The sequence below is a fragment of the Carcharodon carcharias genome, chromosome 9, assembly GCF_017639515.1.
Source record: "Carcharodon carcharias isolate sCarCar2 chromosome 9, sCarCar2.pri, whole genome shotgun sequence".
Classification (NCBI taxonomy): domain Eukaryota; kingdom Metazoa; phylum Chordata; class Chondrichthyes; order Lamniformes; family Lamnidae; genus Carcharodon; species Carcharodon carcharias.
This window is the reverse complement of record NC_054475.1, coordinates 48,779,982-48,852,070: the sequence shown is the minus strand read 5'-3', so window position 1 is coordinate 48,852,070 and position 72,089 is coordinate 48,779,982. Positions and strand designations below refer to the sequence as shown.

The 72,089-nt window shown below is 43.7% G+C and overlaps 1 protein-coding gene across 2 annotated transcripts; it reads right to left on the bottom strand.

The window, feature by feature from the left end:
* Positions 1–39,552: 39,552 nt before the first annotated feature.
* ap4b1 (adaptor related protein complex 4 subunit beta 1) lies at positions 39,553–56,642 on the bottom strand. 2 transcript variants are annotated; one of them, XM_041196223.1, is made up of 9 exons: positions 56,209–56,642; positions 51,735–51,865; positions 48,388–48,535; positions 47,157–47,653; positions 44,905–44,988; positions 44,718–44,821; positions 44,045–44,252; positions 41,951–42,229; positions 39,553–40,190 (listed from the first exon to the last, which is right to left on the bottom strand). In XM_041196223.1, exons 1-9 carry the CDS (start codon positions 56,544–56,546, stop codon positions 39,775–39,777), a joined length of 2,205 nt encoding a protein of 734 aa, XP_041052157.1. In that variant the 5' UTR covers positions 56,547–56,642; the 3' UTR covers positions 39,553–39,774. The 2 variants fall into 2 exon arrangements, with proteins under 2 accessions (XP_041052157.1, XP_041052158.1); XM_041196224.1 differs by lacking the exon at positions 44,718–44,821 and having other exon boundaries at positions 44,115–44,252.
* Positions 56,643–72,089: the final 15,447 nt, after the last annotated feature.

The window sequence follows — 72,089 nt, the reverse complement described above, 5'->3', positions numbered from 1 at the left end:
TATCCTGGTCAAAATTCCAAAGAATTGCTGTTTCTCCCTCGGGGCAGATTTGGGGCCCAGAAACGTTCCGTCTCCTGTTTCCTCAAAGCGAAAATTCAGCCCTTTATTCCTATCTTGTTATTTGATTTGTCCATGTTACTTCTTCAACCTTGGTGGTTTCCAGTGCTATATGGGGCTTAGTTTGTCAATATAAAAAAACGGCTGGGCCATGCATGCAGACCTGGAAGATGCCAGAACAAAAGCAAAATACTATGGATGCTGGAAATCTGAAATAAAAACAGAAAATGTTGGAAATACTCAGCAGGTCAGGCAGCATCTTTCTCCACTGATGCTGCCAGACCTGTGGAGTATTTCCAACATTTTTTGTTTATATTATAATCATTCTCAAAGATGCCAGGTTCGATTTCCAAAGGCTGAGTTGGCTGATCTCATGGCAGTAGAGGTGCATCATATATTGCACAGGATCCCGGTCATAGAGGGGAAATATCGGCCAGACTATTTCACCTGATTATCCAGTGGCCCCCTACTTTTAATGTGTGTGTGGGGATGTTGAATGTTGGCAGCTTTAGACTCAGTTCAACCTGCTGTCTAATAGCTATTGCCATTCACTGTTAAGGATCTGACATAAATATTTACCACTTAGATAAGGCATCTAAGAATCACTACTTCCTATGCAATTGTACCCTTGCAAGGGGACATTCAGGAGAGGGGGACTGAGGGAAAAAATTGGTAAGAAAAATAGAACAAGAACGAGTGTATTTGACAGCCATGGACACGTGTTCAAAATATACCTACCTTATTGCTGCATTTGCCTGTTAATAAGCTGTTTCCCATGATCTCTGTTGTTCAGTCATAATCAGCTTTGTCTCTAAGCAATGCAGTTAAGTGACGTTTTTTAACGGTAAGCTGCCTGCATGACTTCATTTGATTAGTGTTTACACTAAACTAGTTTAAGGACCTCTAGCTAATAGGTGGTATTTAGATTTGCCTGCGTACTTTTATTTAGGCTTTGGTTACATGTAATAACGAAAAAAAACTGGGCATGCACTAATATCTGAACCACAAACATAATGTTGATCCAGCAGGATCAATAATCCCTGTCCTGTGCTGAGGTTTTTTCAGTTGAATTCAAAAGTAGGGTGTGTACCACATTTAGCTTCAGTATTCATGAGAGGAATAAACATCAACTAGCATTCCTGGACAAGATCAAATACTGTCACCTGGATGTGTCCTTGAACATTCAGACAAGGTCAGTGGATCAGGCTGGACTGCAATGGCCTTTTGGCGACAGACGAAGCAACAATAGGCATGACTATTCCTGGGCTAGAGGGAAAATCAGCCTGGATTTGGATCGCCAACTCTGGTTGTACATATTCCTGGTGACTTCATCATATGACTGCTTGCCTCCAACTCCTCAATCAAACAACCTTATAACTCAAAGTCCCATATTTTAATAACTAAAACACAAAAATGTTCAAAAAAATTAGGAAAATCACATTTTTCTTAATGCCTTGGGGTGTGTGCGGCAGTACAAATACTTTGTTTAAAAATCACTGGACCTCATAGTGAGTGGAACACAAAAGGAAACGACCTCTGACACATGGAGATTGAGATTAAAAAAAAGACCAAAGAGATTTAAAAGGAAAACTATACTCCAGGCAAACCTCACATCTTTTGCTGAGATGCCACTCTTTATGGTTTGAAGCATAATGACTGTTCTTCATCTTTGGAACACTGTGAGATCTCTCTGTACATATTAAGTTGAAAAGTGGAAAGGAAAGGACCATGCTGAGGCATTGATGTGAGCCTGTAATGAATCAATTATCTGCTCACTTGGAGCAGAAGATCAGAATGTGCTAGCAGCCAGCCAGCTTGCTGACCCGTGATATCTTTGCTGTCTCAACGATCTTCTTTGCTGCTTATTAGGGGCAGTGGATATGGAGTCTTTGCACTGGTAAAATCTAACACTGCTCACTGGGGTCACTTTGAATTAACCAGTTTAGCCCTCAGCAACGCGAAGGAGGTTTAGGTACTGGACCATTCCATGTGATTAGCATAAATTGACCTTGAGAAGAGAACTTGGACATAAAATCATTCAGTGTCAACTAGCTGAGTCAGGGAGTCATAGATTCAAGTCCACCTCCAGCACATAATCCAGGCTGACTCTCCAGGGCAGTAACTGAGGGAGGGCTGCACTGTCGGAGGGGCTGCCTTTCCGATGAAACATTAAACCAAGGCCCTGCTTGTCACCTCGTGCACTGTTTATGGGAGCTTGCTGTGCACAAACTGGCAGCTGGGTTTCCTATATTACAACAGTGATGGCACATCAAATGTACTTCCTTTGCTGTAAAGCAGTTTAGACCATCCTGGGATGTGAAATATACCATGTAAATACAGATCTTTCTTATTGTATTTAAAAGCTGCAGCAAAATTCAGATTTAGCAGTCTTGTTACCTGCTTCTGTTGTCAGTTCCATGTTAGAGTTAATGCCACCTGGCAAAATGGTAGCCATTGAATTATGCCTGCAGACCTTGAACTGGCCCGGCAGACTCCCACCAGCAACTGTGTTCGAGCCACAGTACATTTAGAAATGCTGCAGTATGTGCAAGGGCTACTGGGGCATCCCTCCTCCAGACAGTCTGCCCTCAACTAATGTAATTACATCATGGATCATTGACACAGACATTGTTGAGAATAGCAGGACTGAATAACAATGAAATGCAGCTGAGAGAGTCAAAGGTTTGTGTGAGGTCGAAAAAGGCCATGTACAGCGGATGGTGGTACTCCTTGCACTTCTATTGTACTTGCTGCGCAGTGAGATCATGTCTGTGGCGTCCCTTGATAGGTGAAAACTGCACTACGACTCTGGAAAGAGTTCCTTGGCCACTGGGAGGAGACGGCTGAGGAGGATCTGCAATGATCCCCCCTGTGGCAGACAACAGGGAGGCTCAGTTGCCACAATTAGACCCGTCTCCCTTCTTGAATATAGCTATATGCCTGATGACTCAACATATGATAGGATTACTCAAAAGTGTAAACAACTGCATTGCCTTCTGATCTGAATGGTATATTTGTGTCGTAGACTGAGAATACTCTTGCTTGGACAAGGCTGGTTATGAATATTGAGCATATGGGTATTTCATCAACAAGGAACATAAAGAGCAACAGTTATGACTGAACCCACTTAATTCAACTAGTACAACTTGTTTTCATGTAATAATACAAAATAGTTAGCATGCTATGCTTCACCACATCAGTGGGTCAACTTGCTTGACTTAAGCATGTCTTAATTGCCTTCTTGCCTTTTCCTTCTGAACCTGGTGAAAACCGGCCTTTGTAGTGTCCTGTTTAAAAACCCGACTGACTGCATTTTTCTTTCATTTTAACCCTACTCATAGGTCAGAATTTTGAGTTCAGCGGGCGGGTGAAATCGGTGAGCCTGGAAGCAAGTGGGAATCGGCCAGCCACCCGCAATCGGCCCCCGACCGCTAGTTCACACTGGCAGGTAGGCTAATTAAGGCCTGCTGGGTGTGAACAGCGGCTCCCCAATGGTCAGGAAGGGGCGGGCGGGGGCGGGGCCTGTTGGCATCTGGGTCCAATGGCAACCTGGCGGCCAGTTTAAAACCGCCATAGTCAGGCCCTGGAAGGCTGCTGGTGAGGAAGACATCTTCGGTGTTGTCAGCAGGAGATTAAAAATGATGGATTCCAATGTGGCTGCAGATGCCAAGTCGGGGGGCAGGTTGGGTGGGCACCCAGCCCCCCCCCCCCCCCCCCCCCCACCCCCCCCTCCCGGTTCTCTGATGACTGCCTTGCAGTCCTCCTGGAGGAGGTGGCTGCCAGGAAGGACACCTTTGTCCCCAGGGATGGAAGGAGGAGCCACCACACATAACAAAAAGAGTTCAGGAGGAGGTGGCAGCCCAGGTCAGCAGCCATGATGTTATGTGGTGCACCTGGGTCCAGTGCTGCAAGAGGTTTAATGACCTGCTGTGCTCAGGAAGGGTGAGTACTGTGTTGGCATGGATCAGTGTGTCGAAGTGTTAAGGCCTGGCCATCCCCCCATGGAGCTCAGGTTTTAGAGCCAGAGTGTCAATTGTCAGTGACGCCGCAGCTGGCCAAGGGGTGAGCCCTGACTGCTTGGACTGAGTGCCTTGCGGCTCGAGGGACATGCCTCAGATGTGCCCTTCAAGGTGCTCCTCAGGTGGGGTTGGCCAGGCTGCAATGGCGCTGCAGGTAGAGAGTGGACTAATTAATGCTCCTCTAACTTTTCAGGAGAAGACGGCCCATGACAACATAGAAAGGTCGCGGACTGGCGGAGGCCCCGCTAACCTCCTAATCCTATCCAGATTTGAGCAGGACGCCTTGGGGCTGGAGAGGCGCCAAGCACCACAGTCAACCGGCCTCAGAGAGACTGGGGTGTCAGATGAAGGTAAGAGTGCAGTGCACAGAGGTGAGAGTTTCAGATGGTGCAAGCATTCTTGTGTAGTCTCATCATTGATGGAAGCCTCAAAACTGGATTCCCCATTGAGCATTGGAAGACAATGGCACCATGATGCAGATCTCTGCTGTCTCACCAGGGAGCCTGGCATGCACCACGACAGTGTGCTGACTTAAACTAATGACATTAGGTTTGCCACCACGCACCCAATTGCAGGACTCTAATGGCCCAACTCTGACGCCAGAAGACCGCCAAGCTCCAGATGCACCTGTGTCACACCCACTCTCTAAACCAGACACCAATGCAGATACCAGCACCTTGGTGGGTGTTAGATCTTTGGCTAGAATGTCGGTGCACAGTGGTGAGGGCACTTCACACTCGCTTGAGGTGCAGTCGGAGGTATAGAGTGCTCAGGATGCTGGCAGTCGGAGACCAGGACGATGCTCAGCCGAAAGCAGATGATGAGCCTCTGGAGTTGTCCATTAGGCGGCAGATGCTGGATGTTCAGTGAGATGTGTGGGAGGATCTGGCGTAGATCATGAATGTATGCGTGTCATGGTCTCCATTATGGAGAAGTCTGTGCGGAGCATCAGCACTGCATTGACCGTCATAACTGAATGCACTGCCTCCTCCATTGACAGAGTGGCAACTCTCATGGAGATGCAGCTCCAGGAATGGAATCAGTGGTTCCTTGCATTGTGCTTAGACCTGCAAGCCCTCACACAGGCACTGACCTCAGGGAGCTTTCGAATGCCAAGGCAATCCATGATAAACATGTCTGCAGGAAGTGTAAGCAACTCGAGGAATTCAGATCAGGATTATTGATCTGAAAGCTGAAATGCAGACACTGCACAACATAAGGAAGGAGGAGAAATACCTGGATACAGTCACACCTCGTAGAAGAGGGTCATCTGGTTTGGTCAGCACTGAGGGACAGGAGGATGTGACTGTCAGTGAGGCAGATAATGAGACTGAGCAGACAGTTGTGGAGGAGCCTCAGAATTTGCAATTGTTAAACAGGTTTGAGGTGCTCACAACCTGCAGGGATAAAAGCGAAGTCTACAAGGTGGATGAGCTGGCTGGCCACGGCACTGTGTTACAGGAAGCTGCTCAAGTGGGGGGGAGCAAAAAGGAATGTAGCGGTAGCAGGGAATAGTGTAGTGAGGGGGATTGACGCTGTTCTCTGCAGCAAAGAACGAGAGTCTAGACGGCTACGTTGCCTGCTCGGTGCCAGGGTTTGGGACGCCTGCTCGGGACTGGAGAGGAACTTGCAGTGGGAGGAGGAGGATCCAGTTGTCATGGTCCGTGTAGGCACCAATGAGATAGGTAGAACTAGGAAAGAGGTTCTGCAAAGTCAGTATGAGGAGCTAGGTACCAAATTAAGAAGCAGAACTTCAAAGGTAATAATCTCAGGATTATTACTTGAACAATGCGCAAATTGGCATAGGGCAAATAAGAGAGACGAATGCGTGGTGTGGGATAAGTGGGTTCCAGTTTGTGGGGCACTGGCATCAGTACTGAGGAAAATGGGGGCTGTGCCGTTGGGACAGTTTACACCTGTACCATGCTGGGGCGAGTGTCCTCGCAAATTGCATAGCTAGGGAAGTAGAGGGGCTTTAAACTAAACAAGAGGGGTGAGGGATCAAGCTTGGGTAGAGGTAGCAAATCAAGGTATAGAGTCAGGACATGAGAGCAAAATAGTAATATGAGAAATGAGGGTAAGAGAAATGGCAGGGAGGGACAGAGAGAAAAAACCTAAGAATACATCAACAGTCAAGACTAGATGTTACAAAGGTAACAAAAAGACAAAACAAAAAGAGGCTCTCTATCTGACTGCACATAGCACTCATAACAAAGTAAATGAATTGATGGCCCACATTGAAGTAAATGAATATGATCTGAAAGCAATTACGGAGGCATGGCTGCAGGGCGACAAAGATTGGGTCCTTAATATTGAGGGGTACATGATGTTCACTAAGAATAGGAAGTTAGGTAAAGGTGGGGGTGGGGGGGGGTAGCACTGTTTATCAAAGAGGGCATTGGTGCAATAGTTAGAGATGACCTTGGTTCAGGATATCAGGATATAGAATCAGTTTGGGTGGAGGTGAGGAATAGTAGAGGAAAAAGTCATTAGTGGGAGTGGTCTACAGGCCCCCTAACAGTAGCCACAGTCTAGGACAAAGTATGCAAGAGAAAATATGGTGTGCTGGAATAAAGGGACAGCAATAATCATGGGTGATTTTAATCTACACATAAACTGGAAAAATTAGATTGGCAGTAGTAGCTTGGATGAAGAGTTCTTAGAAAGCTTTCAAGATAGTTTTTTAGAGCAGCATGTTCTAGTACCAACCAGAGAGCAGGTTAACTTAGACTTGGCATTGTGTAATGTAACAGGATTAATTAATGACCTCAGAGTAAAGGCACCCCTAGGTAACAGCAACCACAATATGATTGAATTTTACATCTAGTTTGAAAGGGAGAAGAGCGGGTCTAAGATTAGTATCTTAAACTTAAATAGGGGCAACTATGTGGGGATGAAAGCTGAGCTAGCTGAAGTGAACTGGAAAACTAGGCTAGAGGATAGATCAAAAGAGAAGCTGTGGTAGACATTTAAGGGAATATTTCAGAGTATTCAGAATAAGTACATTCCTATTATAAAGAAAACTTCTAATGGGAGGACACACCATCTGTGGTTAACTAAAGAAGCTAAGGAAAGCATCAAACTTAAGGAAAAAGCATACAACTCCACAAAGATGAGTGGCAGGACAGATGATTGGTCAGAATATAAAGAATGGCAGAGAATGACTAAAATATTAACCATGAGAAAGAAGCTAGCTCAAAATGTGAAAATGGGTAGCAAGAGTTTCTACAGGTATTTAAAAAGGAAAAGAATAAGTAAAATGAGTGTTGGTCCTCTAGAGAGTGACAGTGGGGAATTAATAGTAAATAATAAGGAAATGGCGGAAGAAATTAACAAATATTTTGCTTCTGTGTTCACTATAGAGGACATAAAAACTATTCCAGTAATAACTGCAAATTAGGAGGTGAATGGGAGAGAGGAACTTGGTGAAATTGAAAGCACAAGGGAAATGGTACTGAGCAAATTGATGTTGCTGCGGGCTGGAAGTCTCCGGGTCCTAGTGGACTATGTCCTAGAGTCTTAAAAGATGTGGCTAATGAGGTAGTCAACACACTGGTGTTAATTTTCCAGAATTCGCTAGATTCTGGAAAGGTTCCATTAGACTGGAAAGTAATAAATGTAACCCCTCTATTCAAGAAGGGAGGGAGGCAGAAAACAGGAAAACATAGGCCACTTAGCTTAACATCAAATTGTTAGAGTCGATCATTAAGGAGGTTATAGCTGGGCACTTAGAAGAGCTCAAGGCAATCGGAAAAAGTCAAATGGTTTTGTGAAAGGAAAATCATGTTTAACCAATTTATTGGAGATTTTTGAAGGAATAATGTGTACAGTGGTTAAAGGGGAGCCTGTAGACATACTGTACTTGGATTTCCAGAAGGCATTTGATAAGGTGCCACATCAAAGGTTATTATGGAAAATAAAAATGCTTGGTGTAGGGGGTAACATATTTGCATGGATAGAAGATTGGCTGGCTGGCAGAAAGCAGAGAGTATGCGTAAATGGGTCTTGTTTGGATTGGCAGGATGTGTCGAGTGGAGTCCCACAGGGGTCTGGCTGGGGCCTCAACTTTTTATGATTCACATCACATAGTTAAGGGGAGCGAAGACATGGTAGCTATATTTTCAGATGACACAAAGATAGATAGGAAAGTATATTGTGAAGAGGACATGAGGAGGTTGCAGATAGATATAGATAAGTTGAGTGAGTGGGCAAAGATCTGGCAAATGGAGTTTAATGTGGGAAAATGTGAAGTTGTTCACTTTGGCAGGAAGAACAAAAAAGTAGAGTATTACTTAAACAGAGAATGGCTGCATAATTCTGAGGTGCAGAGGGGTCTAGGTATTCTAGTACATGGGTCACAAAATGTTAGCATGCAGGTGCAGCAAGTAATTAAAAAGGCTAATGGAATGCTATACTTTATTACAAGAGGGATTATACACAAAAGTAAGGATGTTATGCTTTAACGTTGGTGAGACCGCATCTCAAATACTGTGTGCAGTTTTGGCCTCCTTATTTAAGGAAGGATGTAAATGCATTGGAGGCGGTTCAGAGGAGGTTTACTAGATTGATACCTGGAATGAGTGGGTTGTCTTATGAGGAAAGGTTGGACAGACTGGGCTTGTTTCCACTAGATCCTGAACGGCCTTGACAAGGTGGACGTCAAAAGGATGTTTCCTCTTGTGGGTGAGTCCAGGACTAGGGGGCACAGTTTTAAAATTAGGGGTTGCCCTTTTAGGACAGTAATGAGGAGGAATTTTTTCTCTCAAAGGGTTGTAAGACTTTGGAACTCTCTGCCTCTGAATGCTGTGGAAGCAGGGTCATTGAATATTTTTAAGGCAGAGGTAGATAGATTCGTTAGGCAAGGGAATCAAATGTTATCGGGGGGGTAGATGGGAATGTGGAAATTGAAACACTAGAAGATCAGCCATGATCTTATTGAATGGTAGAATAGGCTCGAGGGGCTGAACGGTCTACTCCTGTTCCTATTTCTTATGTTATGTTTTTATGTGGTCAGTGTCCATGTGGGAGGTGGATGAAGCACCCAGCATCCCAGCTGGGTGCCCGTCCATCAATGCTGTGCAGGGAGGTCCAGAGCGACCTTATATTGGTGCACAAGCTGCCTATCATCTCTGCGGGCTCCTCTCAGGATGCTCTGGACGATGCCAGTAGCTCCTCTGCTCCTCTGCCAGTGACCACGGTATCTGATGAGGTTGTGGCGACTGGGAAGATACCAGCTGTGGAACTGGCTGTTCCCTCCCAGGGGGGACTGGCACAGGCTCCACTGGCCAGAGGACGACTGCCAAAGTCATCAAGGCTAACAGGATAGCAGAGTCGTAAGGCTGTCTCCAATGCCGGTGCCAGTGAGGGGGAACACCAAGATGTAGCACTCGTAAACATAAGTCTAAGGCATCAGGAGCACAAGAGGGACTGGTCACAGGTGATCTTCTGTTGTTCAATGTTCTGTTTATTTCAGCTGGTCTAGGGTTGAAGACCAGAGAAGGTTCTGTTAATTTGCTTTGACTGTCAACATGAGATAAATTTGCTTTTGTCATAGGAATCTAACTTCAAGCACATCAGATAAAGGGACAACAATGAGAAAGGGGACGGGAAATACAGGACTGAAGGTGTTGTATCTGAATGGACGCAGTACACGAAATAAGGTAAATGAGCTCGTGGCGCAGATTGAAATTGGCAGGTATGATGTGGTGGGCATCACGGAGACATGGCTGCAAGGGGATCAGGACTGGGAGCTAAATATCCAAATATATACATCCTATCGAAAAGATGGGCAGGTTGGCAGAGGGGGTGGGGTTGCTTTGTTAGTAAGAAATGGAATTAAATCAATAGCAAGAAATGACGTAGGGTCAGATGATGTAGAATCTGTGTGGGTAGAGTTGAGGAACTGCAAAGGTGAAAAAAACATAATGGGAGTTATGTACAAGCCTCCAAACAATAGTCAGGATGTGGGGCACAAGATACACCAGCAGATAGAAAAGGCGTGTAAGAAAGGCAAAGTTACAGTGATCATGGAGGATTTCAATATGCAGGTAGACTGAGAAAATCAGGTTGGTAGTGGATCCCAAGAAAAGGAATTTGTGGAATGTCTACAAGATGGCTTTTTGGAGCAGTTTGTGGTGGAGCCCACTAGGGAACAGGCAATTCTACGTTTAGTGATGTGTAATGCGGCAGATTTGATAAGGGAGCTTAAGGTGAAGGAACCCTTAGGAGGAAGTGACCATAATATGATAGAATTTATCCTGCAATCTGAGAGGAAAAAGCTGGAATCAGATGTAACGGTATTACAGTTGAATAAAGGCTTCTACAGAGGCATGAGGGAGGAGGTGGTCAGAATTGACTGGGAGATGAGCCTAGCAGGAAAGACAGTGGAACAGCAATGGCAGGAGTTTCTGGGAGTAATTTGGGAGACACAGCAAAAATTCATCCCTAGGAAGAAGAAGCATACTAAAGGGAGGATGAGGTAACCATGGCTGACAAGGGAAGTCAGGGACAGCATAAAAGCTAAAGAGAAAGCATACAATGCTGCGAAGAGCAGTGGGAAACCAGGGGATTGGGAAGCCTACAAAGACCAACAGAGGACAACTAAAAAAGAAATAAGAAGGGAGAAGATTAAATATGAGGGTAAACTAGCCAGTAATATAAAAGAAGTTTGCAAGCGTTTTTTTTAGATATATAAAGGGTAAGAGAGGCAAAAGTGGACATTGAGCCGCTGGAAAATGACGCTGGAGAAGTAGTAGTGGGGAACAAAGAAATGGCGGAGGAACTGAATAGGTACTTTGCGTCAGTCTTCACAGTGGAAGACACGAGTAACATCCCCAAAGTTGAAGAGAGTTGGGAGGCAGAGGTGAGTATGGTGGCCATTACCAAGGAGAAGGTGCTAGGAAAACTGAAAGGTCTGAAGGTGGATAAATCACCTGGACCAGATGGATTACCCCAGAGTTCTAAAGGAGATAGCTGAGGAGATAGTGAAGGTGTTAGTGGTGATCTTTCAAGAATCACTCGAGTCAGGGAGGGTCCCAGAGGACTGGAAAATCGCTAATGTAACCCCCCTGTTCAAGAAGGCAGTGAGGCAAAAGACAGGAAACTACAGGACGATTAGCCTGACCTTGGTCGTTGGTAAGATTTTAGAGTCCGTTATTAAGGATGAGATTTCAGAATACTTGGAAGCGCATGGTAAAATAGGGCAAAGTCAGCATGGTTTCATCAAGGAGACGTCATGCCTGACAAATCTGTTAGAATTCTTTGAGGAGATAATGAGTAGGTTAGCCAAAGGAGAGCCAATAGATGTTATCTACTTGGACTTCCAGAAGGCCTTTCACAAGGTGCTGCACAGGAGGCTGCTCAGTAAGATAAGAGCCCATGGTGTTAGAGGCAAGGTACTAGCATGGATAGAAGATTGGTGGTCTGGCAGGAGGCAGAGAGTGGGGATAAGGGGCTCCTTCTCAGGATGGCGGCTGGTGACTAGTGGAGTTCCGCAGGGATCAGTGTTGGGACCACAACTTTTCACTTTATACACTAATGATCTAGATGAAAGAACTGAGGGCATCCTGGCTAAGTTTGCAGATGATACAAAGATAGGTGGAGGGACAGGTAGTATTGAGGAGGCGGGGAGGCTGCAGAAGGATTTGGACAGGATGGGAGAATGGGCAAAGAAGTGGCAGATGGAAAACAACGTGAGGAAGTGTGAGGTCATGCACTTTGGTAGGAAGAATAGAGGCATAGACTATTTTCTAAATGGGGAGAGAATTCAGAAATCTGGGGTGCAAAGGAACTTGGAAGTCCTAGTCCAGGATTCTTTTAAGGTTAACTTGCAGGTTGAGTCAGTAGTTAGGAAGGCAAATGCAATGTTGGCATTTATTTCGAGAGGACTAGAATATAAAAGCAGGGATGTGCTGCTGAGGCTTTATAAGGCTCTGGTCAGACCACATTTAGAATATTGTGAGCAATTTTGGGCCTTGTATCTCAGGAAGGATGTGCTGGCCCTGGAGAGGGTCCAGAGGAGGTTCACGAGAATGATCCCAGGAATGAAAGGCTTAACATATGAGGAACGTTTGAGGACTCTGGGTCTATACTCGATGGAGTTTAGAAGGATGAGGGGGGATCTGATTGAAACTTACAGAATACTGAAAGGCCTGGATAGAGTGGACATGGGGAAGATATTTCCATTAGTAGGAGGGACTAGGACCCGAAGGCATAGCCTCAGAGTAAAGGGAAGACCTTTTAGAACAGAGATGAGGAGAAACTTCTTTAGCCAGAGAGTGGTGAATCTATGGAATTCATTGCCATAGAGGGCTGTGGAGGCCAGGTCATTGAGTGTATTTAAGACCGAGATAGATAGGTTCTTGACTGGTAAGGTTACGGGTAGAAGGCAGGAGAATGGGGTTGAGAAACTTATCAGACATGATTGAATGGCCGAGCAGACTTGATGGGCCAAATGGCCTAATTTCTGCTCCTATGTCTTAGGGTCTTATAATGGCCCAAGTTTGCCTAACCAGTTTTATTTAATATGGTGCAGGGTACGCCAGTATATAATGTTGGACGTGGTTGGCTCAAAACTTTATTGCACAGGCACTGAGTGGACTTTGGGGTTAAAGAAAAGGGTCATTTCAGACATCCGGAATGGAGGCAGCAGCCCTGGCATGAGGTGGTGGTGCTTATTTGGCAGCCTAGCTGAAGAAGCATTGGATCAAGGCATCCCTGGTGTCCCCGCCTCCGTGGAGGTTACTGAGGTCTGCCTCCATGCCCTCAATGTTCTCCTCACTGTGCTGTTCTTCTGACTCATCATCTGTGGCTTGTGCAGCTGCATCAACATCCTCTTCCTCCAGTGGGTTCCCCCTTGCCAGTGCCAGATTGTGGAGAATGCAGAATGCAACCACTATCAGTGACACCCACTCTGGGGTGGGGTATTGTTGGGTTCCCCCTGAACTGTCCAGGCATCACAGGGTTTTAATGGCACAGAAGGAGGCCATTCGGCCCACCATGTCTGCACTGGCTCTTCAAATGATCATTATGACCCACCCATCTCGCCCCCGCTATGCCCCCAACCCCTCTCCAGAGGCCCTCCCTTCCAGAGGTTCCTATGTAAGGATTGCACAGCATTTGCCCGGGAAGTTCAAAATTCCGATGGGTAATTACCCTGCACTCAGAACCATCCGACACTCTGATTTTTGTCTGATTACAATCCTGTGAAACATGGTGGGATGTTTCACTATGTTAAACAGACAATATAAATGCAATTTGAATTTTTCTATATTGAAAGTTATATTTAAGTTAACATCTTGCTGAATTCTAACCTTTCTAGCACATAATTTAATTACCAACACAGAAAACCTTCAGATTTTTTTCTTTGTGGGAGAATCAAACAAAGAGCTTAGGAGAACAACCATTTACTACGCAATTACTTTAAGTGCCCTAGATGCAAGTGCTGATCAGCTGATTAAAAACACTCCCAATACTCAATGATGCTGGAGCAAAAGACGAGGCTGGATCATTTGCAAGTACTTTCAGCCGGAAGTGCGGGGTGCACAGTACATCTCAGCCTCCTCCGGGGGTCCCAAGCATTATAGGCGCCAGTCTTCAGCCAATTCAATTCACTCCACATGATACCAATTAAGGGTGAAGACACTAAATACAGCAAAGGCTCTGGGCCCTGAAAAATTGCAGGCAGTAGTGCTGAAGATATGTGCTCCAGCACTAGCTGCGACCCTAACCAGGTGGTTCCAGTACAGCTACAATAGTAGCATCTATCAGACATGTGGAAAGTTGCCTAGGTGTGTCCTGACCGCAAAAGGTAGGACAATTCTAATCCAGCCAATTATCACCCAATCAATTTATTCTCAATTGTGAGCAAAGTAATGGAACGTGTTGTCAACAGTGCTATCAGGCAATACTTATTTGGCAATAACCTGCTCACCAATGTACAGTTTGACAGAAGCGAGTTTTCAGAAGACCTATGATCCCTCTCCGTCACCACCCTCGTGGAGGCATGGCTCCTGTTATGCTGCTGCTCTGCTTCTGTTCTTGGGTGGTGGAGAGGCGTCATAAGCCATCTTTTCAAGAGATAGCCCTTGTCACGCAGCAGCCATTCATCCAGTTGGGCTGGAACACTAAAGAGCCTCTGCACCTGGGAGTATCTCAGGATGTAAGCGTCTTGGGAGCTGCCAGGGTACCTTGCACGGACTTGCAGAATCTGCATCCTATGCATGTTCATGGAGTGGAAGCCCTTCCTGTTAACGAAGGCACCTGGTTGACCCGCAGGCAGCTTGATGCAGTCGATTGCACCCTGGAGGCGGGGGAACCCAGCAATCACTGCAAAGCCTCTGGCTTGCTCTGCCTGGCTGACCTCGTCTGTACAGAAATGAATGAAAGTCAATACCTGCCTGAACAGAGCTTGTCACCAGCTTGATGCAGCTATGGACAGCTGATTGGGAGACTTCACACAGATCCCCCACTGACCCATGGAAAGAACTGGAGGCATAGAAGTTGAGGGCCACTGTGACATTTAGAGCCACTGGCATGGGATGTCCACCCACACAGTCGGAGGTGATCCCAGGCCCAATCATCTGACAGATGGAGGTCACTGTCTTCCTGGAGAGGTGGAGCCTCCTTCGGCATTGCACCTCGGGCATATTGAAGTAGTTGTAAACCCTGGCAGCAGGATAGTGGCATGTTCAGTGCCCCATTCCGCCTCGGACTGCCAGCTGGCCCTGCGCCCCTTGTGCCTGCGCCTCTCCTCCCACAGGTCGCTTCCCTGGAAGCTGCAATGGGGCATCTGGCCTTCTTTTTCTCCTGCCCCTCTCTTCCTCCTCAGAGGAGGTGCCTCCAGCGGAGACCACAATCCCCATTACCAGGGTAACAGAAGGCTGCCTGATATCTGGAAGAGTCCACACAGCCTGAATTCTCTGGGGTCCTTAAAGACACCAAGGAGTTCTGAAATGAAGCCTGGAAATGCTCACAATGAAGCCCCGAACAGAGATGAAACTGCCACATACCAATAAGTCACCAGCAGCAAACTATCTGTCAAACTCCTCACTACTCACACTAGCAATGCTGCTGACCATTTTTATCCCGCCTGAGGATGAGGTTTTTAAAATTGTCGGCTGGCCGCCTGCCCGTTTTGCCCATGCGATTTAAAAAATTGGCATCAATTGACTTTTTAATGGCCTTAACTGGTCTCTTAATAATGGCGGGCATGGCTGTGGCACCTGCGCACACCTGCTGAGCGAAATACAACACGATGATATCGGGACGCTCACCCTGGGTCATCGTGCGCTATTTTACATTGGAGCGTGTCAGGCGTGTGCCCGCACACTGAGTGAAAAGTTCTGCCCAAGGACATGTCCTATCCCAGAGAACATCTGACAAGTGACCAGGACCAGGGAGTTCCAATACAATAGTCGGATTTTCACGGAGTTATGGAGGCTTCGCGGACCTTTGAAAATGGCGGATGGGACCTGGATCCAGAAGTCCCGCCCCGATTTTTGGAAGATCCCGTTTTCACTGGTAGGGAAAAGGGGGCAGAGTGTGATGCACATAGGCATGAATTACGAATCTGCTGCACCATTTAAACTCAGTGCACAGGGCAACCAGGCCTGATTTTCGCTCCAGGAATGACCTCAATTATAAGCGTGTGCTCAAAGAAGGGTGGATAAGGAGTGTCAAACTATAAAGCTGTCAAGTCATTTAAATCTCCATCTTCTAAAACTTGAAAAAAATGCCAGCCTGTGACTGGGAGAATAAAAAAATTGGTTCCAGCAGTTTCAATAGCTATTTGTTGACATAACCCTAAGGGCTATCACTGTAGAATTTTTACTACTTGACTGGTTTCCACAACTTGTCATTACAACAATAGGGTGGGGGGGGGGGAGGTGCTGTAATTTCACAGTTTGATTGACGGCTCAAAGAAGTTGTTAAAGAATTAGCTTTCTTTGATGTATGATTATGAATACAAATGTTTGTTTTTATAAGGAAGTAAGTACTTGAGAGGATTTAAATATATGGAATGGGCTTTCATGAATGAGAGTAGCTTTTACGTATATTGTGGCTTGGTAGTACAGAACTTGAGAATTGCTGAAAAATGTAATTAAGTCTATTATAGATAGTTAGAACTTTATTTTATTTCATCTCAGCATCGCTCCTAAGGTCTACCAATGGTAGATACTGGGTACATTGGCATAGAGGGTGTAAGGGCAATGGCTAGTGGAGGGGGGCATAAGTTGGCATGGAGGCTATGAGAAGCCAGTGGGAGTGGTGGGGTTATGGGTTGGCATGGAGTGTAAGAGAGGCCATTGTGGGTGGGTGGGGGGCATGAGTTGGCATGGATGGGGCATGTGGGGTGAGTGGATATGATGCGGGGTGTGGACTACAAGACCTAATATTTAACAAAACCACTGAGATGTGATCTCAGAGAACTGAGATGGACCTTTTAACCAGCCCACCTTGGCACTGTAGCTGCCTCCAATCTGCACTAGGGGCAGCAGACCCAACTCCATCCCACACCTGCACCCCAGAGCAAAAATTGTGCCATTAGGGGTACCTTTTCCAAACTCAAACTACTTGCCTTGATGGTGAAAATCCAGCCCAACAAGTGTGAGTTTTTTAGCAATTGTTGATACAGGATAATGAATTGTTTGTTGTTTAGACTCTTTGAAGAAACAACATTGAAGCCCAGAGCACTGGCATATTAATCACCTTTTGTCTCAGTGGCTTTTTGTAAAACAAATCAATGCAAATTCCTTCTTTCTTTACCAGATCTCCTCAAAACCTTCTCTGCTGTAATAAAAAGTCACCCAGTTTATCCCACTCATCTTTCCAACCAAACGCTCACCTCTCATCGCCTGCATTATTGTAATGAATTTCTCCTGCATTCTCTCTCCATGACCTTGACATCCTTTCTGAAATAAAAATACCAAAGTCTGGACACACTATTCATACTGTATTTTTCTGTGCTTTAGTTAGACTTCCCTGAAGTGGACACTGTGGGTAAGTATATATTAACGCCAACCCTTTTGATGCAGGGTGCTAAATGTTTTCACAACAATCTGTGAAGATTAAATCACGGTTCCTAGCTTTAAATTGCAGCAGGTATGCAAAGCTGTGGAAGGGTGATTGCATAAACTTGGGGAGAGGCCAAAGAGACTACAGTAAACGAGCTGAGATCACACCCAAGGTCAGGAGGCCCAGGCTGGGTTTATCAGCGAGTAGCTGCTGGAGCAGGTCATATTACTCTCATCTTCACTCAGGCATGAAATATGACTGGGGGTTAAACATGTCAGTAAGAAGCAGTGTCAGACCATCCCTTCAACTGTTACCCCTTACCCTCCTCTGGATGAAAAAGCTTTTCCTCATGTCCCCTCTAATCCTTCTACCAATCACAGATAATTAATAATTACAGATACAAGTAAATTGAATCATCATTAGCAAATACAGTGGTGAAATGAGCAGAATAGATGAATAGCGCTGGGATCTGTTTGCAACAGTCTGGCTCTTTTAATCTCAACGATATTAACTCAACATTTTATTGGATTCTCAAATATGACTCTTCCTTAGTGGTGACATATGAATGCTGCTCAGTTTGGGTTCCACCAGGGCCACTCAGCTCCTTACTTGTATCTGTAATTATTAATTATCGGTAATTGGTAGAAGGATTAGAGAGGACATGAGGAAAAGCTTTTTCACCCAGAGGGTGGTGAGTGTCTGGAATTCACAGCCTAAGTTGGTAGTTGAGGCTGAAATGCCCAACTTTTTAAAAGGGACCTGGATCTGTATCTGAAGTGCCTTGGCTCAAACATGGCCAAAAAAGCTGAACTTCAGAGATGAGGTGAGAGTGATTGTCCTTGACATCAAGGCCACATTTGACCAAGCGTGGCATCAAGGAGCCCTCGAAAAACTGAGTCAATGGAAATCAGGGGGAAAACTTTCCACTGAACGAAGTCATACCTAGCACAAAGGAAAATGCTTGTGGTCGCTGGAGGTCAATCATCTCAATTCCAGGACATCACTGCTGGAGTTCCTCAGGGTAGTGTCCTAGGCCCTACCATCTTCAGCTGCTTCATCAATGACCTTTCTTCCATCATAAGGTTAGAAGTGGGGATGTTCGCTGATGATTGCACAATGTTCAGCATCATTCGCGACTCCTCAGATACGGAAGCAGTCCATGTCCAAATGCTGCAACACCTGGACGATATCCAGGCTTGGGCTGACAAGTGGCAAGTAAGATTTGCGCCACACAAGTGCCAGGCATGACCATCTCCAACAAGAGAGATTCTAACTATTGCCTTTGACAATCATTGGCATTACCATCACTGAATCCCCCATCAACATCCTGTGGGTCACCATTAACCAGGAACTGAACTGAACAAGCCATACAAATACCATGGCTACAAGAGCAGGTCAGAGGCTAGGAATCCTGCAGTGAGTAACTCACCTCCTGACTCCCCAAAACCTGTCTACCATCTACAAGGCACAAGTCAGGAGTGTGATGGAACACACTCTGCTTTGCCTGGATGAGTGCAGCTCCAACAATACTCAAGAAGCTTGACACCATCCAGGACAAAGTAGCCCACTTGATTGGCACCCCATCCATGAGTATTCACTCCCCCCACCACTGACGCACTGTAGCAGCAGTGTGTACCTTTTACAAGGTGCACTGCAGAAATTCACCAAGACTCCTTAGACAACACCTTCCAAACCCACAACCACTACCATCTAGAAGTAAAGGGCAGCAGACACATGGGAGACCATCACCTGCAAGTTCCCCTCCAAGCCACTCATCATCCTGACTTAGAAATATATCGCTGTTCCTTCCCTGTCACTGGGTCAAAATCCTGAGACTCCCTTCCTAACAGAACTCTGGGTGTACCTGCACCACATGGACTGCAGTGGTTCAAGAAGGCAGCTCACCACCACCTTCTCAAGGGCAATTAGGGATGGACAATAAATGCTGGCCCAGTTAGCGATGCCATCATCCCATGAATGAAAAAAATAAAGAAACTTGAAGACAGGATTAGTTGTTGATGTCTGATGAAGGGGCTTATCTAATGAAGAAAGTTTGAACAGGCTGGGCCTATACCCATTGGTATATGTCCAAACATTGGAGTTTAGAAGAATGAGAGGTGATCTTATTTAAACATTTAAGATCCTGAGGGTACTAGATAGGGTCGAAACCAGGAGGACGTTTCCACTTGTGGAGGAGATTAGAACCAGGGAACCTGGTTTAAGAATAAGAGGCCTCCCATTTAAGATGGAAATGAGGGGCATTTTTTTCTCTCAGAAGGTTGTTAGTCTGTGGAATTCTCTTCCCCAGAAAGCAGTGGAGGCTGAGTGATTGAATTTATTCAAGGCAGAGTTATACAGATTTTTGAAAGACAACAAAGTGAAGACAGGGGCAGACAGCAAAGTGGAGTACAGACCACAACCAGATCAGCCATGATATAATGAATGGCCGATTAGCTCCTAAGACCTATGTTCCAATGTCTCCACAACTAAAAAGACTGCAAATCAGCACAAACACTGTAGGTTTAATATGATGCTTTCACCAGTGATGTGGATGGTGGGGTAATACTTCCACCATAGCAAAACAAAGAGAAAATGACAAATCCTTCAGTCGGGTGTGCTATTAAGGTAGCTGAGAGAAAAAGAAAAGCAGGAGAAGCAGAGAAATAGAGGCCAGAATCTTCTGTTCTGGAGTCTAAGTTCAGTGGCAGCCACAGGAGTCAATGTGATTTCCAATGTGGGGCGGCGGGGTGGGATGGCTGACCATGTGCGATCTTGTGCTGTTCCGCTCATGACCGATGCATCTCCGAGGAGCATGGCAAATCTCCTGACAGGGACTGGCTTGAAGTCACCTTCCCTGCCGTTACCTCATGTGGTCGAATCTAGGTGCCACATTTAAAGGACACCCAGACAGCCTGCACTATCCCTTCCACCTTTGCCTGGCCTTCCCCACTAACTCTTCCTTCCTCCTTTGTACATCCTCCATGTAATTTGCACTGTCACCACCCAGTCTCAAGCATAGACTGGCATTTATTGACGCTTCAAAAAGAGGACAATGCAGTGGCAACTCACCATTAATCATGGAAGAAGGTGCATGCCACTTGTGTGTAGTCGTAAAAGTGAATGTCCTAATTTCTCGCTGACGGGGAACTTAATTTGAAGGGGAAACTTAATTCCAGTGAGGTGGCATTTTAATGAGCATGCATGACCATGGTATAGGGCTTCCCAATATTGTTTGTTTGGAAGATTGACCCTCCTTTAATCCGCCTTTAAAGTCCCAAGAACGGAATTGCTACAGTTCATCCACCATCAGGAAACTGATTTTTGGCCTCATACTAAATTAAGTTCCCTTACCTGCCAAGCTTTTGCTGCTGGCGGGACCGGAAGATTTGTCCAGAGTCTGGTGCTGCTTAAATCCCTTTCACTTCATAATGTCAGTAGGAGCTGTGCTTCCTTTATTTGCTGCTATTGTTAAGTCAGCTCAGCCTGAATACAGACCCCAAAACACAGTCACTCAAACAATAACTGAACATCAGTGACTCAGAGTGAGCTGTGGCCATGGTAACGTTAAGCTTGAACTCAAGCACAAACACGTCATCCATTTCTTGTGCCTGGCAATTTCCCACCTTTAACCTTATTTGATGTTGTTGGCACAAGGTAAAGAGTCAGGCATATAGTTAACCTGAAAATCTCACACCCAGCATTTGGCCAATGTTGGCATTTTCCAATGTAAGAGAGTCATATAATATAATATCTCAGTATTAATTAGCATTATATTCTTTTGGACTTGATAGTCAGGAGAAACGTGGCTTGAAACTGCTCTGTAGGCCTGGGCCATAGCAGTATATAATGGGGACCATGTATTGCTCCTGAATCCTGCATCCTTTCTGCTCACCTCTAGACACTATTGAAGGTTGACTGCAGCCCTAACTCTGACACTTGCTCTACTATGTAATTATCTCAGTGAATGTACCTGCAAGTAACCTGTAGTCTGCATTCTATACTGTGTCACATTGAACTGGGAAAGCTCATAAATGGCCGAACAGCTTCGATCCCTCAGTAATGCTGCAATGTGCCAGTTGACATGATGAACAAACGCTTTGAAAAACAAGCTGGGTCTGTGTTGCGAGTCTAAATCATAATGAACGGAGGGTCTCAGTTTGGATTCCCTATCCGCGCCATGTTACCTCTTGTCAACCTGAGCTAAGGAAGAGATTCACTCAGTCAGGATTCCCATTCTTGATTGCCATAAAATGCCTCTTACCGGAGAGTGACAATCTGCATATCAGATGAGGACAGAACTGAGATCTGCTGTCATGATCTTCATGAGTGAATTGCCTGCCCAGATTCACTGTCAAGTGGTACTATCCCCATAGAGACCGATAACCTATTAAAGAGAAAGGGATCCTCATGGCACTAACGAGAGAAAAACACTGGACAGAATTTTACTTTTTAAAAACTTTTACTGTAACAAATCACTCAAGTCAATGTAATTGAAACATAATTAACAAGCAAAGGATATCTGAAATAGAGGTAAATTTAACTTAAGTTGATACAGTTGTCTAATCCACAATCCCTTGTCTTTCTTGTCTTTCCAACTCTATTGTAATGCATAGTAACATAGTCTCTCCTCTATTCTGAGAGACCTGCTTCACCACAAGGCCCTGTCCCAAATCTGCTAAACAGAAAACTGTTCAATTCAGAGAGAGCCTTGCTTTTTTTCCCTCACATGAATTCTCAGTATGTTCTGAATTACCAAACAGAAAACACAGGCTGACCCAACCCCATTGCAATTAGCTTTCTATTTTCCCTTTACTTTGTAACTGCTCATCCCGATGGCAACCTCAGGTCACATGGGCAAATTGCTTTGCCATCAATCTGCTATTTGGAGAATGAAACATCGATACTGTTGCCACATGACAGAAACTGGCTTGTGATAGGAAATACCTTATTAATCCACAAGGGCAGCAAAGGGGGTCAGTTTGGGACACGAAGATACAGAGGGAAGATATCTTGCCCACCAAAGGAAAGACCCTGCCTAGAAAATCCACCACATGCTAAGTTGTTTTACCTGTAAGATCATATTTTTCACTGTAGGGGCTTGACCACAACTTTGACTGGAGAGGCCAGAACCTGCTGTTGCTTGGATTAAACCATTGTGAATGTATCACCAGAAACCTCCAACCTCCTTTTTTCTTCAGTGAGCTAAAAGAGAATTCTCAGGTCTGCAATGTCTCCAAATACCATCTTAAAGAATTAAAGTAATAGTGATTCCTCAGACCCTACCAAGATATCTGTTCATGCTACCCATTTTTTTTCTTGAGTGTGTGCATGTGTGGGTGTGTCTTGCATGAATGATTGAGTGGGTGCTGTTGCATTTTACATTTCAGATGTTGAGAGAAAATAAATATTAATTCCTTCTTTTAATCTGAATTTGGGGAAAACGTCAGGAGGGCAAAAACAGGCTTATTCTTGGTCATTTAGCTCCGTAACCTGCCTTTTTCTAGATCTGTTAAGTATGTGTGCTCACACCAATCCTTCTTCAGAAGCAATTCCATCACCTAGAAGGACAAGGGCAATAGGTGAATAGGGACACCGTCACATCCAAGTTCCCCTCAAAGTCACACAGCATCCTGAGTTGAACATATAAAGACTTCCTTCATCATTGCTGGGTCAAAATCCTGGAATTCCCTGCATAACAGCACTATGGGAACACCTTCACCACAAGGACTTCAGCAAGTCAAGAAGAAGACCCCTTCTCAAGGTCAACTGGGGATGGGAAATGAATGTCACATCCTGAGAATGAACTAATAATTTGATATACCTGTATTATTGACTTGGGTGGAAATGGAAGATTTCTCATTATTGAGGAGATTTTGAGTGTTGACAGGTTTCAACAGCAGCTCCAGTGTGTTTTAATGTCTCTTTAAAATTAAGAGATGCTTTTGTACAACAGGCCCAAACACCAGTGTCACGTATCAGGCAAACAAGATGAACCACATGCTGCTTTTGTGATGTAAATACCTTTTTGCAGCGCGATAGAACAGGAAGTCCAGATGGTTCAGATAACACAAGCCACTGCAAAGCCTTAGAGTGGTTCATGTGAGGGATTAGGGGGGTGGGGGTTAGCCTGACTCTGTTCTCAAACTGTCATTATATAAACTTCACTGTTATATGAACAAACTCTCATGTTCCATCACAGATGTTTATCTGTATGCCTCACGGAGCATGTCTGAAAGAGGAAGCCTTTGTTTACTCGCCACCTGGAAGGGGCACCCGGCAAGACTGGTCCTTTGTGTTTATTTTTCTAATCGTTCTACTTCATTTGCAAGAAAGCAATTCTCAGGTCTTTTTACAAACGGACCACTAAAAGTTGAGCTCCTGTTCCATTCCGTGCTCACACTGGAGCCTTCTTAGGTGCCAGCTGTAGCTCAATCAGTATCTTGCCTCTGGGGCTGAAGGTTGTGGGTTCAAGTCACAGTCCAGGGCCTTGAGCACATAATCTAGGCTGGCACTCCGGTTTAGTACTGAGAGAGTTCTGCACTGTTGGAGTTGCTGTCTATGTAAAAGATCTCACGGCACTATATAAAAGAGCAGGGAGTTCTCTCAATATTTATCCCTCAACCAGTAGCACTAAAACAGACTTTCTGGCCATGACCCTTCGTAATCATGAGAGCTTGTGTACAATTTGGCTGTCATGCTTCCAACATTAAAATACTGACTACAGCTCAAAAGTAGGTACTCTGCTGTTTGTGAAACATTTTGAGACATCCTGAGGTTGTGAAAGGGGCTATATTAATGCAAGTCTTTCATTCTTTAGCAACATTTGGATTCCCACCATAGGCGCTGCAGATGGTTTCTAATCAGGGTTCAGTTATGTGAGTAAACCCTGATCAATATACTTTTGGGAAGGTTATTCCAATCAGGAAAACCATCAACAATGTCTTTAAGTAAGGCAACAGTTAAACTTTAAGGCCGCACTAAGGTTTGGAGCAGTAGTTATCTATTAATACGTTGTGGACCGATTACCATTAAGAGGTTACATCATAAGTACTGATTCCTAGTTCATCCCATGGTTTGCCAGCACCTATAAGAAGACAGGTTATTACATTTTGGGTATCTAACTCATCACCATGATGAAATGCACACTCCCCAAAATATTGTAACCTGTGTTTTTCTCTTTATTCAATGACCTGTTGTGCATTTCTATGTTTTATATTTTTCAGCACTTGCAATTGCTTTCCTTGTTACTTCAGCCACTGGTTCGATGTATCACTATGGTGCCCAGTGTGGCACTGAACTGCCATGGAGCAGAATAACCCACTGTATGGGGAGATCAAGGCACAGTGGTAATGTCATTGGGCTATTGATCCAGAGGCTCAGATTAATGCTCTGGGGATATGACTGCAAATCACATCACAGGAGCTAGTGGAATTTAAACTCAATTAATAAATCTGGAATGTAAAGCTAGTATCAGTAATGGTGACCATGAAACTATCATTGATTGTTGTAAAAACCCACCTGGTTCACTAATGTCCTTCAGGGAAGGAAGTCTGCCATCCTTACCTGGTTTGGCCTGCATGTGACTACAGACCCACAGCAATATGTTTGACTCTGAACTGCCCTCTGAAATGCCTGAGCAATCCATTCAATGCAAGGACAGTTAGGGATGGGAAACAAATGCTGACCTTGCCAATATTGCCCACATCCCATGAAAGAAAAAGAAATTCAACCATGCTCTCACTTTCTGCTGATTCTCAGCTAAGGCAGCAATAGAAGGGTGCAACAATGGTATCGACAATACTGCTCCAGGGAACGTGTAAAGTTGTTAGGGTTTCCTCCTCTCAAACACAGTACAGCACAGAGAGGGCTGGGCTCATCTGCAATGCCACATGCGGTTGAGCAGCCTTGCATATTCATTCTCATGATGAATAGCTCCCTGAACGAGGATCTGAAGTGCTGCGAGCATTGATGGAACTGTATCTCAGCCTTTAGAAGAGGTGGAGGAATAAGATATTAGCCCTGTTCCACCAATATCTTTTTTCCTCACAGCCCCAGTACCACTCTGTACCAAAATTGGGCCAGTATTCACTCAGTAGTCCACCGGAGTGGCCATGCATTTAGGTCTGCCACTCATTTTCACTCTGGTCACTCTACACCCCTCCAGTAATTCAGCAGGTGTTATTTCAGACTGAAGTAGAGAATAGGGCTGGGTTTGTGTCAGATGGCAGTTCATCATGCATTCAGAAAATATAGAAAAAACATTCTGCTTTTACATGGTTCTGTAAATACATTCATTTATCAATCAGATTAGGAAGAGCTTCTTAGTAGAGAAACTGTGAATTTTGAATAGTGGAGGCTGTTGATGGTGTAGATGCTGGATGTTACTGAACAGATTCTCATTCTATTAATCAAGGGGAACATTCAATATTTTATCAAAACAGCTCAGGTAAAATTGTAAATGTATCTACCAGCACTTAGATGTAAATGGGGTCGGCATGTGCTTGTGAACTGGCTACTTATATAAAAGCTTCAACCTGCCTTATTTCTATTTCACAATGCAGGTTTAAATTCAAAGTTCAGGACGCAGGTGCAAAAATTTGATGATTTTGCAGGGGAGTACCAATGATGAAATTGGCCTATATCAGACATGGATGAAATGGATCACCCACTCATTGAAATTTAGCCCGGGACAGGTTTTACAATGGGATGAAAATATGGAGGGCTCTAGAACAGGCAGCAATTCCACTCTCCCAGTGTACTGCTCAAGAGCTGAAAGTGAAACCTACGTTTCCATGGGCTCTGAGCAGCTTAAGGATGCAGACAGATGGGGGGAAGAGGGTGAGAGGGGTGGTGGGGAGGGGTGCTACGTTATGCAGAGTCAGTCCAACTTGCAGATTATAGCCCCATTGGAGCTCCTATGATGATGAATATAATAAAAACTGCACATGCTGGGAAAATGTTGTGAATACCCAACTCATTAGGCAGTAGCTCTAAAGGGGAAGCTCAGATCTTGCACCCTCTATGATTCCCAGAATGATAGGTTGTCTTTACAATTCACAGATACTGCCCAGCCTCCTGTCTATATCCAGCCTTTTCAGATTTATGCAGGTGTTTGTTCCAACTTCCCAAAACATCAGTTCAAATGGGACTATAAATGATTCAACAGGTACAAACACTTCCATTCGGATCCCTGATTAGTTTTTTTCCAGCTGTACTCAAGAATGTAACATGAGAACATCCCACACATTCAGGGCTTTGAGTGATGCAAAATATATCCCAAACATCGAGACTGGACTTAATTTGGATCAATAGATGTGAACTTGAATTCGATCCCCTAGTTTATAGGGTAGCTGTGGGGAGGGCGAGTGAATATTTATTCATTGTGTTGGTTGAATTTATTGTGGGGAGGGTGGGTATTCATTGCCCACTGCTGTCACAAGGTAACCTGATATATCTCATATGCAAAATACTGCTGCATTGAGACTTCACATATCACTGATGAGGGTTCTGTCACATTAAAATAGAGAGAAGATAAGTTCCCTGACATCTTTATGGGCCAAGGGCTGTGACAGGAACAAGAATCAAACAACATATGCCAGGTGGCTACACTATTCCATAATAATTAATAGAAAATTTAGTGACAAGTGTGAGCCAAACCAGTTAACAGACTTAATAAATTGTTAGAAGCTGCTTGCCCCAATGATTTTCTGAACATGCATAAGCACCCTGTCCAATGTAGGGAAGTTAGGAACAGGAGTAAGCCTTCCAGCCCCTCAGACCTTCTTCATCAATTAGATCATGGCTGATCTGTACATCAACTCCTTTCTCCTACCTCCGATACCCTTACCTAACAAAACTTTGTTGTTTATCTGTTAAGGCAATTATCCATTGTACATAAGAGACCATAAGATCTTATGAGTGATGCCTAAGATCATAAAAAAATAACAGCAGCAGTAGGGCATTAGGTCTATCAAGCTAGCTGTGCCATTCAATAAGATCATGGCTGATCTGATTGTGGCCTTAACTTCACTTTCTTGCCTACCCCCTTTAACCCTAGACTCCCTTGTAGATCAAAAATCTGTCTAACTCAGCCTTGAATATATTCAATGACCTAGCCTCCACTTCTCTCCAAATACTAATGACCTTCTGAGAAATTCCTCCTCATGTCCATCTCAAAGGGGAGACTCCTTATTTTGAAACTGTGCCCCCTAGTTCTAGATCCCCCCCACAAGGGGAAACATCCTCCCAACATCCACCCTGTGAAGCTTGCACAGAATCTTATATATTTCAATAAGATCGCCTCTCTTCTAAACTGCAATGAGTATAGGCCCAACCTGCTCAACCTTTCCTCATAAAATAGCGCCTTCATGCCAGGAATCAGCCTGGTGAACTTTCTCTGAACTGCTTCTAATACAAGTATACCCTTCCTTAAGTAAGGAAGCCAAAACTATACATAGTACTCTTAGTGTTTCCTCACCAATACTCACAGTTGTAGTGAGACTTCCCTACTTTTAGACTCCATCCCTCTTGCAATAACAGCCAACATTCCACTTGCCTCACTAATTACTTGATGTACCTGCATGCTGACTTATTGTGATTCATATACAATGATACCAAGATCCCTCTGTACTGCAGCATTCTGCAGTCTCTCTCTACATTTAAGTAATATTCTGTTTTTCTAGTCTTCCTATCAAAGTGGACAACCACAAATTTTCCCACCTTATTCTCCAGCTGACAAATTCTTGCCTAATCACTTAACTGGTCTATATCCCTTTGCAAATTTTTTATAGCCTCCTCACAGCTTCCTTCCCTACCTTTGCATCATCAGGAAATTTGGCTACAGAAAACTCAATCACTTCATGCAAATCATTAATACAGACAAGTGGATATATAGCTTGAGTACTCCATATCAAACATGAGGCAAGGCAGGATTCCATGAACTAGCACAGCCAGTATTCTACACCACATTCTAGACATCTAGCCAACTGAGCTATCTGACCCCAATATTGCTTATCAAACTTATCCCTTTTAGAAATAATCGATTTTAAATGACCAGATTTTTCCTTTTTTAAATTTAAAAGGGAAAAATACTCATCTTTTATTTTAATTTACAGCCAGATAAAGAAATCACAGAGATACAGTTTCTGAGATAAGATTGTTAGAAATGTGGGTGGTTTAACAAAAAGCTAGTGCTCATTGCACATCTGCAGTGGTGGGCCTTTGGTACAACTTAGAGTTAAACATTGGAAAGCTTAATGCAATTGTGGGGTGCAGAGTTTTTGTGGACAACTGAGAACCGTCTTAGTGACAGCCAGACCCCACGTGTACCTTGCCATGGAGAAGTTTGAGCAGCTTTTTGGTGGGATAGGATCGCTGTCAAATTTCAAGAGGAGATGCAGACTATAAGTCACTCAAAGTGTGACTGCATGGTCAGCTGTTTGGAGGACCTGGGTTGGTGGTCCAGAAGCATCTTAAAGAGCATAGATATGGATGTAAAGAAAACTATGGTTGTTAAACTTACTGGAAAAAAAGATGAATTTGCACTAAGATTAATCAAGATACTGCAAGCAGATAGGTAACAGCAGAACCAAACATGGGCTGTCCTTTTGGAAGCAGATAATGGGAGGTGTGTTGGAGAAGATGCTGTGTGCAATCGTATAAAAGGCAGCAATGATAATACATGCTAGTTCCCATCATAGAGAATATCATTCGTGACTTTGGTTGGGGCCGTTTGATACCCTGGGAGTAGGATTGTAGGAATCCATGGAGCTGGAAAGTGACATTTAAAACCCTTGAGAGGAAATGGGGTGGCAGCAATTAGCAAGGGCAGAGGAATCAACTTTTTTCTTCTTTTTGGGGATGGGAGGGGAATAATAATAGCAGTTTTGAAAGGGAGAGAGACATTTCCCATGGTTTGCGAAGATGGACCCCTAAAATATGTTATGGCTTTGACAGAGGAAAAGACAAAAAGAACAACAAATAATCTGTTTTACTTTGCACGCAGAAATTATAAACTGATGCTATTCAGACATTGTACAATTTTGATTAGGAACCACATTTTCAAAAGTTAAAATCCTTCTAACAAGGCTACATTCATTTTCACACCTTGACAACTGCTACAGTGCATTAAATGGTAATAACTTGTCCATTACTAAATATTTGGCAAAATAACCATCAAAACAGGAAACCTAACAAGAGTAAGTGGAGGGAGGCCTACTTACTGCAGCATACACCCGATAAGATCACTGCAGTACCCAAGCTGCCTTATGTGTGTGCAATGTGTTTCAGCAAGGGATGCAAGCTGCATTTAATAGACTGTGGTATTTCAATGTTACCAGACATCTTATCTAATCTGACTTCAATGTAAATGGCTCCCCACAGTTATTGGGCAACAACAGACAAGCAGGTACATGTTTTTCATGCATGAAGCAAGTGGTTAAGAAAGACTCTGGTGTGGAAAATTAGGCAAATACAAGTTTCCTGTTCATTTTTGGAATCAGATTTGTGTCAAAACATCTTTTGATCAATTGCAGCATTTCTCTTCTCAATGTAATGCTAACAATTCTTCCAATGATCAGTTTGATAGTATGCTGGATCAGAGGGCTGTGGTTCAAGTCCCATTCCTGAGCTTTGAGCTCATAAAACTAGGCTGGTTTAGGAGGGCAGGACTGAGGAACTACTGTATTGGCAGAACTAGTTTATTGCAGTTGAGAAGTTAGACCGAGGGCTTCATCTGCTGTTTAGGCAAATATAAAATATCCTATGGCACTTTTTGTAAAGGAGTTGAAAGCTCCCAGCGTTTTGGCCGGCATTCTCTCCCAGCCAAAGACAGTTTAAATGACCATCTGTCTTGTTTGCTGGTTTTCAAAGCTCACTGTCTACATATTAGCTCTACATTTCCCTTTGCGACAGTGATTGCACTTCTAAAGGACTTCATTGGCTGCTCTACAGATACAACTTATAGCATCTTTATTGTAATAAAACATCCCAAGGTGTTTCGGAGGTGCATTATAAAACATAATATGACACAGCCACATAGGGTTTATTACGTCAGTTGACCAAAAGATTGGTTAAAGAGGTAAGTTTAAAGGAGTGTCTTCAAGAAGGAAAGCACAGTAGAGAGATGAAGGAGGGTATTCCCAAGTTTAGGGTCCATGCAATTCAAGGCTTGGCCCCCAATGATGAAGAAATTAAAATCAGGGATGCTCAAGAGTCCAAAATTAAAATAGCACAGGTATCTCAGAGGGTTGGTCATGGAACTGGAGGAGGTTAGGTGATAGGAGAAGCGAGGCCATGGAGGGTGTCAAAAACAAGAATGAGAATTTTAAAATTAAGTTGTTTGATCGGGAGCCAATGTAGGTCAGCAAGCACAGGGATGATAGGGGAACAGGACTTGGCATGAGTTAAGACATGGGCAGCAGTATTTGGATGACAAGCTTACAGAGGGGAGAATGTGGGTGACCAACCAGGAGTGCATTGAAATAGTCAAGTCCAGAGGTAATAAGGCATGAATGAGGGTTTCAGTAGCAGATGAGCTGAGACAGGGGCGAAGTCGGGCAATGTTAGAGGTGGAAATAGATACTCTAGCGAAGAAAGGTCGGAAGCTTATCTTGGGGTCAAATGTGACACCAAGGTTGCAAACAGGCTCGCTTAATCTGAGACTGTTGTCAGGAAGAGGGATGGAGTCAGTAGCTAGGGAAGGAGTTTGGAGCCGGGACTGAAAACAATGTCTTTGGTCTTCCCAATGTTTAATAGGAGGAAATTTCTGTTCATCCAGAACTGTATGTTGGATAAGCAGTCTGATAATTTAACAATAGTGGGGGAGTTAAGAGAGGTGGTGGTGAGGTAGAGCTGTGAGTTTTCAGCATACATGTCAAAACTAACACTGTGCTTTTGGGTGATTGCTGAGGGGAGTACAAAGATGAAAAAAAACGAGTCATCCAGGGATAGATACTTGGGGGACACCAGAGGTAACAGTGTGGGAGCAGGAAGAGAAGCCATGGCTGGTGATTCTCTGCCTATGATTTGATAGATAAAAATGGAACCAAGCAAGAGCAGTCCCACCCAACTACATGACAAAGGAGTGATGCTGGGCAAGGATGGTGTGGTAAATCATGCCAAAGACTGCAGGCTGGTCAAATGGAACAGGACAAAAAGTTTACCTTTGTCACAGTCACAGAGGATATTATTTGTGACTTTGATGAGAGCTGTTCCAGTATTAAGGCAGGGGCAGAACGCAATTAGAGGGATTCAAATATGGCGTTCCCAGAGATGGGAATGGTTTTGGGAGGTGACAAGTCCAATGACAAAAGCAAGTTCTTTCATCCTATTCTCTTCAACAACTCTCTTTAAAGCTCAAATAATGCTCTGCTTATGTTGACATTTGGGGACATTTGAACCCTAACAGCTCATTATAGACATGGGTCACTTGACAGTCTTGTTTTTGAGCAAACTGGAAATCTTTAAACTGTAGAGTGGACATTAAAAGTCCCTTTTCAAAATACAGAAATCTAGCTTCTGCACATTACCCATCATGTGGAAGCATTGCTTATTAACCTTGTTAAGCCCACCAATTAATTTTCATCAGCATCAAAGCAACGTCCAGAACTGTGCATACGCCTGCCTGCTCTGTTTCAGTTCTGACTTAGTAAAAGGTGGGATCCCAGATGCAGAATGCAGGTTTTTCTTAAGTGTTTACCACATTTGATGATGTGGAAGTTTATTTTATTTTCACTCCAACTTCCACCTCTCCAAATCCAAACATGACCTTGCTCCCCATCACAAATGCCATGAGTCCCTGAACAATGATCACTGGTGGAAACACTGGATTATTTTTCCTCTCCTTGAGGCAGAGGCCAATTGGGGTCACCTTAGTTGCTGTCTAAGAACAACTGTTCTGGGCCGCTTAGCTTCTCAATGGGTAAACTTGCAGAGTGAACTTTGCCCTTTCGAGATTTACGGTTTCTTACTGACTAAATTTACGCTACAGTGAGGCCCTTTGTGGCTGGCAATTCTCACAAGATGAAATGCTTTCTTTGCCCAACTTTCTGCTTTTGAAAACCTTTACTGGGATACAGGGGCCAGCCACTTTCTAGCATCTAGCTTAAATGCTGAGTGTGTAAGGAGAGGCTGGGCAGGGGTTTCAATTTATTGTCCCACACCTCACCTGCCTTACCTCCCAACTGAGATCAGCTGCTTCAGAAAATGCCAAGGAGGGCTGGTTCCCTAACAACTCATTGAAAATTTTCATCCTCATATTCAAATCTCTTCAGGCCTCACACTGTTACATCCTCCAGCACTGCAACTTCCTCAAAAATATATTCCTTCAACTTTAGCCTTTTCTGTATCACATACTAGCTTCTTCCCACCAATAGCTTCAACCTCCAAGTCCTATAAGCTGGTACTCCCTTCCTAAACATCTCTCCCCCTCTTTCCCTCCTTTAACAACTCATTAAAACCTACCTCTGACTACATCACTTCGTTCAATATCTTTCCCTTTGGTTTGTGCCATCTTTATCTGTTTTTGCTTCCATGAAGCATATAGGGCTGCTTTAATGAGATGTTAAACGTATTGGACTAACTACCACTCTATAATTAGAGGAGCACCTTGTATCTTTTTCCGAAGCTGCTTCAAATGAATAGCATTGAGATGATGGGTGATATAGATACTGGGGAGGAAAAAGTGGACATCTAAGTTTGTGACTGCTGTCAGTTTATATCGAAATGTAGCTAAAATAGGCAATGTCATCCAACTCATTCCCTAAGGGGTGCCTGGGCTGTTGACAATTCAGAGTAAGATGTTAGACTGCAGTCAATTCTGGGCTGAACCAAATGTCTCTGTCACAATAATCACTCTGGTGGTGCTTACAACCTTGTAAGAATGGTGAACAGAACAGAAGAGATTCTGATTTGTAGTAATGAAATTATTTACTGTGGGATTTGTAATAATTCTCTATGCTGAAAACACAGAGCAGTCAGCATCTGCAAGAAATAAGACAGGTGTTGCCAGTGTGCCAGCCCCTCCCTATAACAAACACTGACTGACCTGTCGCAGATTCCCAGCATTTGTACTTTTTCTTCCTTCTACAATTTTATGCTATCCAAGTCATGTGTGTTCCCGCTGGCTCAACAGCTGAATGCATTGCCCGTTGTGATGTTTAATTACAAGCCCAGGAACAATTAACCCTCAATCTCTCATTTCTGGTCAATTTATTAGTTCTCAGGTAGGCAGGAGCAGAGGCCACTAATATTGGCCTCAGCACCCCTGGGCGAGAAAAGGATAAGGAAAAAGTAACTTAAATTCTTCTTTCTAATCACCATACAACAATCCTTACTGGAAAGTCTAGAGCTTGTGTTAATAGGATCAGGCCCAGCTGTGATGGTCTTTATAGTCAAATAGCTGACCATTATGTCTAACAACTTACTTAGAGAATAGACACTAGGGTGAGGTGCTAGAGAACTGCTGGTTCCCATGGAATTGTATTCCAGTATATGTCTGTGGTGGTGCGGGGAGGAACTAATGCGATGTATCCAAATTTGCTCATGATATAGTTAGGAAAGTAAGACATGAGGACACAATAGGGCTCAAAGAGTTAAACAGATTAATTGAATAGGCAAGAACATGCCATTTGGAAAATAGTGCGGGGTATTATGAAGTTACCAACTTTGTAGGAAAAGTAGAAAAGCAAAATATTTTTTTAAATGTTGAGATATTGGGAAACATTGGCAGAGTGTCCTTGATCACAAAGAAAAAGTTAACAAGCAGGTACAACAAGTAAATAGAAAAGCAAATGGTATGTGAGCCATTATTATAATAGACTGGAGCAAAAGAGTGACGTGCAGGGCCTTTTGAGAGATCATTGGAGAACAGTTTTAGTTGTCTTAACCAAAGGAAGATATACCTGCCTGGTTCAAAGGTTCACTAGACTGATTTCTTGAGATGAGGGAATTGTCCTATGAGGAGAGGTTGAGTAGACTAAGCCTATATTCCTTCAAATGACCCCGCTGAAGCATTTAAAATTCTCTGGGGGCTTGACAAGATTAATGCTGGGAGGATGTTTCCCCTTAAAAAATTTTTTCATTCAAAGGGTTATGAACCTTTAAAATCCCCTATTACAGAGAGTTGCGGATGCTGAGTTGTTTATGTTCTTACGTAACACATTTGGGACAAGAAATTTTTAAAGAAAGTTACAATAAAAAGCTTGACTCGATTATTGAAATTATACACAAGGCATGAAATGACATGGGTCCAAACTCACTTTATAGTGATTATGTTACTGAAGAAAATGTAATTTTATACAATAAAGGTGAATTTAGAAACAAAAATATTCCATTTATCTGTTTTAAAATTGGAAATATTTTGGACGCGACCTAAATGTAAACTGCACCTCAATAGCAATCAGAAACGAGTTATGCTTGGTTACTTGCTACAACTTTCCACTGCCATCTATTGGTAGTAAACACTCTCACTGTATCCAAATGTCACAATCCAAACATCACACTGGTTAAAGTTAAAGTGCTGTGCTCTTCTAACCCGCAGTCTGAAACTAACACACACATTCCAATCTGCAAGATCACATGACCAGATAACAATTTAACCTCCTTTCTTCAAGCCATAAATCTTTTCCCTACAAAAACTCAGTAATGTTTCGGTTTTCAGTTCTGAGGAAGTCCTGAGCCTAAAGCATTAAATTATACTTTCTCATTCCACAGGCCAGCTGTGCATTTCCAACATTTTCCATTACACCTTTGCAAGCAAAGGGTGCTCTGCTCGTTGGCATGATCTTCTTGGGTTATAAGTTTCAATTCTGTGGCACAATGCTTCTCTCAGTTAACTGCAAAGTTTAATTGCAAGGGAGATTAAAACTTAAATGAACTCTCCTTCTATAAACAATGGTATCGGAAAAATCATAAACATGCCTTTCTAGTAAAATCCTTATATAGGCTTTGGGTGAAGGATTCAGAATTCTCCACTCCCCATGGCTGCTCTCAGTACAGAATCATTTATATAAATGATTCCTGGGATCTACCCGAATACAAATATATCTGACAGCAGTGCCAAATGGGCTGGCCCGGAAGGATTCTTGGTAGGTGTCAGGAAGATATAATAATTCTCAATATTATTGGAATTTATTGTAGAGTAATAGTGAGGTCTGTGTCTATGGGTCTATGTCTATATGTGTGTGTGTGAGAGAGAGACTTAATTGAATTAAAGGCAGCTGGCCTGAAGGCTTTGATGTATTAGACGATGAGCTAGGTTTGAAATGTTAAGTAGGTAGATGTAGGTGTAAAGGGTCTATTTGCATTTTTAAATAAACCAGACTAGATTGATTTTAAAGGAGGGATGAAGTGTGGCACATAGCCAGATGAAGTTCAGAGAGTGTATTTATTTTTCCCAAAGATTACTGGTAAAATTGGTACTATGAGGGATTTTTAAAGTCAAAGGGCATAGTGAAACAATGGGAATTTGCATTCAAAGGGGAAAATATGTACAAAGGAGCAAAGGCTATGTGTAAGGGTAGGCATTCTAAGGTCTAACAAGTGTGAAAAGCCTTCAGCATCTACGCCTCAAGCCGCTGTCTACAAAAAACTGAAGTTTAAGAAAGCTCACTTTGAATTGGATTGTTCAGGGTGTGGTGTTTCTTTGCTTGGATCTTTCAAAATCTGTATGTCTTACTGTTGCCTTAACAAAAGTTTAACTGAGTTAGATTGTGTAGGGAATTTAGAAGTTATAGTAATTTTTAGATGTGTGTGCGTACTTAAAATAATTTCTTCTATTAATAAAGATTTAGTTTAGTAAGAAACCTATAAGACTTGGTGGTCTTATTACTACAGAATTCAAGGCCTGCATCTCGAAAAGTATACAAATTGCAAAACAGTTGTTTCAAGTTTCCCTTTGGGATTTGAGCAGCTCAGTATTTACCATCGGCTGTGCCATAACATAGGACAATCTTTTCCCAGGTGGTAAGAATTCTATTGGAGGCAAGTTCACCAAGTAAAGAATCCAGCAGGAGTGTTCATGGAGTTATCAAAATCTGCCTTTTAGTGTGTCTTTCAATGGGTGCCTTTGATAATGAAAAATACCAGAGAGCCATGAAGACAAATGGCTCCCAGTTGACTGGATGGATGTCAGGTTTGCAGGCAGGGACTCTGGCAGAAGTACACTCAGTAAATGCATGCACTGCTGGTCTGTATAACTTTCCACATCAGGTGGTCTGCAACCAGATCAATCAGGTCACTACAGAATTGCGTCACTGGCTGAACAGCTTCTATTGGAAAAGGCTCCATAATGCAAATAGCACAGATCTCTGCAATGGTCACTAATGTAGATAAATACAAAGCATATATCTATACATAGACAGCAAAACCAATACCAGTGCCATTGTTTCAACTGAAATCAGATCAGATTAAAATTGGTCACAATGAACAGGCTCTTGTTCCTGTACATTGAATCTGATGTACCAGCAAACAACATTAGCTCAGTATTGACCAAATCTGGAAACCAAGCCACCCAAGGAACTACTGAAGAAGCTTAATGTACATCTGTACAACCAGAGTTCTGTCAGCTCAGCGATAGCACTCATCTTCAAGTCAGAAGGTTGAAGATTTAAGCACAGAATCTTCTGTGCAGTATGAAGGGAGCTCTGTATTGTTGGAGATGCCATACTTTGTATGAGACATTAAACAGAGTAGGCTGCCTGCTTAGTATGTAAAATGATACTATTCAAAGAGTGGGGGAAGTACACCCAATATCCTGGCCAACATTTATCCACCAACTAACCTCGCCAATTCAGATTAAGTAGCCAGACATCTTACCTGCTGCTCGATCGTAAAAATGTGATGCTTTCTTTTCCTTTATAAAAAGAGTAAGTCAAAAATAGTACATTGGAACATCAAGTGAAAGGCAGCTTAAGTGAACTAAAGGGAAAGGATGGCATAGTGGTATTGTCGTTGGACTAGGAATCCAGAGATCTGGGTTCGAATGACAGTCGGTAGAATTTGAATTCAGTAAAAATCTGGAATTAAAAGTCTAATGATGACCATGAAACCATTGTCGATTGTTGTAAAAACCCATCTGGTTCATTAACATCCTTTAGGGAAGGAAGGAAATCTGCCATCCTAACCTGCATGTGACTCCAGACCCACAGCAAAGTGCTTGACTCTTAAATGCCCTCTGAAGTAGCAAGACACTCAGCTGTATTAAACCACTACAAACTCTTGACCACATCCTCACCAACTTGCCTGCCGCAGATGCATCTGTCTGTGACAGTGTCGGTAGGAGTGACCACCATTCTGGAGACAAAGTCCCGCCTACACAATGGGGATGCCCTCCATCATGTTGTGTGGCACTACCACCGTGCTAAATGGGGTAGACTTCAAACAGATAAAGCAGCTCAAGGCTAGGCATCCATGAGGCGCTGTGGGCCAACAGCAGAAGGATTGTAATTGAACCTCACCTAGAAGATATAGCATAGGACTACTGCATGCCAAATAGCATAAGCAGCAAGTGAAAGACAGAGCTAAGCAACGGATCAGATCTTAGCTCTGCAGTTTTGCCACATCAGGTCGTGAACGGTGGTGGGCAATTAAACAACTCACTGGAGGAGGCAGCTCTACAAATATCCCCATCCTCAATGATGAGGGATCCCAGTACATCAGTGCAAAAGCATTTGCTACAATCTTCAGCCAGAAGTGCTGAGTGGATGATCCATCTCAGCCTCCTCCAGAGATCCCCAGCATCACAGATGCCAGTCTTCAGCCAATTCGATACACTCCACGTGATAACAAGAAACAGCTGAAGGCACTAAATAGTGCAATGGCTATGGGCCCTGACAATATTCCAGCAATAGTAGTGAAGACTTGTGCTCCAGAACGTGCCACGCCTCTAGGCGAGCTGTTCTAGTACAGCTACAGCACTGGCATCTACCCAGCTACATGGAAAATTACCCAGGTATGTCCTGTACACAAAAAGCAGGACAAATCCAACCCAGCCAGTTACCTTCCCATCAGTCTACTCTCAATCATCAGTAAAGCGATGGAAGAGATTATGAGTAGTGCTATCAAGTGGCACTTGCTTATCAATAACCTGCACAGTTTGGGTTCCGTCAAGGCCACTCAGCTCCTGACCTCATTACAGCCTTGGTTCAAACATTGACAAAAGAGCTGAACTCCAGAAATAAGGTGAGAGTGACTGCCCTTGACATCAAGGCAGCATTTGATTGAGTGTGGCATCAAGGAGCCCTAGCAAAACTGAAGTCAATGGAAATCACCACTGGTTAGAGTCATATCTACACAAAGGAAGATGACTGCGGTAATTGGAGGTCAATCATCTCAGCTCCAGGATATCACTGCAGGATCTCCTCAGGGTAGTGTCCTCAGCCCAGCCATCTTCAGCTGCTTCATCAACGACCTTCCATCATAAGGTCAGAAGTGGGGATATTCGCTGATGATTGCACAATGTTCAGCATCATTCCCGACTCCTCAGATACTGAAGCAGTCTATGTCCAAATGCAGCAAGACCTGGACAATATCCAGGCTTGGGTGACAAGTAGCGAGTAGCATTCGTGCCACGCAAGTGCCAGGCAATGATCATCTCTAACAAGAGAGAAGCTAACCATGACGTTCAATGGCATTACCAGCACTGAATCCCCTATCAACATCCTGGGGGTTACCATTAACCAGAAACTGAACTGGATTAGCCATATAAATACTGTGGTTACAAGAGCTAGTCAGAGGCTAGGAATCCTGCGACGAGTAACTCACCTCCCAACTCCCAGAAGCTTGTCCACCATTTACAAGGTAAAAGTCAGGAGTGTGCTGGAATACTCTCCGCTTGCCTGGATGAGTACAGCTTCCACAACACTCAAGAAGCTTGACACCATCCAGGACAATGCAGCCCGCTTGATTGGCACCACACCCACAAACATTCACTCCTTCCACCAACAATGCACAGTAGCAACAGTGTGTACCATCTACAAGATGCATTGTAGGAATTCACCAAGGTTCCTTAGGCAGCACCTTCCAAATGAATGACCACTACCATCTAGAAAGACAAGGGTAGCAGATAGATGGGAACACCACCACCTGGAAGTTCCCCTCCAAGTCACTTACTATCCTGACTTGGAAATGTATCGCCTTTCCTTCACTGTCGCAGGGTCAAAATCTCGGAACTCCCTTCCTAACATCATTGTGGGTGTACCTAGACCACATGAATTGCAGTGGTTCAAGGCGGCAGCTCACCACCACCTTCTCAAAAGGGGACTAGTGATGGGCAATAAATGCTGGCCCAGCAAGCGAAGTCCACATCCTGTGAAAGAATTTTTTAAAAATCAGCTCCTAAGGGGAAGTCTTTTTGCACCTGAGTTACATATGTGCACAACTGGAGTTCTTTGAACTAAGCCCACTTAGAATTTTGACTGAAATGTTCACTGGCCTTGCTATTAATTAGATTCAACGTGTCTTGTATTGCAAAAATAAAATTGTTGTATTTATAAAATGCTTTACCACATGAAAACATTTCAAGATGATGTTACAAAATGAATCATTTTTACAGTTCCAGTCAGGCAGGCAAACGCAGGAGCTATTTTACTTCACCAACGTCTTACAGCATTAATGAGCTAAAGGTGGAATTGGTTTATCTCACTTGGAGAGCACTCTTCTGCAGTTATTCAAATGTATTCAAGGTCTAACCTTTACTCTTATCCAAGGCCTGTATTACAGACTTAACAACAGTGATGAAATTGTTGAGCAGCTCTTCGCTGCTATTCTCTTGCTTAATGGTAACTTGTAAGTCCTCCTTGCCTTTTGCAATTAACAGTTCAATCAAAAACAGTGACCCAGTCTCATTTCTGGCAAACAGGTAGGCCTTCCAGGGCTGTGCTCCTGCTCGGCTAATTGCAACGGGCTGGATGTGAACAAACTGAAAGGCAGACTGGATGGCATCAGGGCATAAGTCTTTGTTCCAGTCCACAGACACAACTTTAGCAGCTTCCAGACGAGTCCAGTGTTCCTCAAACTGCTCTGGTGACAAGTGGGCGCTGGTCTCCAAACTTATTGATCCAGAGTCCAGGACCATCTCTTCCCTTTGTTCTGGGTTTGTGTCTTTGTAGGAAACAGAAAAAGTTACACAGTTTGAAGAAAAAAAAGTCATCCCCACAGAACATGCAAGTGAAACAAAGTGAAACTGAATGAGAAGAGCCCTTTTCCCTCTTATCCTGAAGGGAGTTCAAGGAGCTATTTGGTACCTTGCCAAAGTAGACTTTCTTCATGTGTGTACCCAGACAGCATATCAGAGGGGTATACAACTATTAGCGGGGAGGGATCATAGCCAAGCCCCATTCTCACCTGAAGTCTGCACCCAAGTACTTTTCCAACCGGAGTCAGTGGATGGTGATTAGCACATTTGTCACCCCTCCTTAGCGCAGTATAGCATCCTTTGTGCTCCCTCAACTGAAATCAGCTAACCCAGCATAGACAAGTCAAATCTAGGACTTTCCAATTATACAGCTTAACACTACACAGATGCTACAGTTAACTGCCCACTAGAATTTTGGAGCATTGGATATTTAAAAGTTTTTAAACAAGGCACTTTCTCTGCAAATATTACTAATAATATACTCTATGCTAAACTAACAAGATATATGAAAAGGTGCACAGTGCCTTGGGACCATTCTTGGGGGAGGCAATGGTGTAGTGGTATTGTTGCTGGGCTAGTAATCCAGAGACCCAGGGTAATGCTCTGGGCACCTGGGTTCAAATCCTGCCAGATGGTGGAATTTTTCGCAGCAGATGGTGGAATTTGAATTCAATAAAAATCTGGAATTAAAAGTCTAATGATTACCATGGAACCATTGTCGATTGTTCCAATGGTTCACTAATGCCCTTTAGGGAAGGAAATCTGTCATCCAGGGACAGATTTGTGATGATGTGATTCCAGACCCACAGCAATGTCTCTTAATGACTCTTAAATGCCCTCTGAAATGGCCTAGCAAGTCACTCAGTTGCAACAAACCGCTACAAAGTCACAAAAAAGGAATGAAACCAGACGAACCTCACCTGGCATCGACCTAGGCACCAGAAACGACAATGGCAACTGCAGCCCTGGGATCTTGCAAAGTCCTTCTTGCTAACATCTGGGGGCTAGTGCCAAAATTGGGAGAGCTATCTCACAGGCTCATCAAGCAACAGCCTGACACAGTCATCCTCACGGAATCATACATTACAGATAATATCTCAGATACCACCATCACCATCCCTGGGTATGTCCTGTCCCACTGGCAGGACAGACCCAGCAGAGGTGGCGGCACCGTGGTATACAGTCTGGTTCCAACTTCTGTAGATGGTCAACAGTGATCAAAATAAACCTTACTCAATGGGTTTGTACAGCTAATGGAGAATGTCTAAGGAGAGTTATTTGTCTGGTGAGATTCCTCTGACTGGTTGATTTGTTCTAATAGCAAATGCATTACCAACCCCATTTTAAATTTCATACCTGGTGCAAATATTCTTAAAATAAACTTGAAACAGGTGACACCAGTGGACTAATGATAAGAACTTGCATTTACAGATAACCCCTCAAATGAAAGAGATTTACAATTCAGTACTGAGCAGGAGATAGTGGATGAAATCATAGTCTAAGGGATAGAACATTAAGAGCTTTTGATGACAGGAAGAGAAATAGAAAGGCAATGTGATGATCATGTGACGTTCCAAAGGGCAGGTCACAGTGAGTGAAGGAGCTGCTACATGCTGCAACATGCAAATGGAAAAACACAACTCTGAAGCATGGATGATGTGCCACAATATAGGGAGTTGGTCGGTGAGCAGTTCAGGCCTGGAGCAAGACTATATTAACTCCTCACCTGTCTCATCTGACTTTACTGCTGACACCTGCAGAACTTCTAAGGAGTCCCCTTTAGGTGCTGATAGACGACCCCATTGTTCTTGACCATAGATTGGTATTAGTGTGTTAAAGTCTTTGGCCCAGGCACTGACTGCCTCATTGGCTCGACCACTTATTACATCCAAGGCTGGATCAGATCTCGGTCCACAGACTACTCGCTTGACCTCCTCAACTCCTTGTTGAAGCAGCCGATAATATAGCAATCCACGATCACGCACAGCCATATCCAACTCTTCCTCTGTCAGAAAAAAAAAATCAAATGCCTGTGTTGAGAAAAGCAGCACATATCTTAGTTCATCTTAAAAACCTGCAGTTGATTCATAAATGCATTACCTAGTTGGAACTGAACCATAAATCCAATGAGATGTCAGATTTGACCACCAGTCTGCACTGAAATAACTGACCTAAGACATACAGCAAAAATATGCAATGATAGTCTAGTAAGAAAACAACATCGGCTACGATATCCCTTGTAATCAACTGCTGTATATGCTCACGTCAAAACAGCTTTGTAGACCAAATGCTGGAAAAATAGCTGGCATCTATGGATGAGTGACGGTTCATCTGAGTTTATCCAGCAAGTAGCCAAACTAAACAGGAACTAGAAAGATTCCACATTCGATTTCCATTGTGAAGGGTTCGCTGACATCAAGGCAAGATACGGATGCTACAATTCAGCTCTGCATAACGAAGAGCAATAAAGTCAGCAAGGATGTACATACAGGGTGTGAACATGATCAGGTTTTGGCTGTGAAGCTCCTGTGTTTGTATAGGCCATCAATATTCACACTGATAATGGTATTTTGGGCAAAGTACTGGAGGGTGACCAGTACCTGTGCAGCCAAAGAAAGGATCAATGGTTTCTGGAGGGTAAAGCACAAAATTGGCAGGGAGCTGAGGAGGTAGAAAGCTAAAAGTATGAAAAGCAACAAAATGTCAGTGGGAACAAATTAAGGATATAAGAAATTATAGCCTGAATTTCATAGGAACCTGAAGTATATTTTGCTCATTCTGAATAACATTCCAAGACATGTCAGGAAAACCTTAGTGTCACTTCAACAGAAACAACCCTTCCATGGTACTCCCCCAATGCCCATTTAAGAATTACACAATCATGAAAATATTCTTTACCATTTAAGGAACAACCATCCAGCTCCCATGGAGACTGGCCATTTTGAATTTCTTCTTCGTCCAATATCATTTAGCTAACCCAAATGATGGGTGTTTTTTCTGACCTTGTGTTTTTCAGTTATCTCCAAGGCTGACCAGGCTTTCAACTTTCACTCAAAGTGCATGGAACTTTTTTTGGGACTAGGTTAACCCCTCTCCATTGGTGACGTGGCCGAACAGGCCAGAAGGGGAAGATTCGAAATTCACTTTTAAACTAAGCAGTAATAAAGATTTCCACAACTACTACTTATTTTTACACCAACAAGGAGAGAATAAGGCTGCTCTCCTTATGCCTTTCAGCCCTTTACACTACCTTGAAATCACAAAACACGGCCCATCCATCACTTCATTCTTTGCTTCACGCCCAGTTGCTGCCCTTGCACATCTCAAAATCCAGACTCATCCAGCATAAACAAGGCTCACACTGACTAAGTATGAACGTGCCAACAATGTAAAGCCTCACATCAACAGAACACTTCCACATCGAGGGTCTCATATTTTCTAAACAGTAGCTCCCTTTCCTCTGCCCAGTTCATGCCCAACAACAACCGGGTTTCAAAGAAACATGGCTGCAACTAAGACAAGGCACCAATTTGCAACTGCCATCCAACACAATCACGCAATAATGAAGTAAGACTGCTGCAAAACCGTTAACCTGAAGTTATTTCTGACTGCAACCATCTTATAGAATCTTCAACTCACCCCACCCACCCCCAGCCCTGCTCACATAATGACCAATGTCCACTGATGCCAGGCACCCATGGGACCAAACCCCAAGCAAGAGGCATGGTCTTTAGGATAGGAAGACAGAAGAGAATCATTCTTCCCCAGCCCACAACTCCCAGAGCTAATCCTAACCTTCTGTCAATTGCACAATCCCTACCGATAACATAATAAAGCAGTCTCCCCAGCATGTCTTGACATTCAGCTGGGCGGCTCAGGAACAGGCGCACCATCGCTGTGAGCAGCTCCAGCTTCACTGCCGCAGAGGTCTCCATTTTCACGCTGTCCACAAACTCCTCCAAGACGTAAGCAGCATTGGGAACCTGCTCTCCATGCATCCCGAGGAGCCAGATCAAGGCCTGCTTCCCCTGGTTTGCGAGGGCAAGGGGTAGAGGGAAGAAAAAAAAGAGCATTGGTTAATTCTCTGAAGCTTTACTTATAATCCTGCAGGTCTCCAAGGGCTAAACTTTTCTGTAGCAGCTTGCTCAAATGCTAGTCAGGGTTTTTTGAGCCCACTGCAAATTGGTAAGCTATATGACCATGGGGATAACTCAATTTAGGTCTTGCCTGACATCCACATAGATTCGAGAAAGCTACTGGATAGTGAGGAGCAGAAAGAATTGTGGCTCAGTCTTCTCCTCCCAGCCACATGCTTCTCCTCTAGCCTAGGGGCAAGATGATCAAATGAATTAATCTGGCTGAGATTGGCTAAGATTTTGAATTTGGGACATTCCAGATCTGCATGGTTCAGTACCTAGGTTAACAGTGAAACTCTATGCAGGTCATCACAGGACTTAAAAGCAACAATTGCTATCTCATCCCTGTTAACCTACCTCACTGTCTTGAATGGTTTCCTCGCAGCCTGGTAGTGCCTGGCATACAGTCACTGTACACTGGGGACACAGCCATACAAGGTCACGAAAAGTTTGAACAACAGCTGAAGACAAACAGAGACTGATAAGTTTAACATTGATAAATATGAGCAAATATTGATGGCTAGGGACTGGAAAAGTGCTGTACCTGAAGTAATATGTTCCTGCTTGAGGCCCAGCAGCCCTGTCAAAATAACCATACACTTTTCACTGTATGTCCGTGCAATTCGACCTACGAAAGATAACACACGATTAAAGTGATGGGGAGATTCCCTGTACTACTCTTAAGATACGCTTCTCTTGCATATTAACCCAAAAGCTCCATCTACAGCACTTGTGCTGCCTGCCTGAAGTTCTCTTTTAGCTAAAAAGGCAAAGGGCTAAAATAAACTTTAAGTTCTGTCCATCGCTCAGCTGGTTACAGCAGTGAATAACTGAGCTGTAGAGAAATGAGAATCTCCAACTTCGATCCCTAGACTGTGCTCAGTTAGCTGATCTCAGCTAGAAGCATCAATAGCGCTGCTAAAACTGGCCTAAGTGTCTATGAATGGGAGAGGGAGCAAAAAAAGGCCAAGGGCTACGGATCCAGTAACTCGTTAGAGGTGACTGCAGAATCGGATAAATGTTGGGAGGGACAAGGACTGGGGTCAGGGGTGATGTCCCTGCCAGGTGACACTTTCTACTCAGACTCACAAGTAATGCGGCCCACCTACAAGAGTTGGCAGAGGGTGACCTCACAAGCAAACCTTAAATAGGGAATAAGGCAGAATATTAGGGGAATAAAATAAAAGGGAGCAAAAAAAAAAAGTCAAAAGAGCCCCAGTAAGAGAGAAGGAATCCAGTTCAGTCAATAGTTCAGCATGTTACTGCACATGTTGTCATACTAGCCTAATTAGACAGAGGACGCAAAAAGGTTTGATCAATTTGTCCAGTTCTGGTTCATGAAAAATATGGGAAACATTCAGGCAGTGCAACAAAGAACCATGAGACTGTCCCTTAGAGTCCTTAGTTGCTGTCAGGAAAGACTGGAGAGAATTAGGCTTTGAGACCTAGAGATGAGACATCCAAGAAGTGATCTTATAGAAGTTCTATGATAGCTATGGCATGGAAAAAGTAATTTAAAAAAAATTAAACTTTGGAAGTAGGACAAGGGAACACAGCTTCAAATTAGTAACATTAAATTTAGAATTGACGTTGGGGTTAGAGCGCTCAATGCATGGAACAGACACATACAATAGTGGGGGTAAAAAAACCCTGCAATTGGTTAAGTAGTAATTCAATGCTGCAATGAGGAGAACTGTAGGTTGCGTCTCCATTAATGGGCTAACTTGCCTTCAACTGTAATTATCTTGCAATGCTACAATCATCTCCAAAGCTTAAAAACAGCTCCCCAAATCTATGGTACAACTCAGAGACTTTGTTATCAAATGAACTCATTTCAGTCATGAAACCGAACTCGAGAATTTAGCACATTAGCAGATGTGAGGACTATAAATCACAGCTGTATTTACAGCAGAGCAGCAGTATCAAGGCCTCCTGTGGGTGGCACTGTTGAGTGACTATAAGTAGCTCAGCAGCGCCACCAGCAGGAACCTAGCCGTACAAACTGAAAAAGCCGGCCTGACAGAAACATAATCAAGTAGTGTGATTGTTAGTTGATGAACGTGAGATTTCTCTGGCAGTTGAAAAAAATGCATTCTCCCAGGCCAAGGACAGCAAGTGTACTGGCGGTTACCATTTGAGAAGTCACAGGATGCAATGACATGTCCCTGCAATCCAGCTGCTGGGAAACAGAATGCAGGATTTTTCATGATCAGGAGTTCTGGGTTCTGCACCAAATTCAGAATCCATACCTCTTTGTCCTTTTGTCTATGACATCTTTTGGTTATCTCCACCTATCACTGGCCCTCTATCCAGCTTTACTTGTTCCCCACCCGCCCCCCAACCTTAAATCAGCTTATATTTCACCTCTTTTCTATTTTTCCTTAGTTCTGTTGAAGAGTCATACGGACTTGAAACGTTAACTGTGTTCCTCTCTGCAGACGCTGCCAGACCTGCTGAGTTTTTCCAGGTACTTTTGTTTTTGTTTCAGAATCCACATGGTTTTCCCTCAGAGAGCTAGGGACCATCAGGAACATTAAAGGAGGGGTGAACATGCCCAGGTCAGAAATAGAGCAGGTTAAGGCCTCCCACCCAGTGCTGTAGTGCAATAGTGCGGCCACATCTGCAAGTAAATACTGCAATGCAGACTTTTCCCATTCTTAGCTTAAAAACACAAAAAAGCATGGCCCTCAGATAAATTTGTATTTTACCTCAGCATAAAGTAGGGCTAATATTTGAAAGGGTCTAGAGAACAGCAGGGTCAGATTAAAAGATATGAACATGACAAATGGATGGTACCTATATTTAAAATGGCCATCTGGGCTAGCTCTACAGAAACATCTGTGCAGTAGGTCTGCAGCTCCTCAAGAATCTGCTGGACATTTTCATCATTCACCAGGTCCCTCAGGATCTCCATCTTCTGGTATTTGATGTAATTCGGCTCAGAGTAAGTGCAGAAGAACTTCTTGTAGTGTCCACTGAAGTGCCCAGGTAAGCTGCGAAGGATTTCCCGTGTGTGACACAAGCCCAGAAAACACAGTTCATGGCACTCAGAGGTGCAGATTGCCAGCAGTGGCCCTTTAACCCGTTCCAGAATGTCCATCTGCACATTGGGGAAATCTTCGGACAGGAGGAGGAAAAGTTTGGTGGTCGCCATGACAACATTAGGCTGACTGCTCTTGAGAAAGCCATCGAGTACATTTAAAATAATGAACACTTCATCTTCAGTTCGGGTCTTGTAGCGAACCAGGAATGCCAGCACTTCACTTTGCCCCCAATGATCCAAGTCTTTCATTCTAAACAAATAAATAAATTGAAGTAGAATTCTTTAATAAAAACACTCCAGCTTTCATCATTATATTCCTTTTCCTACTTATTCCACAATACTGAAATGTTACCCTTTTTGGCTGAAGACACAAACTTGTGGAATACTGTCTTCAGTACTTCACCCAAACGTAGCTAGATAATGGCAAGCTATTTGGACATAGGAGGAATTACACCTGAGCTTAATGCTGTCCTCACATACATGTACTTTTTTAGCAGCAATCACTTGATGGCAATCTGGATTTGAAAACTTCTGTCCAGACTAGGTTAGATAGTCAGTTTTGCACCTGTCTATCCAGTAACTAGTATTTGATAGCAGGGTCAGCAAATGATCAAGCTCTGCTATGTGCTGCTGACACTACCAACCCCCTGCCACCAGTCCTTGGTTTCAATGCTTTGGTTCAAAAATGAAGAATGGGTAATTGAGCAAAACAATAGAGGGTAAAAAATGCAACATAAAGGCAGCAAGGAAGGTAATAGAATGGGGGCGGTGGGGGAAGTAATCGCCCCATCACCCTAGAAAGTTGCCTATAAAATGACAGCAAGACCTGGGAAGCAATAATTCACTACTTAAAATGGTGGAAATGAAGACCGAGACATAATCAATACAGTACTCTGGAAGGAGAACACTGGACAGCAAAAGGGCTAAAGCTGTAGTTCTCACACATAACATTTGAAACATGACAAGGCAACAGACTGAACCAACCTGTTTAAAAGGTGATGCGCTATTGGCTTGTTGATGACCACACCCCCTTCATGTTTCAGGATTTCCTCCAATGCTCTCAAGCAGTTCACCATAACAATGGGATCAGAGTCACGCAGCATAGCATACAGCTCATTTACCACGGCCCCATCTGTAGGGAAAAAGATACCCAATCTACACAGCAATGCCAAATCTCTTCACTCTTCAGACTTCTAAGACTGCTAACAAACACAGCTGGCTTAGCAAGAAATAATATGCTATAGTCTAATACATGCTTTGAATGAAATTCCATTCTCCTTTCTCCAACTCCCTACTTCTAAGGCTCACTCTCTCTTGAATTAGTGATGAATAATGAACCTAAATTAGTCAATAATATAATGGTGAGAAAACATCTAGCCAACAGTGATCATAATATAATAGAATCCAATATTAGGATTGAGGGAAAAGAAAGAGTCACATCAGGTTTTAAATTTAGGTAAGGATGACTTTGGAGGGATAAGGCAAAACAATAGCCTGGGATGAACTATTAGCAAGCAAATTAGTATGCAGGTACAGCAAGTGCTTAGGAAGGCAAATGGAATGCTGTTTATTGCAAGGGGAATGGAATATAAAAGCAAGGATATTTTGCTACAGTTGTACAGGGCATTGGTGAGACCACATCTGGAGTACTATTAGAAAGGACATAACAGCTTTAGAAGCAGTTCAGAGAAGGTTCATTTGGCTGATCCCTGGGAGGAAAGGGTTATCTTACGAGGAAAGGTTGGACAGGTTGGGCCTGTATCCATTGGAGTTTATAAGAATGAGAGGTGATCTTATTGAAACATAAGATCTTGAGAGGACTGGATAGGGTGGATACTGAGAAGATGTTTCCCCTTTTGGGAGAGACTAGAACTAGGGCACACAGTTCAAAAATTAGGGGGTTCCCAATTAAGAAGGGGATGAGGAGAATTTTTTTCTCCCCGAGGGTAGTTAGCTTGTGGAATTCCCTTCCCCAGAGAGTAGTGGAGGCAGGGTTATTGGATGTTTTGAAGGTTGAGTTAGATACTTTGATTGACAAGGGTGACGGTAAAGTGGAGTTGAGGCCATAATCAGATCAGCCATTATCTTATCAAATGGCGGAGCAGGCTCAAGGGGCTGCCTGAATGGGCTACTCCTGCTCCTAATTGAATGTTTGTATGTAAGTATTTATATGACAAGTTTAACAGAATAAAATTTCTCAAGACACATTACAGCAGCATCATCAAACAAAATTTGGCACTGAGAAATAAAAGGGGGTGTTGGTGCAGGAGATAATAGCTTAGTCAAGGAGTTAGGTTTTAAGCAGAGTTTTAAAGGAGGAAAGAAAGGTGGAGAGGCAGAGAGATTTAAGGAGGAAATTCCAGACTTTCGTGCCTTGGCAACCAAAGATATGACTACCAATGGTGCAGTGATTGAAATCGGGGATGCTACCAAGACTAGAGTTAAGGGGCTGGAGGAGGTTACAGAATATGGAGAAGCAAGGCTATGGAAGGAACTGAAACAAGAATGAGAATTCTGAAATGCTTAACTGAAAGCCAATGTAGGTCAGTGAGAATGGAGTGATGGGTAAACAGAACTTGGTGCAAGTTGGGACACGGTGAAGTGTTTTAGAGAACCTTAAGTTTATGGAGGGTGGAAAATGGGAAAATCCCAAGAGTGCATTGGAATAGTCAAATCTTGAGGTTAACAAAGGCACGAATAACTATTTTATCATCAGACGAACTGAGACAGGTGCAGAGTCTGCATGGATATGTGATCGTAAACTTATCACAGTAAAACTACGGTGTCACAGTTAAAACTATGGCGAACAGTGGGAAGTATTCAAAAAAATATTTGGTAGAATACAAGATCTGTACATATCCCCTAAAGGGCAAGAGCTTTGCACATGTAATGAAATAACCTTGGCCAGAAAGGGAAGAAGGAGAGAATATAAAATTAAAAGAATGGACTTATGCAAAAATAAGGAACAGTAGAGATGCTGTGGGTTAGGAAGATGCATGATACAAAGAAAGTGACAAAAGCTGCCAAAGAAAGGATCGAAAAAAGGCTTTCAAAAGGTTATTAAGATTAACTCTAAAGGTTTTTAAACAAATATATTGTAAGAGAAGGAGGGTGACTAAGAATAATGTGCACACCTTAATAACAAACCTAGGTGATATTGCAATTTAAAAAAATCATGAAATGGTAGGCTTACTAAATATCTACCTGGTATTGGTCACTGTAGAGGATAATAAAGTACCAGAGAAGCAAGAAAAACTAAAAACAAAACTGGCGGGGGGGGGGGGGGGGGGGGGGGGGTGCGGCAGCAGTGGGGGGCACTAACTAGATTCAATACAATTAAAAACAATGATAATGGAGAAACCAATGAGATTGAAGTTGGACACATCACCAGCACCTGATTGTTTTACATTATTGGTGGGTTAGTCATGCTCTTCCAAAACTCGATTCAGAAATTATTCCCTTGGATTGGAAAATTGCCAATCCACCCCACTATTTAAGAAGGGTAGGAGAAATAAAATATGAAATTAGGGAGTTATTAGTCTAATGTCAATTGTGGGCATGTTGTTAGGATTTGTTTTTTGGCCAGTGGCTGGACATTTAGGAAAACGGGTTGATTTGGAGCCAGCATGGACTTGTAAGGGGGAAGTCATGTCTAACAGGCTTAGCTGACTTTTTTTGAGGATGCAACAAAGGTAGTGGATAAGGGAGTGTCTATGGATGTTATTTATATAAACTTCGAAAAGACATTCAAATATGATTCCACATAAGACAGTGTCAACAAAAATAATAATTAATGGAATTAGAGGCAACTTATTGAGGCTAGGTCAATTGAAAAATTTCAAAACAGAGATCAATAGATCGTGCATTACTTAAACGTCGTAAGTCTTACAAACCAAGGCAGGTAAGAAGCTAGGACACTGATCAGCCATGACATAACTGAGTGGCAAAATAGGTTCAAGGGCCCAAATGGCCTACTACTGTTTCTGTCATCTCCTGTTGCCATCTTGGCTACTGACCAACTTTACACACATCAGGGAATCATACTCAAATCCCTTCTGGTCAGTATGATGAAGAGCTATTTATGGATTACCAGTTCACCTCACACCTCCTGATCTCACCAAAAGGAACCTGCAGTGAATGATATACTTTCAGCGAAGCTGAGCTGTCCCCATGTAATTTTTTTTTAAAATCAAGTAACAAGTCCATGAGCAAGTGGATCTGATTCTTTTCAATTTTAAACAGTCTCATGCACACTACATCTTCCCAAAGAAATTCCGTAAATCTGGAAAATACATGCTTAATAAAAAGGAACAGTTTGCGTTTGTATTTACCAACTTCTGTGTCTCCTTGAAGAGTCTGCATTTTAGCACATCCCAGGACTGCTGCTCGTCTAACGTAGGAAGCTTTATCTCTCAATCCATTCAGTACTGGCTGTTGAATGTACTCGCTTATACCAGGCATTCTAAACAAAACACAGAGATCACTCACTCAGACTCTCAACGATCCTAAACAGGAGCAGGTCATTCAGTCCCTCAGAGCTGTGCTGCCGTTCATTTAGATCATGGCTGATCTGTACCTTAACTTCATTTACTTTGATTTTAGCTTCATTTCATCTTTGGAGACTTAATAGCAAAATGAGAACAGCATTGGTAAAGAACATGTCTGTCATCCCACTGGTACACGGGGGAAATCCTTCTCTATTTGATATGCAACACACGCCAATGAAAATTCAGTAAGAAAAACTTGCATTTCTAGGGCACCTTTCACAACTTCAGAACATTACAAAGCATTTTAAAATTAATGAAGTATTTTTGAAGTGCTGCCACTATTGCAATATAGAAAACACAGCAGTTGATTTGTCCACAGCAAACTCCCACAAACAGCAATGTGACAGTGACCAGATAATCTGTTTTTGTGACGTTGATAAAGGAGTAAATATTGACAAAGCCAACACAGAGAACTTTCTCTGCTCTTCTTAAAATAGTGTCATTGGATTTTTTTTTCTGTACACCCGACAGGCCAAATAGAACCTCTCTGTAACATCTCAACTAAAAGACAGCATCTGACTGCAGCATTCCCTTAATTCTGCACCAATGTCAGCTTCAAATTTTATGCTTTGGAGTGGGACTTGAATCCAGAACCTTCTGACTCAAACTAGTGTTAACTGTGAGCCATTGCTGATAAATAGGGTTGCCAACTGTGATTAAATTAGTATTCCTGGAGGTTTCATGACAGGACTTGCCCCCATACTCCAGCCAGTTTTCAGCCAACACATTTATCCTTGTGATGTAGTGCCTTCCTATACATCAACTGAATCACAGAATTGTTATGGCACAGGAGGTGGCCATTCAGCCCATTGTGTCTGGAAAGCAAAAAGATTCAATACCCAATTGGATGATGCTTGACTGTCAGCCAAACAGCCCGTTTTCACATTACCATATCACAGAATTGTTATGGTGTAGAAGGAGGCCATTTGGCCCATCATGTATGCACCAGCTCGCAGGGTATTTTAACTTAGTGCCAATCTGCTGCCTTTTCCCTGTAACCCTGCACATTGTTTCTATTTAAATAATCATCCATTGCCCTCTTGAATGCCTCAGCTGAACCTGCCTCCACCACACTTCTAGGACGTGCATTCCAAACCCTAACTGCTCACTGTGTGAAAAAGCTTTTTCCTCAACTCGCATTTGCTTCTTCTGCAAAACACTTTAAAACTGTGCTCTACGGTTCTCGATATGTTTAAAAGGGGGGATAGTTTCTCCCTATCTACTCTGTCCAGACCCCTAATTATTTTGAAAACTTCTATCAAGTATCCTCTTAGCCTTTTCCTCTCCAAGGAAAACAGTTCCAACTTCTCCAATCTTTCCTCATAACTGAAGTGTTTCATCCCTGGAACCATTCTTGTAAACCTCTTCTGTACTCTCTCCAATGCGTTCACATCTTTCCTATAGTGTGGCAGCCAGAACTGTACACAATACTCCAGCTGAGGTCTGACTAGTGTCTTATATAAAAGTTCATCATAACCTCCCTGCTCTTGTACTCTATGCCCCTAATAATGAAGCCTGGAATACTGTATGCTTTAGAAACAGCTCTGCCAGTCCTGCCACCTTTAATGATTTATGTATACATACAGCCAGGTCTCTGCTCCTGCACACCCTTTAGAATAGTACCCTTTATTTTATACTATCTCTCCATGTCTTCATACCTAAGTGTATCAGCTCACACTTATATGCATTGAACTTCATCGGCCACCTATTTGCCCACTCCACCAATGTGTCAATGTCCTTTTGAAGTTCTACACTGTCCTGCTCACAGTTTACAATTCTCCCAAGTTTTGTCGTCCACAAACTTCGAAATTGTCTCCTGCACATCAAGATCTAGATCATTTATATATAATCAGGAAAAACAAGGAAAAACATCCCTAGGGAACTCCACTACGAAACCTTTTTCCAGCCCGAAAAATACCCATTAACCTGTTTCCTAACCCACAGCCAATTTTGTATCCATGTAACTACTGTCCCTTTTATTCCATGGGCTATAATTTTCCTCAAGTCTGTTGTGTGGCACTGTGTCGAATGTCTTTTGGAAGTCCACATCAATGGCCTTGCCCTCATCAACCATCTGTTACCTCTTCAAAAAACTCCAGCAAGTTAGTTAGACACAATTTTCCTTTAACAAATCCATGCTGACTCTTCCGAATCAATCCACATTTTTTTTACGTGACTATTAATTCAATCCCGAATAATTGTTTCTAGACGTTCCCCCACCACTGAAGTTAAACTGACTGGTCTGCAATTGCATCTTTACAACCTTTTTTGAACAAGGGCATAATGGCCGCAAATCTCCAGTCCTCCTGCACCTCCCCCAAATCCAGGGAATATTGAAAGATTATTGCCAGTGCCTCTGCAATTTCCACTCATTTCCTTCAATATTCTTGGGTGCATCTCATCCACTCCGGTGCCTTATCAACTTTACATACCAACAGCTTATTCAATACCTTCTCCTCATCAATTTTAAATCCTTCTAGTGACTGACTTTCCTCCTGTCACCATGGCCTGGGCAGCAGCTGCCTCATAGGTAAAGACAGATGCAAAGTATTAATTTAACACCTCAGCCATGCCTCTTGCGTAAATCCCCTTTTTGGTCCTAATTGGCCCTACTCCTGCTTTAACCACCCTTTTACTATTGATGTGCTTAGAAAATATTTTGGGATTTTCTTTTATGTTAGCTGCCAGCCTTTTCTCATAACCCTTCTTTGATTTGCTTTTCCATTCTGAACTTTCTGTATTCAGCTTGGTTCTCAATTGTATTGGTCACCTGACACCTGTCATAAGTACACTTTTTTTTTCTTTAACTTAATTTCTATCTCCTTTTGTCATCCAGGGAGCTCTGGATGTGTTTGTCCTACCCTTCCCTTTTGAGAGAACATACCTTGACTGTGCCCAAACCATCTCCTCTTTGAAGGTACACATTGTTCAGCTACTGTTTTTCCCGCCAACCTATGGTTCGAGTCTATCTGGCCCAGCTCCGTTCTTGCCCCATTGAAGTCCACTTTCTGCCAGTTGATTATTCTTACTCTGGATTGACCAATGTCATTTTCCACCATCATCCTAAACCTTATGATACAATAATCATTGTCCCCTAAATGTTCCCCCACTATCACATGATCTACTCAGCCCACCTCATTCCCAAGAACCAGATCTAGCAGTGTCTCCTTTCTTGTTGGACTGGACACATACTGCTGTAGGAAATTCTCCTGAACGCAATCTAGGAACACTTGTCCCTCACTGCCCCCTACACTCTCACTATACGAGTCTGCATATGGTTCATTAAAGTCCCCCATCATAACTACTCTACAATGTTTACACCTCTCTATAATTTGCTTGCAGATTTGTTCCTGTATACCCTTCCCACTAGCTGGTGGTCTCCTTATTACACCGAGCAATGTAACTGCACCCCCCTTATTCCTTAGCTCCAGCCAAATCAATTCTGTCCCCGAATCCTCTGACACATCCTCTTTCTCCAATCCTGAAAGACTCTCCTTAACCAAAAACACCACTCCCCTCATTCTTTTTTCCCTTTCCTATCTTTTCTGAACACCTTGTAACCAGGAATATTTAACACCCAGATTCACCCTTCCTTAAGACAGGTCTCCGTAATCGCCACATCATAATCTTACAAGACAATCTTGTGCCTGTAACTCTGCAATTTTATTTACTATGCTCCGTGCATTTACATACATGCAGTGTAACCATGATTTAGGCTTCATTACTTGCTCCCTTACTCTATTAATTTACTATTCTTTATTTTAGTGGTATCTGCCTCTTCCAGCATTCCGTGCACCCTGGTATTACTTTCTGATATTCGCTCCTGGTTCCTATACCCTTACTGAGTTATTTAAACCCTCTTCGACAGCACTAGCAAAATGGCCCACAAGGAACTCAGTCCCGCCTCTGTTCAGATGCAATCCGTCTGGCTTGTACAGCTACCATCTCCCCCAGAGCCAGTCCAAGCAATCTAAAGCCCTCCCTCCTGCACCATCTTTCCATCCACTCATTAATCCACAGTATTTTGCTCTTACACTCATTCATCCATCTTATCTTCATATATCTGCACATATAAAAAATGAGAAAAGGAGATTTTCAAAGAAAATGAAGGAAAAAAATAAACTATCTTTTGAAATGACCCTATGATTTTTCTCCAGAGTTACATACAGCAGTGCCGTGAAAATTGACCTTGAATGCTTGGAGATCCCAGGCCAATCCTGGAGGGTTGGCAACTGTCTTACTCAAGATGTCAACAAACCTGAAGCTGCACATGCTTCTGAGAGCCAGGCCCCTGACCATGGGGTTGGGGTCAGTGCAGTCTTTCCGCAGAGTGTTGATAGCCAGAAGCGCCAGGTTGGGTTTCAGAGCGGCGTAGGTGCACATGTACAAATAGACCAGCTTCTTCTGGACGATGTCCACAGTAGCGCTGGCCTTCACCATCTCCATGAAGAGCGCCGAGACATCCAGGCCCTGGCTCATGTAACGGATCACCTTCAGCACCACATTCCGATAACGGAGCCTATCGGCCTGGATATTGGGGTTGGACAGGCTTCGCTTCAACTCCTTCACCGTCTCCTCAGAGCCATAGTACGGCATGGCCCCGCCGACTCAAAGCAGAGCAAGGCCCAGTTAATAATCCAGCTACCCCTCCCGGCCCAGGCAACGCACACCGCCAAATCCTCCAACCCCATTGGTCCGCCCGACCTTTAAATCCTACCCCAATTGGTCATTAGGGAAAAAAAATCAAGGAGTACTCGGCGCAGCCAAGAGTGAATATAGTGCCTTCACCGCCCTCTTCTGGCTGGGATGATATTTACCCACCCCCAAGTTAACTCTCTTCTCCTCTGCAGGTTGTCCTATTGACTGTTTCCCTGCAGTATTTTGCATTTATGATATTTGTGTTGTTGCCACAGCTTCAGCACTCAACTTCAAACTTCATTTTAACAATGGGCTAGCCCGTGACAGAGGTCCCCCCCCCCCATCTTACCACTGACTTTAAAATGACCTTGAAAGTATAATTGAGTATATGCTGGAATCTATCTCAATTGTTGACTCTTCCAACTACCTAGAACCAGTTCTGAAGGATTGAAACAAAACCAAAAATTACTGGAAAAACTCTGACAGCATCTGTGAAGAGAAAGAGTTAATATTTCGAGTCCAGATGACTCTTCTTCAGAACTAAAGAGAAATAGAAATGTGGTGAAATATATTCTGTACAAGGGGAGTGGGACAGATGAAGCTGGATAGGTGGAGGCAAAGGAGAGATTGCAAAAGATGTAATAAACAAAAGGTCGAAGGGGTGTTGATGGCGGTGATACTGGCTAAAGGAGGTGCTAATGATGACATTAAGAGTAGAAAGCAGGCCCTGGTGGGGGTGTGGTGGGGGGAGTTGACGGTGTTGGGGCAAGGATCAAAATAGGCTGAAAGGTGAAGGATTTATGTTTGCCAGGATGGCTTTGACATTTTCCTGGAGATTTCATGACAGGTGCACCTGGCTAGTCAAACAGCCTTTTCCCTGTCTCCAATATTTTTATAACTAATAAATGAGAACGTTCAAAACATAAATAATTGCACAGTTTTTAAAAAATACATCCATGATTTTTCACCTGAGTTATTTGAAATAATGTGCAGTGAATTTATCTTTAATCCATGCAGTCTCCAGGGCAATCCTGAAGGGTTGGCAATCCAAGGATGGAATTTTGCTTGGACATTAAAAGAGAAAATACTTGAGGTACTCAGCAGCTTACCCCCTCCCACCTCCACCCTGCAACAGGCCATCATGATGGCTGCTGTTATCCTTAAGAATCCAGGCCTTGAAGCTCCTGGAAAATTTTAGAAGTTAACTGTTCATTCTTGGCATTTTATTATTCTATCTCTTGTGTATTCGACCATTTACTGGCATTTATCAATTTAAAAAAGGGGGTCAATCATTGGTAAAATAACAAACGAAAAAACTTAAGAAGAAACTTAGCACATCAAATAAAAATTATGTCCTGATTATTGATGAACCACCCCAGTTCCCCCGGTGTCCACCGGTTGAGGAAGGCCACAAGCTGGCGAAGACTGTGTGCTCCATCTCCAGGAACACATTGGTGCAAATGTAAGAAGCGAGGCAGGTGGTCGGGCCGAACAAACCCTCCTATTGTGGTTTGTTATGGACTTATTTATTTATGTTCCAGAGACATAGAGATCCACTTAACTCATTTATCAACCTGAGATCCAGGTTGTGGTCTGGATCTTCCAGTCAGTGACGAAGTGTAGGCGTACACCACTGACCACTTCTGAAAGTGCGCTGTTATTTTTTGTTCTTGGGAGCAGTTGGAGCTTCCTCTCCTGGCTGCAGCACGGAGCAATTGTCAAAGGAACTCAGGAGGTTTAGTGGTGAGGGATAGATACAGTAAGGTTACAACCCATTTGAGGTCATTGGAGGATGGCCACCCCTTGACACCTAACAGTTTTCTGGTAGGTGCCGTGTTTACAAGCGTTTAAGCCCCTTCAAGTGTTTACAAGTTTCTACAAGTGTTTACAAGTGCTTTAACTATTTACAGGTGCTTTAACTATTTACAGGGTGTTTACAAGGGTTCTTTCATTCAACTTTTAATTGTAGGTCCCATCCCATGTAAGAAGTGATGCTTTTTAGAATCTTGTAGAATTCTTACAGAATTAGCAGGCAAATTATGAGGCACCAGCTGGCAGTAGGTTGTTTCTTCTCTAAAAACACAGAAACAATCCTAGCAGTCAGTGGCTGAGGTAAAACAAAGATAATGGCCAAGGAGAATGATGTTCTCTGGAGAGTCACATAGCAGCCTCTAGACGCTGCAGACCCCTCTGAAGTGATAGCAGGTAGTCTTATGGTACCGTGTATACCCTCTGGGTGCAGTTAACAAATGGCACCCAGCATGAAATAAGCTAAAAGATTACCTCAGCCAAAGTGATGGGCAGAGGGGACATGACACCTTGGGTACTTGTCCTTTGGTCATTGCCCAGGACTATTCAAACAAGTGATTGGCATAGGGTAAACAACCAGCCCTTAGAAATCGAGTTTATTAATAGGTGCTTGGGGGTTAAGGGTGCAGTCCTTTCCCTACAGAAGATGACTGGGAAAGAGCTTCCTAACACCTCGGCCAGCTTGAGGAGACAAAGAATAAAAAGAGAAGAAGGTTGCTGCAGCCAGAAAGGGAAGAGACTGCCACTCCCAGCTGCAGAGATCAGCTACATCTGCTGTCCCTTTCCCTGGGATCAATAAACTCCACTCACCTGTCAGGGGTCATATGCTTTTCCTGTCCATTTAGCTTAAGGCCTAGATCTTCCAGTCTCCAGATGGTCAGAGAACAGATGTTGCCCGGAAGATGTGTGACAGGAGCCTTCAGAAGTCTCTCTTACCCACTTACCTTACCCACCCTACCCCGTTCCCCACCTCTTACCCACTTACCTTCTCTCCATAGCTTTTCAAAGAAGCTTTGGAAAATTTAAACTCTTTCAAATCATTTAAGAGTTCCATCCACCTTTATGGGTAACTGTGACTCCCGAACCTACAAGTCACAAAATTGGCGTCAGACGTCAGATCAGAGAGTCAAGGTATCATAAGCTCAGAGCTTGAGAAGCAACAGCTACAAGTCTTAGTTTGACACGTGGAGCAATTCTTAAGGGAAAGTAGGATTAGCATTGGCATTGGCATATGCTAGGGAGCGACTCATAGAGTACCTGTTGGAGCAAACAGGAACCCCAGGAGTGAAAGATATCCAGGTACAGCGTCTCAAATCCGACTATCTGAAAACCGGCAAGGTCTGAATGTCAGACATTTTTTTGAAGCTGCCATGCATGAATTTTATTTATTATTAGATGAATAAAATAATGTACCAGCTTGTTGCATTGGCACGGTGGCACGTTGACTAGCTATCAATTCATGCGACTGTCTTTTCCTGCGGTTAGCAACCCTTGACCTGACACTGCCTAGCCTGAACTGACACCCAGCTTGAGAAAGTAGAAGTTGACATATAAAGGGCCCTGGGAGAAGGCAACATTCATTTTCACAAGATTCTAGTTAGCGTCAGGCCCCTACCGAAAGCCCTAGTGCCTTTGCAGAGATGCTGCATAGTTGTTAGCAGCACACAAGGGATAATGAGGGCCAACATTTTGACTCCTTGAGTTTAAGAGCCTTTTTCTGAAAGGACTTCAGACATTAGTCAGTAGTGGGTCGGGCATTTCTAACAATAAAACTGTTCATTGTGATGAGGAATGCTTACCCTCAAATCATCCTTCAGTGCAGAAATAGAGGGTGAAAACTACAGAACATCTACAGCTGAAGAGCCCCATACAGGAATTTCACTTAGATCCAGGTCTGGAAATTCATTCCACTGTTGAAGATGTTGTAGTCATACCTTCTTATGCTGGCAGCGTCATCCCATTGCTTACAGCGGAGGAGCCTCACGCTGAAATAAGGGTGGAAATGTTACCACTAAATGTAATAGGGAAGTCATATTTTTTTTGGATCCTGCAATTTCTGCAGGGTGTTCGGCAATCTTCTCATTTTCCAAATTTATTCAAATCTCAGATTTTGAGTATTTTTTCATTCTCCATGCAGCAGTGAATGATACAACTGTGAAATTCTTTGTCAAAGTTGAAGATGTTTCATCTTCTCAGGCCTTTATCCAGTGGGAAAGGAAGGAGAAGAAGATTTCAGAGAGAATGTCAGTTTATTTTCTTCTTATTCAAGAGTCTTTCAGTCAAGGCATTGTAAAGATCAAAGCCCAGTTACCAGCAATCATGGAAAGCTGCACTCCGCCGAATTGTTTGTCTTCCAGGAAAAAGACAAGTAAACACATACATCCACAACATCCTCCAAGAGAGCCAAGAACACGGCTTGGGATTGAAGACTCAGGTGACTGTGACTGGGAGGGCGGGGAGAAGAGTAGGAGTTGGATAGAAGCTGTAAACCATACAGGAGCTTTACAGACCTTGGAAGATGTAATGTAAACAATTTAACAAAAAAATGTAACTGTTTGAGATTATACTTGGGGGGCAGATGTAGAGTAATGGGTTAATAGATATGCTAATAAGACCATGATAATATTAATGGTGTAACTGTGACATCAGTTGTCAGATGAGGGAGAGGCTCCAAGAGAGATTGGTGCAAAATAGTGTATGTCCTGAATACCATGTGCTTATCCTGAGAGCTTTGTAAAGAGTTCTTAATAAATTGTTTGAGGTTAAGCTATACCGACTATCTCAAGTCTGTCAAAGCGAAGCAAAGCCTCATCAAGTTTTGGTAAGACTAGGAAGCATGATATTAGTAAAACCTCACTAAATCTCAGCAACAACATCAAAACAGCAACTATGATGCAATATCACATGGTTAAGTAACTGAGATCTGGTGGAAGCAAAAGTACAACCTAATGTATAGTATTAAGGTGTACATATATCCCTGTAAAAATATAGGAATGATTTTCACGACATCAGTCTACAATAGTATTTTTAGGGTAACTAGCTAACCCTAGAGAAACCCCAAAGAAGACCCAAACTCTAGACGATGGCAGCGGTCAAAGCCGAAAAGATCCCAAAAAACCTAAAACAGAAGACTACAGACGTGAGATACCTCCATATTTTTGAAAAAAAGACAAGAATAAAAATCGCTGACTCACTTGAGAAGAAGTTTCGTAGGCGCAGCACGTGAAAAGTCCAGACAGCAGTGATTCCAGATCACAGCCTAACAGCAACAGAGCCAAAGCTTAGGGTAAGCGTGAAGTCTACATTTGCACTCCCTGAACCGTTCCAAAGCGAGGAAGGCTCACAACAGGCTCAACGCTGGGACAATTGGAGGAAGAGATTCTCCAGATACAGAACAGCTTCAGGTTTGCTTAAGAAGGAGTAGAGGGATCAGGTCAGTACTTTATGCAGAAGGGGCCATAGCAGGCGATGTTATTGCAAGACAGGGTGTCGATGAAGCTTCAAGCTCATATAAAGAAGTCCTTCAGGCATTCAATTTGTACTTCAATGTTTGAAAAAATCTAACCATTGAGCAAGTGAAATTTAATAGGAAGAAGCAAAAGCCGGGCGAATGCATGGATTCATTCGTAAATGATCTGTACAGACTCATGGAGAATTGCAACTATGGGATCCTCAAAGATGAATTAATATGTGATTGTATAGGGCTGGGTGTCTTGGATGAAAGGCTATCAGATCTTTTACAAATGAGGGAAGGCCTAACCCTCACAAAGGTTGTGCAAATCGTGTGACAGACTGAGCCTAGGAAGCAAAACAGAGCTGTTGTTTGATGGGAAAGTGGTGTACCTTGGAAAAGAAACAATGAAGCCACTCAATGTGTGTCAGACAAAAAAGAGAAAGCACAGTGAAGCAAAAGTCTGTGAATATCAGAAAAAGCACGCCAGCTGCCATTTTGAAATGCTCTCGGTGTGGCAGGAAAACGCTGCATAAGCAGGAAGAATGCCCAGCAGGGGGAGCAGAGTGCCACAACTGTGGAAAGTTAGGATATTTTTAAATTGTCTGCCAATCTAAAGTACCAGTAGCTCATAGGAAGAAAAAGAAAATAATAAGGCCAAATAAAATCCATGAAGCAGAAAAGCAAAACAAATAACCTTCCTAGGCAAAGTTAATGAAATGGTAAATAATGACTGGAGCATGAAGCTAAAACTTGATGATCACCCCACAGAATTCAAGATAATACTGAAACATTGCGCCAGTATCTATCTGATGAAGTAAAATGGCTTAAAAACATCATGTTACAGCCACACACCATCCAGTAACAAGATCAACAAGATCCAGGAGGGGCTACACTGAAAGTAATAGGCCAACACTTGGCAAGATTAAAATATATGGATAAAAAAATTGTGGAGCCCCTGTAGATTATACAAAGCCAGGATTCATCATTATTGAGCAGAAAAGCATATTTGCAATGGAAGCCCAATTACAAGGATAATGAAATTTCTGAAGGTTGGTCTAGTAATGCATTCACAAATGAATTTCCATCCCTATATTCAGGCTTAGGAAAGCTGAAGACAGAATATCATATAACTCGAAGGATGGATGCTGAGCCTATATGTCTCTTCACAGTGAGGAAGGTCCCTCACCCACTCTTAGGCAAAGTTAAGAGTGAGATTGAGCACATTTTACAACAAGGGGTCATCTCCCCAGTTATCATACTGAAGTCGTGGTGTTCTGGAATGGTCGCAGTACCAAAGCCCAATCATTCAATTAGAATCTATGTGGACTTGACTCAATTAAACGAGTCAGTAGAGCACGAGATCCACCTGATGGTATCAACGGATGAAAGTCTCACCAAATTAACAAAAAGCACCCTCGTAACAAAATTATGGCAAAACGGCAAACTCAGCCCTACAAAGCTCTTGCTTACATCTGGGGGCTAGTGCCAAAATTGGGAGAGCTGTCTCATAGACCAGTCAAGCAACAGCCTGACATAGTCATCCTCATGGAATCATACCTAACAGATAATGCCCCAGACACAACCATCACCATCCCTGGGCATGTCCTGTCCCACCAGCAGGACAGACCCAGCAGAAGTGGTGGCACAGTGGTATACAGTCGGGAAGGAGTTGCCCTGGAAGTTCTTAACATTGACTCCGGATTCCATGAAGTCTCACGTTATCAGGTCAAACATGGGCAAGGAAACCTTACCACTTACCACTTACTGCCCTCCCCCAGCTGATGAATCACTGCTCCTCCATGTTGAACACCATTTGGGAGAAGCACTGGGAGTGGCATGGGCATAGAATGTACTTTGGGTGGGGGACTTCAATGCCCATTGTCAGGAGTGGCCTAGTAGAACCCCTGCTGGCTGAGCTGGCCGAGTCCTAAATGACATAGCTGCTAGACTGGGTCTGCAGCAGATGGTGAGGGAACCAACAAGGGAAGATGGTGTGGGAAAAACATACCTGACCTCACCCTCACCAACCTGCCTGCCGCAGATGCATCTGTCCATGACACTATTGGTAGGAGTGACGACGTCCCACCTTCACATTGAGGATAACCTCCATCGTGTTCTGCAGCCATGCTAAATGGGATAGATTTCGAACAGATCTAGCAACTCAAGACTGGGCATTCATGAGGCGCTGTGGGCCATCAGCAGCAGCAGAATTGTATTCGAACAGAATCTGTAACCTCATGGCCCAGCATATCCCCCACTCTACCACTACAATCAAGCCAGGGGATCAACACTGGTTCAATGACGAGTGCAGGAGGGCATGCCAGGAGCAGCAGCAGGTGTACCTAAAAATGAGGTGTCAACCTGGTGAAGCTACAACACAGGACAAACAGCATAAGCAGCAAGCGATAGACAGAGCTAAATTATCCCACAACCAATGGCTCTGCAGTCCTGCCACATCCAGTCGTGAATGGCAGTGGATAGTTAAACAACTCACTGGAAGAGGAGGCCCCACAAATATCCCCATCTTCAATGATGGGGGAGCCCAGCCCAGCCCAAAAGATAAGGCTGAAGCATTTGCTACAATCTTCAACCAGAAGTGCCAAGTGGATGATCCATCTTGGCCTCCTCCAGAGGTCCCCAGCATCACAGATGCCAGTCTTCAGCTAATTTGATTCAATCCATGTGATATCAAGAAATAGCTGAAAGCACTGGTTACTGCAATAGCTATGGGCTCTGACAATATTCCGGCAATAGTACTGAAGGCTTGTGCTCCAGAAACTGCCGTGCCCCTATCTAAGCTGTTCCAGTATAGCTGCACCATTAGCATCTATCCGGCTGTGTGGAATATTGCCCAGGTATGTCTTGCACACAAAAAAGCAGGACAAATCCAACCCGGCCAATTACCGCCCTATCAATCTACTCTCTATTATCGGTAAATTAATGGAAGGGATCATCAACAGTACTATCAAGCGGCTTTTGTTTAGCAATAACCTGCTCACTGATGCCCAGTTTGGGTTCTGCCAGAGCCACTAAGCTCCTGACCTCATTACCACCTTGGTTCAAACATGGACAAAAGAGCTGAACTCCCGAGGTGAGAGTGATTGCCCTTGACTTCAAGGCAGCATTTGACGGAGTGTAACATCAAGGAGCCCTAGCAAAACTGGAGTCAATACGAGTCAGGGGAAAACTCTCCGCTGGTTGTGGTCATACCAAGCATAAAGGAAGATGGTTGTGGCTGTTGGAGGTCAGTCATCTCAGCTCCAGGACATCACTGCAGGAGTTCCTCAGGGTAGCGTCTTCGGCCCAACCATCTTCAGCTGCTTCATCAATGACCTTCCTTCCAGCATAAGGTCAGAAGTGGGGATGTTCGCTCATGATTGCACAATGTTCAGCACCATTCGTAACAGCTCAGATACTGAAGCAGCCCGTGTCCAAATGCAGTAAACTGGACAATATTCAGGCTTGGACTGACAAGTGGCAAGTAATATTCGCGCCACACAGGTGCCAGGCAATGGCCATTTCCAACATGAGAGAATCTAATCATTGCCCCTTGACATTCAATGGCATTACTATCGCTGACTCCCCCATTATCAGCATCCTGGGGGTTACCATTGACCAGAAACTGAACTGGACTAGCCATATAAATACTGTGGCTACAACAGCAGGTCAGAGGCTAGGAATCGTGCGATGAGTAACTCACCTCTTGACTCCCCAAAGCCTGTCCACCATCCACAAGGCACGAGTCAGGGGTGTGATGGAATACTCCCCACTTGCCTGGATGAGCGCAGCTCCCACAACACCTGAGAAGCTTGACACCATCCAGGACAAAGCAGCCCGCTTGATTGGCACGACATCCACAAACATTCACTCCCTCCACCACCGGTGCACAGTAGCAGCAGTGTGTACCATCTACAAGATGCACTGCAGGAATTCACCAAGGATCCTTAGACAGCAACCTCCAAACCCATGACCATTACCATTGAGAAGGATAAGGGCAGCATTTAGCTGGGGACACCACCACCTGGAAGTTCCCTTCCAAGTCACTCACCATCCTGGCTTGGAAATATATTGTTGTTCCTTCACTGTCACTGGGTCAAAATCCTGAAAATTACTTCCTAACAGTACTCTGGGTGTACCTACACCACAAGGACTGCAGTGGCTCAAGAAGGCAGCTCACCACCACCTTCTCAAGGGCAGCTAGGGATGGGCAATAAATGCTAGCCTAGTCTGCGAAGCTCACATCCCATGAATGAATAAAAAAAACTCCTGATTAAGTGTCCTCTAAAGGGTCTGAGGCAGGGGTTTTACAGCATGGTTAGCACACAGTGGGTGAGTAATGGTCCAGCTGCTTGGGACTATCTGGCTGAGCCTGGATAATAGGAAAACTGCCTTCTGTATGGGACCTCTCCTGCATCCACACTGGGTAGGACTACAGTGCTGTAGCCTTGTGGGTTGTTATGGATCTTTTTCTATGCAGTGGGCAGCCCTGTCAGGTTTCCTCGCAATTCTGTACTAAGGTAGTTGGGTGTAGGACCCAATCCATTTGGAATCTCTCTGCTGGTCATTTGGGTGGTAGGCTCCATGTCTTTTGGAACACTAGTGCTCTCTGGTGGGTGGTCAGCTCTCGCTGTACCTCCCTGTGGCTTTTCAACTAGGTGAGGCATTACCCTCACTCTTTCTGGGCCAATTTGGGAACATTCCTGGACCCACTTAAATGTGACATAAAGCTGATGGCTAGACCAATCAAAGGCTTCATAGGTGGTGCTTTTGGGAGTGGGCGCTCTCCTAACTGTCCCCTGGAACACCACTGCCCTCGTGGGGGTGCATCTCCGGCTACACTCCCTTGTGGCATTTCAACTGGGGGAAGTATCTCACTCCCTACCTGCTCACTGGATTGGGGGCTCCCTTTGTCCCGACTTAAGTTTGGAAATAAGGTTTTTGCCAGCCATACTTCAGGCAATTCCTTAACCTTGGTCCTTCCTGCTTTAATAAATTGCCTTCCTCTGGCTCTCTGACCATGTGGAGCAGCTCCTTCACTATCTCTTTCCCTGCTCTGGGACTTCTCTGGTCCCTTTTTAATTCTGAGATATTCTGGGAGTCTGTTTTAAATTCTATTGGCTCTTCCTGGACCTCTTTTAACTTTACTAGCCTTTACTGGTTGTGTTACATTCAAGCAGCTCTTGCTCAATGGTTATGAGTTTTATTTCACCCTTTTGGGCCTCTAAACATTCCCCAACCTTCTGCATTCCTGCAGGTTTCTGCTGCCTGATGTTGGCCTCTTTTGCTGGCTAACACTTTGCTGCCAGCCAAATCGTTTCCGAGGAGGAAATCAATTCTGCCACTGGTAGTTCAGGGCCAATTCCTACCATGACAGAGCCTGAAAATAGGTCACATTCTTGGTGGACTCTATGGAGGGAGGCAAACACAGATCCTCTTCCCACTCTACTGATCAGGGCTTTGGCTTTCAGGGAAGACTCAAAGATAGGTTTAGGTTTCTCTCCAGCATTAAGGACTGAGTGGCCCCTGTGTCCCAGAGCAGTACAATGGGCTTGCTCACATTTTGGGATGGATAGGGGAACACAGTTCCTGAAAGGACAAAACTCTGAAAGTTCTCTGGGAGTTTGTCTGGCTCAGACACATATAGTGCCATGCCCCCCCAAGGGGTAAGTCTCTGTAGCAAGAGTCTCTGCCTGCTCTGCCATCCTGCCCATTGGGGTGTCCTTTGGGAGACTACTCATATGAAGCCCTATTAGACCTACAGGCCGTCCTTGCAATCTCCAGCACTCAGGAATGGCCTATTTTATTACAATGGGAAGACACTGGTCTCTGGGGGTTCTCCTTTCAGGCTGCAGGAGGACTCCCTGCACCCTCCTTTGTGTTTTTTCTGGTTTCTGATGGCCATTTTTGCTGTTTTTTTCTGGGTGGGGGACCTCTCATATCTAGGCCACCCTGTTTATCTTTCCAATGTTTATAGGAATGGTTTGGAAAGGGTCTGTCTGAGTTTCCAGGTCTATGGGTCAGATCATAGCTGTCTACTGTGACTGCTGCATCCGTGGCTGTGAGAATTCTCTGCTCCTCTAAGTGCATCAGCAGGTAAGCAATTTCTGAATTTCCCCCAACAATATCAACTCAGGCAATCCCTCATAGTTGCACGGGATCTTTAGGGACGTGATTTGCTTCAGACATTTGAACTCGAGATAGGTTTGTGTGTGGCTTTCTTGTGAATGTTCCTGAATTTCTGGCAATGTGGCTCTGGGGCTAACTCGTAGGCATTTAAGATGGTAGCCTTGGCCTGCTCATAACTTATGGACACATCAGGAGTCAGCATAAAGTAGGCATCTTGGACCGTCCCTGACTACTGCCCTTGAATCAAAAATGTGCAGATGTCTGATGGCCATTTTAGCTGTCCTGCTACTTTCTCAAAAGTGGTAAAAAAAAAATGACTCCACGTCACTCTCTTCAAATTTGGGACTGAATCTAGATTACTTGAAGACCTCAGGGAGTGGTTCTGGTACTGGGTAGAGAGAGATTTTCCCTCACAACTTCCAGCTGTATGGTCTCTCTCTCTCCCTTTGAGCTTCTAGCTCATTTCCAATTTTCCGAGCTGGAATTCTGTCTCAACCATTTTGAGTTAAAAGAAATGTTTGAGAGGCCATTGTCTTAGTAATCAATCTGTCTCCACTAACCAGCCTGGGTTACCAAATACAAATGGCCTTCGAAGTTGGGCTGTGCAGTCCACAGGTGGTCATTAGTAGCTCCTCAGAGATAACAAAGTATGAGCTTCCCTGAAACTGCAACATGGCTTCTTTTGTTCAGGGGTCACAGACAGACAGTTTCAGCCATTTTAAAGGTCTTTGTTCAGTTTTCAAAATCTTAGAAATAGCGATGAGCATCTCTATATATATTTTATAAAAATATACAGTGTGAGGTGTTAGTTTCTCACAAAGTACAACAGCAGGATGATGAGTGCATCAAAATAAAAGAGCATTGCCAGAACAGATGGCCAGACAACACTCCTAACAACCTTTATTTATCCAATACTTTGAGCAAAGAAAGCATCTTCCCATCGTTGACGATTTCTTAGTTTTTAATGACAGACTAGTCATCCCAAAAACACTTTGACTAGACATTTTCCAGAAATTCTATCAAGGTCCCTTGGGAATAGCGAAAGGCAGAGCAAGAGCCCAGCAGTCAATCTGGTGGCCAGGCATCAGTCACTCCATTGAGGAGTAAATCACAAATTGCCATACATAGAGCGAATCATGTGCACCCTCCAATTTTCCTTTGCGGTCATGACAGCGCCTGGGAATGGATTTATTTGAGTTTAGGGGGAAAGTTTTCATCATCGTCATTGATTATTTCTCCAGGTGGCTTGAAGTGATTAGATTACACAACATCAATGCGGAGACAATCATTGCATCACTGAAAAGAATATTCTCAACACAAGGCATTCCGGATGTTGTGGTGTTAGATTACGGTCCTTAGTTTGTGACCGAACTATTCCACAACTTTGCACAGGAATATGGTTCATGCATATGAATAGTTCACCTAGGTATCCTCAGTTGAATGGAGAAGCAAAAAAAGGAGTTCAAGCAATCAAGGAGTTCATGAAAAAGAACCAAGATATTAACTTAGCCCTTCTTAACTACAGAACCTCACCCACTAAAAAACGGGTTCTCCCCATCAGAATTATTGATGGGAAGATGGCTCTGAACACAACATCCAGCTCAACAACAAACACCACAATCTAACATTACCTCAGATGACCATGGGAGAGTTAGGAAGCATAAGGAGCAACAAAGAGATGGTCAAGATCACAAAGTACAGGGCACGAGACTTGAAGGTGCTACAGCCCAGGGAGAGAGTGTGGATATGAGATCAACAGAAAGAAGAGATTGTAATAGAAAGAACCCCACAGCCGAGATCTTATAGAATTGAGATGGACCAGGGAAATATCAGAAGGAGCTGAGGAGCCTTGATATCATTGGGAAGGAAACATTGGACATACTATTTAGATGTGGCTGGAGTCAAGGAACTAGAAACAAGTAGCAACTCTACAACCACCCAGGGGGAAGATACTCCTATCGAACGTCGAGGGAGTGCAATTCATCCTCAACTTTGAAACAAAATCAGGATCAAATCAGGAAGATTGGTCAAGGCACCACAGTGATTAACCCTGTGAAGTTCAAGACTATTGTGGGGGGGTGTAGGACTATGTATAAAGTTGGGATAAAGACTTGGGGGGAGATATGGGCCGGAATTTTCTGTCCCCGTTGGCACTGGAGTCATTGCGGGTGCGATTGAACAATATGGCAAGAAGGCCAAAAATCTGTTTCACACCATCATTAAACCAGTCTGTGATTGTCCGGACTGCTTTTCCTGCCGCCTCATGTTGGAAATCTCATTTTAACACATTTACATCTAATTATAAGCCCTGCTCGCCAGGATCATCCCCCATGTCAAATTTATTGCACACATTGGCGGGAAACACACCGGCCCAGAACACGTCTTGTCAAGTGTGATGCACAAAAGTCAGGACTTACTATTAAGGCATTGCTTACATCGCAGACACCTGAAGAGCAGAAGATGCTGGAGCCCAAAAGTAACAGGCCCCTGGAGGAACACATGCATCACATGCTGGGTGGATCCTCATGGACATGACTCCTCCACGAATCAGCTCATGGAAGGTGGGAGGTGTCCACTAATGACTGTGGCCTGCTTTCGGAATTCAGGGACTTAGCCATGGACTGCTACGGATAATCGTCACAGAGGGGAAGAGGAAGGTCCAGCTGTGAGTGGGAGAAGAGGGTGTACCGGGGTTGGGGGGCTAGGAGAGTAAGGTCTAGGTTTGACTGGGAGAAGAAGGTGTACGGGGGAGGGAGGAGGGTTGAGATTGGGAAGGGGAACAAAGGTGTCAGGGAGGGTGAGGTTGGGATTGGGGGCATGAAGGTTTCGGGGGGTTGACATTGGAGGGGGGTAACAAAGGTGTTGGAGGGATGAGTTGGGGGGGAGAAGGGTGTAACAGGAGAGATGGAGAGAGTGTGGACAGGACACATGGCACTGCGTGGAATTTTTGTGTGGTAAGCGGAGCCATGGACAGGATGACAATGTGAACTCCAGAAGATATGAGCCTGATGGAGATGTGAGTGTGTATGTGAGAGTTAGTGGTGTTGTCCCTTGAGGTGTGAGATCCCTGTGGATGTGTGATAGGTTTGTGAGTGTATGAGTTGAGAGTGATGAGAAGAGTGACTTACTCTGGCAGAACAGATGACAGCATTCATCCTCTTTCAGCACTGAATAGCTGTCTTCTTTTGCAGGGTGTTGACGCTGACCACTATTGCCGCCACTTCCTATGCTGGATTGGTAACCTTGCTTGCTGGTCTTTGCCCAGAAGGGAGTAGAGGACATTGCGGCAAGCCTCCACTACACCCAGTAGGTGCTCGAGGGAGGCGTCACTAAATTTGGGGGTAGCGTGTGTCCCCCCTTTGGCATCCAGCAGTCCCCAGAAGCTTCCTATCCCTTGAAGAATGCAGGGGCAGCCTTTAAATATGGCACTCTGTTTACTGAAGGCCTGAGGTGGGCACATAAGAGGCCGCACCACGCGACCTGGCGTGTTTCCCAGGAATTAATTATGAATGAGGCTGGACATGCCGAGAATGGGACGATATGGCGCGAAAAGCCGTAATTGTGGCCGGCAGGTAAAAAGTCCTTTTTCTTACCCGTTACCACACTTAGTGAAAATCTGGGACAATTCTGCCCATAGAGTAAAGGGTTAACATCAGAAGCACCTGTACTGATGTAGCTACTGACGTAACTACGATGCATTGTTACATGGTTCAGCACATACCTTTCTGTGAATAAATAGGAATGGGTCTCATAAAAACAGCCTACAGTAGTATTCTTAGGGTGACTAGCCAACCCAAGAGAAGCCCCTGAACCCTAGGCGAAATAGAAGACATTCCTATCGAAAGACCAAAGAGTACAATTTGCCCTCAATCTCAAAACGAAATCAGAATCAGATCAGGGAGATTGGTCAAGGGTAGCTCAGAGAAAAACCCTGTGGAGTCTGAGACTCTGGGGGGAGATGTAGGAGGATGTATATAATTGGGATAAAGGCTTGAGGGGAGATGTAAAGTAAAGGGTTAGCATCTGGAGCACCTGATATTGATGTAACTACTGATGTGACTAAGATGCAGTGTCACATGGCTCAGTAACAGATCTGGTGGGAAGCAGAGGTA

Excerpts from the sequence above, each read along its gene's own strand:
- ap4b1 (XM_041196223.1), bottom strand. The coding sequence starts at position 56,546 with ATGCCGTACTATGGCTCTGAGGAGACGGTGAAGGAGTTGAAGCGAAGC. Across the intron at positions 47,654-48,387 it reads GCGCATCACCTTTTAAACAG|AATGAAAGACTTGGATCATT; the intron begins GTTGGTTCAGTC and ends TTATTTGTTTAG. Across the intron at positions 44,989-47,156 it reads GATGGCCATTTTAAATATAG|GTCGAATTGCACGGACATAC; the intron begins GTACCATCCATT and ends TATCTTTCGTAG.